We start from the raw sequence: 72,089 nt of genomic DNA, 5'->3' as shown, positions 1-72,089 counted from the left end.
AAGACAAAGTCTTGCCATCTTTGCCTCTAAGGAGCTTTCTGTATGTACTTCTTACAAGACGATGTTTGTTCTTTTGGCACTCCATGGTGCTTTCAATGTTTTGTCCACACCAGAGTTCAGCTGCACAGATTTTTCTTTAGTCGTTCTTATTCAATGTCCAATTTTCATATGCATATTAGGCAATTGAGAATACCATGGCTTGCATCCTAGTTTTCAAAATAACATCCTTACTTTTCAACAATTTAGAGAAGTCTCTGCTGCAGATTTACTTAGTGCTATCCCCTGGGGACACTGAACAATCCAGGAGGTGTTTAAAAAGCAGATACCTACACTTTATTCTGGATTATGAGCCACAAAACAAAGTTCTTTAATTGTCAGGGAGGGGAGCTGAGTAATTTTTTTTTCTGAAAAGGGGGTTATAGGCTAAATAATTTTGGGAACTCATGGTCTAGAGGAAATACAATCAAAATAGTCCTTAGAAGCAAGGATTTTGAGACTTCCACTCCCACATCAGGAAACACAAATTACTAGAAAACGACCTACTGTTAGGTAAAGTAGAGGGAAAGGCATTTACACCACAGAAACTCACCCCGGATGGACTCCAGCATACCATTGATCATGAAGGTTGCACAAGACAGCACATTTTGTTCTGTTGTATAACAGGTTTGAGCTGACTCCATAGGCAAGTAACAACATTGTTGGATCGATCGTTTGAAATGATCACTGTAATTGAAATTCACCACAAGCGCACATTCATTCAGCAAACACTTCAGCATACCTGCTTTCTGAAGAGTTGACTTTCTGATAGAATTAGAGGAGAGTCCAGATAAACATGCAGACCCTGGAGTGAGGTAGGATTTTCCATTTGCAATCAGGACATGCAGGTGATGTTGATGCTGCTGGAATGGATTGATCACTTTTTGAGTAAAGAAATTCTAGACAACTGAGATGGGATTCGCTGGATAGTGCAACTGGTTAAGGTTTCAAAGAATAGCTGAGAGGTTGGTGGTTCGAGCCCACGAAGAGCTGCCTCTGAGGAAGGAGCAGGCAATCTGCTCCTGTGAGGTCATAGCTTTGATGACCTTGTCGTGCAGTTGGACTTTAAAACCATCATCTCTGCCCACCAGCCACAGTGGATGCCACTGCGTCTAACAGGCTACAGAGTACCCAGAGGTGCTACAAGTAAGAAACTGATCGATAAAAAGGAAATCGTTGCTGAAAGATGCAGAGCAGTGTTGATTGGCAGTGGAAGATGATTGGCAGTGTTGACTCCACCCCTAGTCAGGAGGGTCTCACTCACTCACTCACTCACTCACTCACTCACTCACTCACTCACTCACTCACTGCCATGGAATCAATGCCAACTCACAGTAACCCTATAGGGCAGAGCAGAACTGCCCACTTTGTGTTCTGAAACTGTAACTGTTTATGGTATTAGAAAGCCTCATCTGTCTCCCATGGAGCAGCTGGTGGACTTGATCCGCTGATCTTGAGGTTAGCAGCCCAACAAGTAACCACTGTACCACCAGGGCTCCTGACAGGACAGGATATTCGTAATCCAAAGATGGAATTTGAGATAAGGCTGGGCAAGGGAGAGGATGGAACAAGGGGTACATTTTTTTCTGAAAAATTGTTAGATTTGCATGACATTATTAGCTGGAATAACATACTGGTTGGGTTGCAAAAAGAATTCCTGAGCGAGAATGAAAAGATATCCGTCCATCCTCTCTGTGCTCCAATGGAATGGTTTTCAGCCCACACCATGTCAGCACCCTCCTGAAACTTTAAAAAAAGAGAGATGCCTGGGATCTCCCCCACTCCAACATAATCAGCATTTCTGGGAGAGGAGCCCGGGCATCAGTATGTTTAAAAGCTCCCCAGGTGATTACAATGCGCAGCCAGTGTGGAGAATTACCTGTGTAATATATCGTCACCAGCCCATTTCAGAGGCCTCGGCTCTGCCCCCGGAACATTTCCCCAGCGCTCAGTGCCATGCGAGAACAAGATCATTTCTTAATGGGGCTGTGTTTGGTGGTGGGTTTTGCTGGTTTGTAGGTCAATGTCTTCTATCCCTCATTAACAGTCCTGGCTTGGTTGTGAACGTACCCTGACAGCTCCCATTGGCAACCGAGGGGAAAGTGATTTGGCACATTATCGAATGAAAATGATAAGCCTCGTTTATGAAGCTATACAGTACCAGTGTGTGCCCGTGGCTTGCCTGGCAGATACTTTACTGGGTCTCCTCTTGGCTTGAATAATGGGCAGCAATGTTTCCCAAGTGGATGATGTTTCCCACTGCAGTGGGGGCGGGAGGTGGGTGGGGGGGTGGACCGGACTGATCCAGGGGACTGCAAGCAGATGCCTCCACTTTATTCTGGATTTGGCGTTACCGCCTCACACCCGCAGTGAGCCTGAAGGACAGGGGAGAGCCATCCAGAGGGCTTCTGGGACGGCCACACCTTGGGAGCAATACAGGGCTCTCTACTTTCATAAAGAGGACGGTCAGTGGCCGAAACCCACCGGGGCAGGTCCCCATGTCATGCAGGCTCGCTAGGAGTGGACATGGACTCAATCGATGGCCGTGAGTTTGGTCTGGTTTTTAAACTATTTCTTCATTTTTAACTTTAGGGAGGTAGTTGTTTTGTTCTCCACACAAGATCGTGGTAAGAGGGCATATTAAAAAATGTTTTTAATTAAAACTTTCAATTAAAAATTTTTCAAAAGAAAAAAAATTTTTAAGAGGCACATTTTAGGAATATGTTTTTTTAATTAACTTCATTCATTTATTTAGCTTTTTAAAAAAGAATCTATTCAGATGAGGCAAAAACCAAAAGAGAATATGTTCCTGCCTATTCTTGTCTTACTTCTACCTGGTTTCCCTCTCACACTCTCACAGAAACCATTCTTACTAATTCCTTGGGTACCTTTCTTAGAATTAAAAGTAAGGACATATCTGTCTCTGCCCTCCTCCTCCTCCTGCTCCTACCCTTGACACACTGTGTTAGACAGGGTTCTCTGGAGAAACAAAACCAGAGAGAGAGATAACACAAGAAATGAACAGTTAAATTATATACAGATAGATAGATAATACAAGAAATGAACAGTTAAATTATAAAGCAATACAAATGGCCCAGTGCAACTCACTCCTGTGAGACAGTTGTGAGACACTGGCAGTCCTTCAAGTCTTGAGGGCCACCAGGTAGTCCTCTGTAGAGCAATTCAGGCAATCCGGGTACTGGCAGTAAACAGCAAGGTAGGTCACCAACTGTCAGCCAGGTCACCAACTGTCAGTCCCCAGCTCAAGAGATGTAAATTCCAATTATGGGGTGAAGGAGGCCTTAAAGGGATCTCAAATTACAGTGACCCAGTCCACACACAGGTTAGGTGTCCCACAGGTGGTGCCACTTGCAAATTGAGGCACAGAACAAGCAAGGCAGCCTCACACTGGTCTGGTGATCAAAGAGTGAGACACAAGAAAGGTGAGGCTTGCAGAATCATTTATCTCTCCACCCTTCGATTAATCCCACAAGAGTTTATTGGCCCTGCTGGCACAATAAGCTAACTATCTCTCACACCTGTGAAGGGTAGCAGAAACACTGTTCAGGATCTTGTATTGTTATTTTAAAACAATTTAGAAGTCAGTCTACACCAACAGATCCTTTTAAAATTCTGGAACAGTTACATAATATCCTACCATCTGAAAATATTATATTTAACTTATAAGTATTGATGGCGATTTTAGTTGTTTCCAATCTCTTGCTATTAACAAGCTGCTACATTACCTTGTGTTGTGCCTTGAATGATTTCACCTGACTCTTCTGGCCCGAATCTTTGTAATTCCCACCAAACAACTCTTTTTCCCGGTGGATCTGTGTAAGAGAAGGTGGAGGAAGACACGGATAGGGTTATACAACTCGGTTGTATTTGTTAGCAAGGTTGTAATTGTAAAAACTAATACTAATGGAGGGATTGTTCAGTGCTGCCATCCTGCTGGGTATTCAAGGAGCCATCGCAGGGTCAGGAAGGAGGATTCCTACCAGGAAGCGAGAAGAACCAGGAGTGGACCCCAAGGTGCCTGTCACTGAACATCCTCAATCCAAGAAACTTCAAGCGGTGACCCCAAAGGAGCAAGAGAGGAGTGGCTAGAGAAACAACAGCAGCTGAACCCAGAGCTAGAGCAAGAGGCAGACTGGCTAACTTCGCAGCCCACAGATCAAGCAGAACGGAGTGCTTTGGGACAGAATGCTGGCAGTGGAGTGAGCTATCTCCAGGGGCTCAGTGGAAGGAGATGGGTTTGCTGCCCCACTATTTAGAGCTGAGCATTGTGCAGCTGAGGCTGACGGTGTGGTGCCGGGAGGCCTGTGCGCACTTTTGGCAGCCCTGCAGAGTGTTGTAGCCCAACACGGAGGAGGCTGTCCAATGGAACGACTGCACCTGGAGCATGTCTCCGCTGAACGGTAATCTGTTAACTTCCCCCATAAGCCCTATCCGTGTGAGTGTGGTCCGTTGGTTCTGGGTGGCCAGTACAATGAATTCTGAACCCAGATGAGAAATACAAAGCCCTTTGGGAGGGACTGTTGGTATCAGGAGTGGTAAGGAGGCTGGCAGGTGGAGGCCTGCCTGACCTCAGCCTCCTTGGGATCGGCTTTGGACAAGAGATGCCCTTGGTCAGACCTGCCCTCCAGCCACTTCCCCATAAGGTCCATGCATTATTTCACACACCTCTGAGTTACTCTTTAGGGCAAATTGCAGGGTTTTTTGACGAGCATCCATATTAGCATCCTGGGTGGTTTCTTTAAAGATAAATTCCTAGGCTGGAGGTTGGTGGGTTGAAGAGAATACATTGAAGATCTTGCCTTTGTCCTGATACAGAGTCCTCTAGAATGTGCCTCGGGATTCATGCAGCTATAAGAGTACCCATTTCTCTGAAACCTTGCCAGCGCTGGAAAATATGCTTCCCATAAATGTCCATTGGGCAGAATGGTATCTTCATACTAATTCATACTAATTATTAAATAGTATGAACATCAGCCCTCATGCTTACTAGCCTCTGAATGGTGAAATACTTGTTTGTTCATTGCCTTTGCCTAAATTTGAAGAATTAAAATTTTAACTATTTTTAATAACAGTTATTAATAATAATTAATAATTAGTTGATAATATCAATAACAGTTTAGATGTATTAAGCCCTTACCTTGTTCTGAACCCTAGTCTAAGTATTTTTAACTGATATTACATATGTTGAATCTTTTTCTCAGGATGTCTTTAATCCTTATTTAAGCATTTCCTCTTAAACACCTATAGCTTTTAAAAATGTGTGATACAATAATCATGTATTATTTATGTTTCTGCTTGCTTTAATGTCTAAAATGAAATATAAAACACCACCTTTGCACCATTCTAAAATCATATTCACATCCACTCCTATTTTGCCGTGTTCCAGTTTTATGTAATTTTTAAAACCCAACTTAATAAAGGAGGGCTGACACAGTTATCTACCTACACTATGACTGCCTTTTCCATTGTGAGGAAATACTTGTGTTCCTCTTTATTTTATTACAAGTATCCCTAATTCCACTGCCCGGACACAATTCCTATGATCACTTAGGGCCAGTCCTTCCAGATGATTTTCTATGTATCAGTATACATAGGTATACATGCTTTTTCAAATACAACCTTATACCGCACATGTATTTTTAAACTGCTCCCCACAACCTTAGAAAAATTCCTTTCCTTGTAAGTAGCTCTACTTTTTGGTCATTCTATCCTGGAAGCAAGCTGAGCTCCGATTCCACTGTGGAGAGAAGCCATGGGCAGCAACTTCCCGGGAAAAGACAAGTCTCCCCGGCCTGTGTGCTCTTCATCCACCCAGGATCTCCAGCAGCACTTTCATCTTGTTGTTCCTCAAAGACTTTCCGCTCCTCGGAGGGCCTCATTGCTAGAAGAAGTAGTGGATCATTAACCAGCCTGGACCAGAGAGGCAACTGAGAAACCAAAGGCACTTGCTTAGTTCACGGTGTTCATCTGGACGCCTTCCTTCCTCTTCACACAGTGTTCTGCGTTCCCTCGAGCCAGCTCAGCTCCTCCCTCCCCCCCCCCCCCCAACTTCCAGACCATTTTAAACGCATTTCTTTCTAGTAAAGGCTTTGTTTTCCTAGAGCCCGGACCTGGAGTTTGTTCTGTCAGCAACACCTGCTAGACCATTCCATCAATTATAGATGCATTCGTGTCTGTAGAGGCAGTAACGTCAACCTTATTCTGGGGACTCTCTCTTATATGTAGAAAATGGAATGCTCCTGTGAAATGCCTTCACCAAAGGCAAGGGGAGAGCACCCTTCTCCCAAGACTGGACACTTTGCAGATTAAAACCGGATACCATCGGTTCTTCAGGAGGCTATAAACCACTCACATGAGGAAGGAAGATTAGAAAAGTCAAGTCTTTGATGAAAAATTGGAAGACCCCATGATAGGATCACTGAAGACAAATGGTTGCATAAGCAAATGTGCTGAAGAAAGCTGATGGTGCCCGGCTATCAAAAGAGATAGTCTGGGGTCTTAAAGGCTTGAAGGTGAACAAGCGGCCATCTAGCTCAGAAGCAAAAAAGCCCACATGGAAGAAGCACACCAGCCAGTGCGATCACGAGGTGCCAAGGTACCAGGTATAAGGCATCATGCAAAAAAAAAAAAGATATGTGTGTGTATGTATGTGTATATGTGTGTAAATGTATATATGTATATATATACCATATTAAATGAAGGGGGAAGTGCAGAGTGGAGACCCAAGACCCAAGTGTCGGCCAATGGAGATCCCCTCATAGAGGGGTTTAGGAGAGGAGATGGGTTAATTAGGGTGCGAGGTAGTACCGATGAAGAACACAGCTTTCCCCCATATCCTGGATGCTTCCTCCCCCCAACTACCATGATCCTAATTCTACCTTGCAGAGCTGGATAGGACAGAGGCTGTACACTGGTACATATGAGGGCTGGAGGCACAGGGAATCCAGGGTAGATGATACCTTCAGGACCAAGGGTGTGAGGGACGATGCTGGGAGAGTGGAGGGTGAGTGGGTTGGAAAGGGGGAACTGATTACAAGGATCCACATGTGACCTCTTCCCTGGGAGAGGGACAGCAGAGAAGGGGGGAAGGGAGACTCCGGATAAGGCAAGATATGACAAAATAACGATGTATAAATTACCAAGGGCACTTGAGGGAGGGGGGAAATGGGAGGGAGAGGGAAAAAAAAGAGAACCTGATGCAAGGGGCTTAAGTGGAGAGCAAATGCCTTGAGAATGATTGGGGCAGGGAATGTATGGATGTGCTTTATACAATTGATGTATGTATATGTATGGATGGTGATAAGAGTTGTATGAGTCCCTAATAAAATGTAAAAAAAGAAAAGAGGAGAAAAAATGATTAGGACAAAGACTGTACAGATGTGCTTTATACAATTGATGTATGTATATGTATGAACTGTGATAAGAATTGTATGAGCCCCAATAAATTGTTAAAAAAAAAAAGAAAGAAAAATTGGAAGGCCAACATTCTTTGGCTGGCAAGTTTAAAATGAAAATGAGCACGTCAGAGTGGCTGCATGACCCTCTCGGGTGTGTAGGGAAGTCTCCATGAATCTCCCGGGTTGCACTTTAAACTTATATGCATGCCCACACTGAAGCATCTTAGAGTGCCGTAGGCGATGAGACCGTGCCACATGCCTCTGTCCCCTGTTAAACACCTTACTGACAAGTTGCAGGGAGCACGTTACTCGGTTATTTCAGGAAGTGTTACAACCCAGTGGTAATGCATGGTAGTGTTGCTGTTAAGCATGATACTTTTGTTTTGACTAGTTCACATTAGGTATATGTATTAGGCTAGACATTGAAGTCCTAATGCAAATAACTACATGAATTAGAGATAATTGCTCTCTGCTCTGTGTAGTCTTAACACTTTTGTCTAGCAACGTAGAAAATGCTTAGTGATGGCCACTAGGGGGCAAATAGCCTCCTGGACCTCTTTGACCAAAGAGCACCTTGGTCCAGGCAGCCAAAATGTTAAAGCCTCATCTAGCATGGTCTCAAATCATGCATTAAGAACTCCTCGCCAATACCTGGGCTCAGCAAGGTAAGACCCTTTGCACTGGGTTTAGGTCCAGATTAAATGTGCTCTCCGACCAGCCCATTACCATGGCTCCCTCTGGATGATCCCTCTCTTCCCAGAGTGCACACACGCCTTCCCATCTAAACTCTTTCTAGTTTACAGCTTAAACCTCACTCCTTGGCCAGCAAGTTAATGGAGCCTTGCACACCATTCAGAAGCATTCTTAACGGTTGCCATGACACGAAGGCATTTTGATTAGACTTCTCCTCCTGCCCCAGCCTCATCTGTGACCATTGTTCCCTCATATCCTTGCAGTACTGCAGGCGTTCACGATTACTAGCAAGTCCTTAAGCATACTATGATCTGTCATGCTCTTGTGCTTAAAGGAGGCTTGGTGGTACAAGGAGCTAAGCATTGGACTGGTAAGCAAAAGATCAGCGGTTCAAAGCCACCCGTCGTCCCATGCATGGGAGGAAGATGTGGCAATTTGCTTCTGTAAAGATTGACAGCCTCGGGAAACCGCTGAAGCAGTTCCACTCTGCCCCACAGGGTCGCTTTGCATCCGCATCTACTCAATGGCAGTGGTTTGGGTTTGGTATTTCTCCTCGGGCTGTCAATTCTGGCTTGGATGCCAGCATTGCCCACTATACCTCACCGAGGACTCAGCTAAGACATTAGTGGAGAGCAGCCTTATAGCCTCTCCTATAAGAGAGGGTCCTTTACCCTCTCGCTCTTCCTTGTCCTAGCCATTCCTTCCTCTATCTCTTCTAGCACTGGGCACACCCCTCTGTTACAATGCTAATCTATTCTTATCATGATGTTTAATACACTATGAACACCCGGCCTACTTTGAAAAGTCAACTTCTCTGGGGTGCTTTGCTTGCTGGCTTGTTTTGTTTATGTGTTTGTTTCCTTTGCTGCCTTGGGAATGGTTGGCAGATGTGGAGGGAGAGCAAGCTACAAACAATTCCCCTCTCTCCAAGAAGTAGTGACAGGGCCATGGTGGTTGGTTTGTTTGTTTGTTTTATTTTTAAAATAGATCTCTCCACCCTTGAGTTATGAGGAGAGGTTCAAGATTTCTACTTCATTGCTGGTTAAAAGAAGCCGTTAGGACACTTGGTGGGAAAATATTTAGAGCCTGGGAGACCACGGAGGAGAGGAGATGACTCGGAGGACTCAAACTTCATGGCTCAGAGTCAGCAGGCATGTGGTCGGAGAATTCCCCTGCAGCCTGGAGGTGCCAGGTGAGTGGGCTTGAAGAAGGGGCACAGAGAGAACTCTTGGGGTGGGTGCATTACTCTGGGTAGACTAGAGAAACAAAATTCATAGACACTCATATTTTATGAGAGTTTCACATAAAGTGCAAGTGTACATTAAGAAAACATACCAGTCCAGTCCAAGTCCATAAGTCCGAAATTAGCCCAGATGTCCAACACCAATCCACAAAGTCCTCCTTCATCTCACAAAACACTCGCAATGATACCAACTGCAGGAGGGAAGCCGAGTCAGGGAATGTGTAAACATCTCAGCGCTGACAGGGTCTCTACACAGCTGCTCCAGCACCCAGGGCTGCATTGGGGTAGGTCCATGTGGCTTCTCCTCAGGGATATTTTGTAGGAGTGAGCCTTGCCAGCTGAAGCAGGGAACTGGCTAAGGAAGTTGCACACTGGTCTGACCATTAGAAAGCAAGAGACCCAAGAACTAGAAAGGTGAGGCTCACTGAGCCATTTATCCCTCCGCCCTTCAATTAACCCCATATGTGTTTATCGCCCACAAGTGTTCATTGGCCAGGTGGGCACACTAACCCTTAACTATCTCAGTGAGAGAACTCAGGAGCTGTACCAAAGAGCTATGAGTTCAGCCTGGTACAGCTTAGCCTATGAGCACCTTATTTTACTTATTTATTTTTTTTCCAATTTCAAAACTGTTATGACACCAAAAACAAGGACGATCTGAGAAATTGTCACAGCCAAGAGGAATCTTAAGGAGACTAAGCTCACTGTTGGACAGAGCAGACCTCTGAGGGTGTATCTCTTTACGGAAGTAGAAAGCCCAGTCTTTCTCCCACAGAATGGATGGTAGTTTTGAACTGCTGACTTTGCAGTTTGGAGTCCAATGCATAACCACTACCAAGGTTCCTCTTCAGAGGACAATGAAATATGATGTGATCTTCTCAATGAGATCCTTGAACCAGAAAAAATGACATGCTGCAAAAGCTAAGACCAACTGAATAAAGTATGATTGGTTGACAACAGTGTATCATCCATTCCTTATAAATACCACAGTAATATAGATGTGAATGAATGGGGAAACTGAATCTGGGGTATATGGGTCCTCAGGACTATCTTTGCGATTTGGGGGGAAACATCTAAAAAGTCTTTACAAACATTAAGTAAGGAAGAGAGAAGAAAGGAAGGGGAGGGGGGAAGAGAGGAGGGGGGAGGAGAGGAAAAGGTAGGAGGAACAGGAAAGGAAAATATTAAGTAAAGGAAGGGAAGCAAGGGCAAGAATGATAAAGAAAGGGGAGAAAGAAGAAAAGGCAAAGAGAAAGACAGAAGGGAAACTAACCTGTGATGGACACAACCTCCTTCAATGCCCTCAGGACACAAGAAGCCCCCTGAGCCCTGAGGATTGCACTTGAGCGCCTTCCATCCAGGGAATGATCTGCACCCACACCCCAGGGGCCAGAGCACACTGCCTGGTTCTCAGTGTCACTATGTGCGTATTGAATTAAAAGTCCTCCTCGTGTAAGGAAGTTGTAGGGAGTAAGAAAAAGGTTTTATTCTTCTGATTTTAAGCCAGCACCTGGCTATCAATCAGAACACATCTGGGGTCTTCAAAGCTTGTAATCAAACAAGTAGCCATTTAAACAAGGTGCCCATGGAATCCAAGGGAAGAAGCTCATGAGTTGTGTGATCCAAAGATGAGAATAGTAAAATTTAAAGATGAATAAGGAAAAAGTACCAGAGCTAAAATTATGAATACCAAATTTGTAGGAGCTTATAGAGGACAGGGGGATCCCAAAATCCATCTGCAGAGCATCTAGTCAGAAGATGATGCTTGGGCAGATCCCCTCTAGCCACAGGTAGGTGTCTCCAGCAGTCTTACTACCAGACAGATATTCTTGTACTCTTGATTATGCTGGATGAACTTGATCCTTGGTCAGTTGACCTCCCAGTGCTTCTCAACCTTCCTCATGCCAGGACCTTTTAATAGTTCCTCATGTTGTGGTGACCCCCACAACCACAAAATTATTTTCGTTGCTACATCATCACTGTAATTTTGCTACTCTTAGGAATTGGGCGACCCCTGTGAAAGGGTCATTCAACCCCCAAAGATATCGCAACCAACAGTTTGAGAACCGCTGCTCTAGACCCAACTTAAATTTGTTCTTGGTGCAAGTATATCTTCCTTGCTCCATGACAAAAATTATTGCTTCTCTGGCTTTTAAAATATTGATGGTGGTCTTTTCTTTCCTACTTATTATTTGTATTTTCACTTTTTAATAATTATTACTTTATCCTTAAAACACATTAACATATTTTACTTTCTTTTTAATTACATAATCATTTTATTGGGGAACTCTTACAAATTTTATACCAATTCATCATTCAATTGCATTAAGCCATCAACATTTCCAAACCATTTTCTTTCTTCTTGAACCCTTGGAATCAACTCCTCTTTTTTTCCCCTCCCTCCGCCATCCTCCCACCCTTGTGAATCATCCTTGATCAATTATATATTATTGTTGTTATTTCCTGCCTTACACTATCATTTGTCTCCCTTTACCTACATTCTTCTATTCGTCCCCCTGGGGGGCGGGCTATATATCCAACCTCATGATGGAGTTCCCTTTCTCCCCTCCCTCACCATCCTCCTACCATCATTATTTTATCTGTCCTGAATTCCATGTGTCAAGAGCTCTTATCTGTACCAATGTGTATACTCTGGTCTAGCTGCATTTGTAAGGAAGAGCTGGGTCATGGTAGTGGGGGGGGAGGAATCCTTCAGGAACTAGAGGAATGATGTGTGTCCCTCCTTGTAATCCTTTTGTGGGGGGAATGCCCATTCAATTACTTTCATAAGAAGTTGTGCTCAGGGTTTTACACAATATAGTGAATGTTCTGAAAGGCACTGAATTGTACATGTAAAAATGGTTGAAATGGCAAGTGTATATTTTTACGTATGTATGTAAAATAGGTATCTTTGCATACACCTACATGTAAATATACATGTATATGAAGGGGTTCCAAAAATAAACCTGGAAAAGATCCACTGGCAAAGCTTATGTAGTACGCATTTCCCGCTAGGTGAGCATCAAGCAACCTGCTCTGAGTCAGTAGTGCACTCAGTGGTGTCACCACTGGTCACAGTGAATTTGTGTGTGTGTGTAAAAACAGTTTCACTGGAACCTTGTGTTTTGTGATGGCTGGTTTAAGACAACAGCCTGCAGTAAGGAAATTTTGTCTCCTGCTCAGGAAAAATGCCACAGAAACGGTTGTGATGTTGAACACAGCTTACAAGGACAGTGCTATGGGGAAAACTCAAGTGGAAGAATAGTTTTCTCCGTTCAAAAAAGGAGGAATGTCTATTGATGACAAACCTCATTCTGAACATCCGTCAACTTCCTGAACAGACAAAAATATCGACTATATTTGTACATTTGTACTCAAAGATCAACGTGGAATCCTTGAAGAGATGGGGAATTTATTTGGACTATTTTATTGGAAGATTTGGGAATGAGAAGGGTCACTATGAAACTTGTGCCTCGGTCCTGACTGACCAGGAAATAGAGCATCCACTGGAAACATGCTGTGCTTTGAAAGATCAGCTCCCTAGCAACCCAGACTTTTCTTTTCTTCTGGTGATGAGACACGATGCTATTCTTCCTACCCTGAAAGCAAACAGCAATCACGGCAGTCAAGACACCATCGTCACCTCGTCCCCCAAACAGCTCATCAAGTCAAACCGATGACCAAGACGATGCTCATTTGTTTTGGTTTTTTTTTTTTTTTAATGTGAGGGGATATTGCATTTGGAGCTCATTCCACCAGGTCAGACTGTTAATCAAGATTTCTACATAGAGGTTCTGAAAAGAAGGTGTAACCGTGTGCAACTAAAAACGCCTGATTTATGGCAGACAGGGGACTGGTTTTGCCACCAAGACAATGCACCTGCTCACGCAGTCATGTCAGTGCACCAGTTTTGGGCCAAAAAAAAAAAAACCCCAGCATGTCTCTCTTGAGCCATGCACCTTGTTCCATGTGACTTCTTTTTGTTTCCAAGAATGCAGAGGGACATGAAAGGACAATGATTTGATGACAGACAAAAAACCAGGGAGGTGCTGTCAGCCATCTAAAAAGATGAGTTTTTAGAATGTTCCCAAAAATGGAATCACAGATTTGACAAATGTATTAAGTGTAATGGAGAGTACTTTGAAGCTAATAAGGTTGTTTTGTAAAAAAATTTAAAGACATAGCTTTGAAAAAAAATTCCAGATTTTTGGGGGGGTGGGTACCCTTCATATGTGTGTTTATGTACCCCTGGTGGTGTTATGGGTTACTCACTGGGGTCCTAACAGAAAGGTCAGCAGTTTGAAGCCACCAGCTACTCCATGGGATCAAGATGAGGCCATCTGCGCCTATAAAAATGTGTAGGCTTTCGAATTACTGAGAGACAGGTGGAGGGTGAACATGGTAGTGGGACAGGAGGAAGGTAAAAGGAAATACAGGAAAGAAGTAAGAAGCAAAAGCTATTTATAGAGGTATAGTTATAGGAATGTATATATGTAACTATATTAATTTATAATGAAAGGGCTAGAGGCCAATAAACAGATTTATATGTTAAAGTGTTAGGATAGCAGACAGATCCTGTGCCTGTACTCAAGACCTCCCTAAATAAAAGAACATTTTGTTCTAATGACCAATCACTCTTTGATAGCCACCTTCCCAACATTATCCCTAAAGACAAAATGGGTACATAAACAAATTTGGTGAAGAAAGTCAATGGTGCCAAGCTATCAAAAGGTATTGCATCTGGGGGTCTTAAAGTTAAACAAGTAGCCATTTATCAGGAAAGCAAATAACCCTACATAGAAGAAGCACGCCCGCCTGTGTGATCATGCGGTATTGACAGGATCAGGTATCAAAAGATCCAAAACAATTATATCGTTGTGAATAAGGGGGCTGGAGTGGAGATCTAAATCCCATCTGTAGACAATTGAACATCCCCCCACAGAGGGTTGCAAGGAAGGGACAATTCAACCAGGGTGCAGTATAGCACTGATGAAACACACATCATTCCTCTAGTTCCTGAATGCTTCCTCCCCACCACTACCATGACCCAGTTCTACCTTACAAATCTGGCAATACTAGAGGTCACACATTGGTACAGATCAGAGCCCTTGACATGGAATTCAGGACAGATCAAACCCTCAGAAACAGTAGCGGGAATAGTGATATCATGAAGGTGAAAGGATATTGATGACAACATATGTACAAGTGTGCTTAATATAGTTGAATGATGGATTGTCATAAGATTTGTAAGAGCCCCAATAAAATTATTAAATATATATGATAATGAATGTATAATTAAACATATATGATAATTAATACAAAAGCTTTTCCTGGGCCAGGATTCGGGTCGTCTTCTGAATCAGTTGGGAGTCCTGCTGATGGCACAGGTCTCAGCTAAACCATCTTGTTTATCACAAGAGAGGCTATCAACCACTCTAAATATAAAGCTGTAGCGCTTCCTCCTTGACAAAGAAGAAAAGCAAGCAGATTTTTAGGTTGGACTGACAACCCATTAAAAACATTCCCAAACCAAATCTGGTGCCATTATGTGCACCCAACTCACAGTGACCCTGGGGGACAGAACAGAGCACCCCCATGGGAATGCCAAGGCTGTACCTCGTTGCAAAAGCAGACCACCACATCGCTCTTCCATGGAGCAGATGGTGGGTTCGAACCACTAACCTTGTAGCTCTGTTGCGGAGCCCTATCACCACTGTGCCACCAGGGCTCCTTGGACAGTCCGTGCTGGCATTTTATGCTTGATGTTTTGTGAGAAAAGTAAAGAAGTCACTTGGTAATGCTCTCAAGAGTAAGCTGCCATCAGTGTCATTTGAAAATGTACTCGTTTCCACATGACAGTCATTAATGACCAGAGACAGATGCTCTGTATAGCATTTCTTGTCACAATAAAAATATAAGAGGAATGAAGACAAGGGGAGTAAAAATGTGCATGATTTATAGCAACAGCATGAGGGGGGCTTTCAAAAGAATAGAAGAAAGATGGGTGCGATAGCCTCTCTGTCAATCACCCTATGTGCGAACAATCATTGTAGGCATTTTCTAGTCTACTTGGTCACTTTGTGTGCACTTTCTTATTCTCAGCACATCTACTTCCATCCCTATGTTAGCAATAAGGACTCGAAATTTCGGAGGGTTTGTATCTGTCCCAGGTCATCCTGCCACTAAGAAACAGATAGAGGCTTCAAACCTATGTCTGTGGTCTGTTGAGTCAACAGATGTGAAATGTCTTGTTTCCCATCAAAACTATTAAAGAATGATTTTGGATTGGAGTTTTCTATTGTTCGATTGCTATTAGTAAGAGCTACTGTGGGGTTAATTCATTATTGAAGTTCACTTAATACAGTCAAGGTGAGTCACACAATATCACTTTAAGAATATGTTTTTCTTTGTTTCACTTGCTAAATAGTTCCTGGGGTTTTTTTTTACTTGAAAACTCAAAAACTTGAATTATAAGTTTATTATAATATAGTCAGACAATTTAAATCTTTATCAGTTGCTGTAGACGTACAATTTCTTCTTTAATTAAGTCCCACTACCTGATTTCCTCAACTGAACTAATTAAATGATTTCCTGTGTGTCTCTCTCTCTGGGTGTAATTTTACAAAAATTAATTTGGATACTATCAAATGTTCAGCTTGGGGGGTGAAAGTTCAACTTTCTCATGTGTTCCATTCATAAGCAACAAGCACTCATTCTGTCACTTAGCAAGTGTCTGAGCAGATACCCTGTGCTAGACACTGCTCTAGATGCTGGTGATGTCAACATGAGTAAGAACGAAGCCCTATCCTAGAGACGCATTTGGCGTAAGGGCCAGGCCCCAAAAACAGTCCTTACAACTCCAGGGCAAATATTACAATGAAATGGCTCTATAGTAGTAAGTGTCTCAGTCTCTCTATTGAAGGAACAGAGCAGGGGCGGTGCGGGGGGGGGGGGGGGAGGCTTCTCAGAGGAAGTGATAGTTCAGCTTCCTTTTATAATGGGATGATTTAAGAGTTGGCCAATAAAGAGGAAGAAGGAGAGTTTGTGGTTTCTTGCCTAAATCACACTATCCCAAAAGCTTCCTGCTCCATACTCTTTCTTCCGATAATTCATTCTCACACTGATTTTTCCAAAACATAAATCTGAGCATCGATTCTCCATTCTTTTCATAATTAACTCAGACCCTCGGGCACAGCACCTAAAGCCTTTGTTCTACCTCACCCAACCACCCATCTCCACATCCACATCCATGACCAGGCGGTGCTGCAGCTGAAGCATGGCGCCGTACCCCATGGCACCTCCGCGTCATTTGCATCAGTATTTTCTGCCTCGTGTACGTCTGCTGCTGTCCCGCCACAGTAAGCTAGGAAGACTTCAACCAGCACCTCAGACTGTATATTAAAGTCTGTTGGTCTTGTCCGGGCTCATCCAAATGGGTTTTACCATTTAACATGTAACTTCAACTATGAAGAGCAGGGCTTGTGGCTGCGGGTCAAGAGCACAAAGGGTCCAGTGGGAGAAGGCATCTGTATCAGAGAGCATTGTAGGTGGTGGTTGTGAGTGGGCATCCTATCGATTCTCAACCCGTGTGTTGCGACCCCTTTGGGGGTTGAATGATCCTTTCACAGGGGTCAGCTTAGACCAGCAGAAAACACATATTTCCCATGGTCTTAGGAACTGAGATACCACTCCTCTATTCATCTCCAGGTGGGTCCGCCCACATGCAGATACGCCCACCTATGAGTACCCGGCATGATGACATCATTGTGCCAACCCCATCACATACACCCCGTACAAATATAGGTGTATGTGAGAGGGTTGGCATCATGATATACTTATGCAGACCAGTCACACATGTGTAGAAAACAGCTACTGTGTAGAGAGCAGCTGCTGTGTTGAAAGCAACTACTCTGTTAAAAGCAGCTACTCAGTTGAAAGCAGCAGTATTGGAGGTAAAATAATCATGAATTATAATTACTGGGTAAATGTAAAATAATGTACTTTAAAATCATCAGCTACTGGGGGAAAAATATCTGTACCATGGGAACTTAATCTGGATGCTGATTGGTCTTTTATATTCAGCTGTGGTTGATGTGAATACTGCCCCTTGTGATAGTCACAGGTATGTAAAAAACAACAACAGAGAATGGTAAATCATAGAAAACTGTAATGAACTGTATTGACTGAACTATGCTATGTATCATCTTTTGTATTATTAAAGCTATTGTTATATATTATTTTCATTACCCAACCATCCCGTAACAATGGATCATGTAGAGAAGAAAGTTAAGAAAAGAAAATAAAGTGAGGAATTTTTCAGTGTGGAATTACCTCAAGAATTACAGCAGGAATTGAGAAACTGCCATGTGTTATTTGTTGTGAAGTTCTATCAGCCAAATCTATGAAGCCGAACAAACTAAAACGCCATTTTGATAGCAAGTATCCAAGCTTTGCCTGCAAGGTTACCAACTATTTTAGAAGCAAAGCTGATGGACGCAAGAAAGCCAGACTTGACACTGGTGGCAAGTACCACAAACAAAACATCGCAGCTGTTGAAGCTTCATATTTGGTGGCACTCAGAATCGCCAGAGCAATGAAACCTCACACCGTTGCTGAGGATTTACCGTTGCTAGTGGCCAAAGACATTGTTCAAGTTATGATCAGAGACGAATTTATCATGAAATTGAGTGCAATTTCCTTATCTAATGACACTGTCCACAGAAGAAGAGATGACATGTCTGCTGATATTCTTGATGAAGTCATCCAGGAAATTAAATCTGCTCCACTTCCAATATTCAGCATCCAGCTTGATGAATCTAAGACGTTGCAAACTGTCCACAGTTACTGGTTAACATGAAGTATATTAATGATGGCGTCTTTAAAGATGAGTCTCTTTTTTGCAAACCTCTTGAAATGACAACTACTGCACGTGATGTATTTGACACAGTTGGTTCATTTCTGAAAGAGCATAAGATCTCTTGGGAAAAGGTTTGTGGTGTTTGCACAGAGGGTGCTCCAGCTATGCTAGGATGTCGATCTGGAATTCAGCATTTGGTACTGACTGAGTTACCAAAGTCATCGGAATTCACTGTATGATTCTTGGCAAATATTAGCAATGAAGACGCTGCCACAAGAGTTAAAAGAAGTAATGAAAAACGTCATAAGTTCTGTCCATTTTGTAAAGGCGAGAATTTTAAACAGTCGACTGTTTTCGCAATTGTGCAACGAGTTGGATGCACGGAATAATGCTCTGCTATTTCACACTGAAGTGAGATGGCTATCGAGAGGAAAAGTTTTAAATCGTGTTTTTGAGCTTTGTGATGAACTCAAAGGGTTTTTTCAATCAGAAAGCAAGACCGCAGCTTGAAGCATTTTTTAGTGATAAAAGTGAACTGCAGAAAATAGCTTACTTGGTTGACGTCTTTGCCATCTTGAATGAGTTAAATTTACCACTGCAAGGACCAAATACAACATACCTCAATTTGTCTGAAATGATCCCATCATTCCAAGTGAAATTTCAGCTTTGGCCAAAAAAAAAAAATTGAATGAAACTACAATTTACATGTTGCTTACCAGATCTGTTTTCTTTGAGGAACATGACATGGAACCAGACAAAAGGATTACGATGATAATTTCTGTGAAAGAACACTTGCACATGCTTGCAGACGAAATTTCATCCTACTTTCCATATCTACTTGATGCCCCATTTGCACTTGCCAGAAGCCCATTCACAGTCAAAGTTGAAGATGCTCCTGAGACAGCACAAGAGGAGTTCATTGAACTTATTAATAGTGATGCAGCGAGAACTGATGTCTCTACAATGCCAGTTACAAAATTCTGAATCAAGTGTTTGCAGTCATATCCTCTTCTGTGTGAGACTGTGTTGCGATTACTTATTCCACTTCCAACAACTTATCTTTGTGAAACAGGGTTTTCCAGCTTGTTGGTTATCAAGTCTAAATACAGAAGTAGATTTGTTGAGGAAGCTGAGCTACATTGTGCTCTTGCAAAGACTGCCCTGGGGATTTCTGATCTGGTGAGAAAGATGCTATCTCAACCTTCCAACTGACCTTGACTTTTTACCCATAGTGTTGCAAAATGTAGTTTATTGTTGCTATATTAAGATTGTTACCCATGCTATACCATGCTCCAAGACAAAATTTCATTTATTTGTAATTAGAAATAAATATTTTACAGTATATAACTGCATATTGTTTTTGTGATGAATCACTATGCCTTAATTATGTTCAATTTGGAATAATGAAAATACATCCTGCATATCAGATATTTACATTACAATTCATAACAGTAACAAAATTACAGTTATGAAGTAGCAACGAAATTATTTTATGGTTGGGGATCACCACCACATGAGGAATTATATTAAAGGGTTGCACATGGCATTAGGAGGGTTGAGAACCACTGATAGAAACAAAACAAACAAATGAAAAACAATTCACAGGCATTTAGTCAATTCTGATTCACATTGACCCCGTGGGACAAAGTAGAAGTGCCCCTTTGGGTCTCTGTAGCTGTTAATCTTTTTTTTTTTTTTGAATCATTTTACTGGGGGCTCATACAACTCATCACAATCCATACATACATCCTTTGTGTCAAGCACATTTGTACATTTGTTGCCATCATCATTCTCAAAACATTTGCTTTCTACTTGAGCCCTTGGTATCAGCTCCTCATTTCCCCCGCTCCCTCCCTGCTCCCTCCTCCCAAGGCTGTTAATCTTTATGGGAGCAGAGAGCTTCATCATGCTCCTGTGGAGCAGATGGTAGGCTTGAATGGTTGACCTTGTAGTCCAAGTCATCACCCACTGCACCCCCCAGGCTCCTATGTATCCACTTTCATTACGTATTCACTTTCAGTTTGATGACACTGCTAAACTCCTCACAACTACCTACCTTTAGTCCAGGATTCTACAACAACGACAGGTTATTCAGTATTTCCTAATCCAAAAGCACGCTCATTAGATCCATACAATGAAGGGAGATCACAGACATCCTAAAGGCAGCACCGGAAACATACAGAGGATCGCTCTCAACAAAGGATGAAGATGGCTACAGCTCTGAAGTCTAGGCTTCTCCAGACTGACACCTGTGCCAGTCCTACTGATCCTTCCTGACTCCAAGCCTCAATAGCTGCTCCTTGGGCCTGGGGTCTTTATCGCTCCAATTGGAGTCTGAATGTTTCTTCAAAAGTTGGATTTCTAAATATAACTGAATCCTGGACAGGAAAAAAAACAAGCAAACCAGGAATAGAAACACTGGTGAAATCCAGTTGAAGTCTGCAGTTGAGTTAGTAATACTATACCAACATTAACTTCTTAGTTGCCACAGATGCACCTTAGTGGTGTCAGATGTTAACATCTGGGTGGGGAAAACCGAGTAAAGGGTTTATCTGTTCTCTTGTTGCATCTTCGCCATACACCCAAGATTACTCCAAATGAAAAGATCATTTTCCAAAAAGTTAGAGCGCAACAGGAATTAGGTTCAGAGCATATATTAAGACCAAACTCATTGCCATTGAGTCTGTTCCAACCCAAATGGGCAGAGTAAGATTGACTCTTTTAAGTTTCTGAGACTGTAAATCTTACCGGACAGCAACCCTCATCTTTCTCCCATGGGACCACTGGTCGGTTCACACCACTGCCCTTTGGTTAGCAGCCCCGTGCGCAGCCCACTACTCCACCAAGGAGTGGTCACAACACAGAGAACTCAAATCCCTCAAAGATGAACCCCTGGAGTATGGCTACAATCTGACACAGCACCCCCTGCTGCAGGGATGCTGTTGGTCCCAAACATCTCCGTGTCCTGTTCTTTGCCTTGCAAATGTCAGGGATGTTATGTCTATGTGCACTCAAAGGAAAGTTCATCTGCATCTTGTCTTTTATGGTTATTACCTTTTCCCCCAACAGATATTCCCAGTACCCCTCAATGAAGTAGAAAAAAAATCACTAGGAGAAGCATTCTCCACTCCTTGAATTATAATACTAAATAAAGACTATATATATATAATAATTATTGGATGGTACATTTCTTTCTTTTCCATACCAATAGTACATGTTTGCTCTGGAAAAAGCAAGGATTAGAAAGACATTTTTATTACTATGAATTAATGTTTAATTAGGATGCTTTAAGAATAAAAGTATTCAGCGTACTATCATTAGATGGCGGTGAAGGTGAATGTGGAAAGAGAAAGAAATGTTAAACTATCTTATAATCAGCAGCTGTTCCCAGATAATCCTAGGTAAACAGTGCACAATTTACCATAGCAGGAAGCATGTTTTAGCAGGTTACACCCTTGCCTTTCACCTATGTAAATGTAATCTGCATAATTAAGAACAGCAACAAGAGAAATTCTAATTACTTGAAATATCAGATAAGTATCACCAGCCCTGTCTTCCAAGGTGCCTTGGGGTAGACTTGAACTCCCAACCTATAATCTAATAAGTGGTTGCTCAACCATTAGTACCAACCAGTGATTGCAGAGAAATGACCTGCATAGACTGTATTGTAGAAAATCTAAGCTCAATAATGAAGTTATTAAGTCGTTCATTCTTTCCCAAGACCCCAGACCAATCAAAGGGCAGCTTCTTCCCAAAGTCACCAAGAGTCCCATATGCAGAAGCCTCATTCTAATAAATGTGATTCTGAAATCTGAATGACGAATCAGGTCAAGCAGAGGAGGCATTCACAGTGATGAGCTTAAAGGGGAGGAATTTATTTGACTTCTAGAACGTGGTTAGGGAACCCCAGCAGCGTCATATTGCACATTGGACTGCAAACCTCAAATTCAGCAGATCAAAACCAGCAGCTTCTCCACAGAAGAAAGTGGAGGCTTTTGTTTGTGTAGAGTTACAGTCTCAGAAGCCCACAAGGGCAGCTGTACCCTGTAGAACCCCGCGTCACTGGGAAAATGTCTTTCCAAATACCTCTAAGTGGGAAAAATCAATCAAATATATTTTTCCCATTCATCGTTTAAACTTATTCTTGGATTTCCTGCTTGCATAAACTATTGTGTACATGAAACATTTGCATGTCTGGGATCTGTGAATAGAGCAGAATGCCCATGGGTCTGGGGCACACCCTACACACAGGTGCCCCCCTGGTCTGCCCACAGCACTCCTACTGCTCACCCTGGCAGCATGGCATGGGATGGCATGGCATTGACACATTGATCTTTGCTAGGGGGAGGAGTGAGCACTCTTTCTCAGTTCCAGGGACCCAAGAACTGCTCAATAAATGTATTGGGTGAATAACCTCACATGACATTTAGGATGTACACTAAATGGGACTTGTCCTGATCAAAAATTCATTTTGGAGCCCTAACCTCTAAATACTTACTGCAGACATAACTTATAGCTTGTCCCTCCAAGACAGGTTACCCACCTCCATCCTTGAGTTCTAGATCAGTGTCTCTCATTATTCCCTGTGACCAGTACTCAAAGCAGGAGCAAGGAACTTTTTCTCCATTAAGGGCAATTGGGGTATTTTTCTTTTTTTACATCATTTTATTGGGGGCCCGTACAACTCTCATCACAATCCATGCATCCATCCATTGTGTCAAGCACATTTGTACATTTGTTTGCCATCATCATTCTCAAAACATTTGCTTTCTACTTGAGCCCTTGATATCAGCTCCTCATTTTCCCCCTCGGTCCCCACTCCCTCATGAACCCTTGATAATTTATTATTATTATTATTATTTTGTTATATCTTACACTGTCCGATGTCTCCCTTCACCTACTTTTCTGTTGTCCGTCCCCCAGGGAAGGGGTTATATGTAGATCCTTGTAATCGGTTCTGCCTTTCCATCCCACCTTCCCTCCACCCTCCCAGTACAGCCACTCTCAGCACTGGTCCTGAAGGGCTCATGTATCCTGGATTCCCTGTGCTCCAATTTGGTTATTTTTACCATCACTCACAGGCCATACAAAATTATCAGCTTAAAAAAATGAGCCTGCTATATTGGGCCAAGCCATTCGATTAACTCATCCCTAATGTGGTGGCTGGAACTATTTCCCTTTGATGAAGGAAGTGACCTGAGCTGGGATTGATGATTTCCCCAGGCTTGCCGGCCCTGGGGGCTGGATATTCCCCTGACAACTTAAATCCTCTTGCAACCAGGAGCAGATTTGGACCAATGAAGTAAGTTGGTCAGAAGCAGGGCATGTTGGAGGTGAGCATCACCGAGAGGGTCCAACGTCTCTAGCCTCTTGTTGCTGTGACAAGGCGTAGACCTGATGAGGTGTTCGGATTTCATGACTTCTCCAGGGCTGGAATGGATGTGTTGTTTTCTGCACAGAATATTCTGCAGATTATAAACCATAGTTCTCCCGGACCATTTGCTTTTTTCTTCAGACACTTGATCGTTCATTTGCAGATGTTATGACGTTTGCTTTATACAACTCATAAAGTTATACAATGGTGACTGGACTTCCATTTTTAAACGAAGTACCAGAGTCAATACTGTGTCTTCTCATGGCTCATCCTGCTGTTCAACTTGGAGATCTTGAAGGGAGTGAGCTCCGGTTCTTCCCCCTCAATTCTGGGAAGCGTCTTCGTTGTCAGAGACAGGCCTCCACCCAGGCCTCTGCGGTCTCCCATAAAGGGAGGTGCCAGCTAGGTGGTGGCTAAGCTGTGTTGAGAGTTCCCCTCCATAGTGAAACTTGGCTGGATGAACTGACTCCTCCCTGCTCTCCTGAGAGGCTGCATTTGGAGAACCAGTTTACCCTGCTCCTCTTGGTGTTTGGGGTATTTATTTTTGGACAGTTTCTCTCCAGAACCATGTCTGCCTTGACTGAGCTAGAAAACACCACGTGGGCATGCATAGTAGTGTTTAAAAGATGAATATTTACATTGCAGAGGGCAAGGATAGATGCATAATCAACTTGAGGGCATAATCAACTTGAATTCTGGGGATACAGGTCTGGATATTTCTATAGCTAGGGCTTATTAATCTCCTAATTATTATTTTGTGACATTTACTTTTCTCTTTTATTTTATGTTGCTCTTTTCACTGGGTAAACCTACATTTACTCTATGGATGACAACTGCTGTCGGATCTCAGTCAGTCCTTCTTTTTGAGATAATACAAGGGGCATTCAAAATGCTGGTGGAAAAAAATAGACTATCTTTTCATTCCATTTTCCATTAAGCTCGAAAAAAACTGTATTGTGAATTAAGTGGGGTTGGTGTTCCACAACGCAGCAAACCACTCAATGGCTTGCCCTGTCCCTTGACCCCACACCCCACTTTTCTCCCCATCTCCCTCTTTTTGGACATCATTTTTCCTTTCATCCAAACCTACCCTTGTCTACCCACCAGCCTGCGACTGCTACTTTCCTTCCCTCCTTTTACTTCCTGCCTCCTGGTAACCTTCAAAGTCTCTCTCTCTCTCTCTCTCTCTCTGTATTCTTGACATTTTTGATACCACAGGGCTCTCCTACAATGTTTGTCTTTTTGTGATGGACTAACGTCCATCAGCATAACGAAGCAGATTCATCATTATTCCTTAAATCTGCATAGGATTCCATTGTGCACAATTTTTTTTAATTTAACCATTTTATTTGGGGCTCATACGACTCAAAACACAATCCATCCATCCATTGTGTCAAGCACATTTGAACATTTGCTGCCATCAACATTCTTAAAACATTTGCCTTCTACTTAAGCCCTTGGTATCAGCTCCTCATTTTTTCTCTTCCTTCCCTGCTCCCACTCCCTCATGAACCTTTGATAATTTATAAATTATTATTATTTTGTCATATCTTACACCATCCGACGTCGCCCTTCACTCACCCTTCTGTTGTCCATCTCCAGGGAAGAGGTTATATGTCAATCCTTGTAATCTGTTCCCCCTCTCTACCCCACCTTCCCTCCACCCTCCCAGTATCACCACTCTCAGCACTGGTCGTGAAGGGTTCATCTGTCCTGAATTCCCTGTGTTTCCAGTTCCTATCTGTACCAGTGTACATCTTCTGGTCCAGCCAGATTTGTACGGTAGAATTGGGATCATGATTGGGGTGGGGAGGAAGCATTTAGGAACTAGAGGAAAGTTGTATGTTTCATCATTGATACACTGCACCCTAACTGGCTCATCTCCTCCCCACAACCCTTCTGTAAGGGGATGTCCAGTTGCCTACCGATGGCCATTGGGTCCCCAATCTGCACTCCTCATCCACAATGATTTGATTTTTTGTTCTTTGATGCGTGATCCCTGATCCCTTTGACAGCTCATGATCACACAGGCTGGTGTGATTCTTCATGTGGGCTTTGTTGCTTCTGAACTAGATGGCTGCTTGTTTACCTTCAAGTCTTTAAGACCCCAGATGCTATATCTTTTGATAGCCGGGCACCATCAGCTTTCTTCACCACATTTGCTTATGCATCTGCTTTGTTTTCAGTGATCATGTCAGGAAGGTGAGCATCATGGAATGCCAGTTTGATAGAACAAAGTATTCTTGCATTGAGGGAGTACTTGAGTTGAGGCCCAATGTCCATCTACTAACTTTATACTAAATCTATAAGTATGTGCACATAGTTCTATTTTCCCATCCTCATGTATAAATATATTTACATATGTACATGCCTTTATTTAGACTTCTATAAATGCCCTTTGCCTCCTAGTTCTTTCCTTTATTTCCTTTTACTTTACTCTTGTCCCACTATCATTCTCAGTCTTCATTTGGGTTTCGGTAATTCCTCTCAGTTACATTACCCTTGATCATGCTCTACCAGGCCTCCTACACCCTCCTCACCACCAATTTGGATCACTTGTTGTTCCTTTGTCCCTGAGTTTGTTAGCACCTCTTCCTTTCCCCCCACCTACACCTCTCCCATGTCCCCCTGGAGCTGTTGGTCCCGTTGTTTTCTTCTCCAGCCTATCTTATTGAGACAGACCTGTGCAGATAATAACATGCACAAAAACAAGACAGAGCAAAACCAAGCAACAAAAGGAAACAAAACAACAACAAAAAGCCAATCACAAAACAACAACAACAAAGAAAAGCCTGTAATTAGTTCAAGGACTGTTTGTTGGGTTTTAAGGAGTGTTTGTTGGGCTTTAAGAGTGTCATGTCCTGGCCCCCAAATCTATTTTTGGTATTCCTTTGGAACTTCATGTGCACAAAATTTTTAAACCCCTCTCGTATCTCCCACGCTGTGAAAATGAAACGGTGCTAATGAATGCCTATTAATAATCATTGTTTGGTACCTGGCAGACACTCATCCTTGTCACCATCATCAGCTATCTCAATTTTCTCCCATCTCCAATGCATTCTCACTGGTACTGTGTCAGCTCCTGAAATTTCTGTACAAATAACTCTTTAAAAGCATCTTGAATTGCCTACTTGTGCCTATCCACTACCACCAACAGTTGCCAGCTACTTGATTCTGATCCCGTATGTGTCCATGGAAAACTGTGGGTTTTCAGAACTTGATGTTTTCTAAGACAATCACCAGGCCTTTCTTCTGAGGCTCTTGCATGTGGACTTGTACCTCTAACTTTTGAGTTAGCAACTGAGAGCATTAATGAGTCACACTACCTAAGACTCTGCTGTTGTTGGGTACCATCTATTTTGTTCCAACCCATCGTGACTCTATGTACAACAGAATGAAGTCCTGCCCAGTCCAGTGCCGTCCCCACAGTTGCTATGTGTGAGCCCATTTTGGTTGCTACTGTGTCAATCCATCTTGTCAAGAGTCTTCCTCTTTTTTGCTGCCCGTCTACTTTACCAAGCATGATATCCTTCCCCAGGGACTGGTCTCCCCTGATATGACCAAAGTATGTGATACAAAGAGCCCAGGACTCTAGACTTGATGAAATCCCATATGAACCATGTTTTATATTAATTTACTATTATATTTACTGTTGGTTAAGTCTGTGTTGCTCAAAATGTGGTCCTTGGATCACCTGTACAGAATTGCCTGCATCTGAATCATCTAAAATACAATATAATGTCTAGAAGTGGTGCCCTGAAATCTGTATTTTAAACAGGCACCAGACATACTTTAAAGATGTCCGTGCGTATGCTAACATGCGAGGACCTGTGTTCACCTACTTCATATGCCTGCCATGTCATCAATGCCATCATCTTTTATGATGATTTCCCCCCCCCATCCTTGAAATCACTCATACCTGGAGAGTATTCCCTAGAGCCTATTGATCAGCACAAAATACAAAATGTTTCTATAAGGGTTTCGATCTCCAGAGGGAATGGAAAGACCTAGCCTGGTTTGCTGGGTGCCCTGGTGAAACCACAGTTAAGCACTTCTTGGCTGTTGACAGGTGGGCACTTGGAATCAACCAGTAGCACCCTGGGATAAAGACCTGGCAACCCGCTTCCCCAAAGATTAGAGCCAACAAAACCCTACAGAGCAGTTCTTCTCGGCCGTGTGAGGCCCCTAAGAGGAACTGACACTACAGCACCCAACAGCAGTATTCCTGTTCGTACAATGGGTTCAAGTCTCCCCACGGTGTGAATGCCTTAGTGTTGGGAAAGGTGTGAGAATCAACACATACGTTTTCCTGAGTTGTAAAGGTAAAGTAACTTAGCTATACATTATTTTCCTTCTTCCTTTAATTAAAATATGGAGCCTGGCAGTGCCGTGACATAGGAAGTGAGCAACTGAAAATCTTTCTGGGAATCGTGCACACTCTACTTCTTAGCAGAAAAAAAAGCCCAACAATTGATAAAAACATGGGCAAGAACCCAAATTCATCTGTGCCACAAGACTATGGCATCAAAAGACTAGTTTTCCCGCATGATTTAGGGAAATCAGATTTCATCTTTTACAGCCGTACTTCGATATTGCAAGTAAACAGCCACTGTGTGCATATGAATACCTTCCAAGGTGGGAGACTCCTATGCTGGATGGTAATGTGCAAGGCGTGCACACAGTAAGCTGGGTGTTTTGCTCTAAGTATAAGATGAAACATTAGTGATACTGACACAGGCCAAGTACATTCCTCAGCAAGGCCTCTCTTTAGCCCTTAGCAGCTGCCTGCCTAGGAGTGGTGTGAGGCTTTTAAACCAGAGAAGCATTCTGCTAATCCATAAAGGCTAGGCTAATTGGGAACGGTGAATTAAAGGGAGACAGAGTGCGCAGTGATCTAGTAGAGCTACGGAATCATAGACTCTTCCACTCGGAGAGTCCTACATACTTTCGTCTCACCTCCCACTCAGCTCATCATATTTGACTGTAAATGCATCAATACAAGGCGGAAAGTCGATGTGCTAATCAAATATACATTTGAATCAAATTCTAGAAACTACGATGAAAAGAACGCATTGGCTCAAAATATCAACACAAATACATTTTGTCCTCCTGGTCTTCTCATTTTCCTTAATGCCAAACCTGTATCCCTGTGCCCTGTCCCCACTGTGTGTCTAATTTCCTATTTGGCCATTTGTTCAATAGGAGCCCACATACTTGCCATCCAAGAATTCAAATCTGTCCTCTGGCTATAAAGTAGTACGCATTTGCCATGTGTTGCAATCAGGAGTAGAATGATAAAAAATTAAAATTAAAAAAAGCAAACGGGCCGCCATATTGTTCTAGAGGTGTGAGTTTTACGCCCATCAGGAGAAAGAGAACAGCAGCGAGACATCAACGAGTTGATGGATTATTGAAGAGTGGTCTTGGGCGCTGGCTTGGGCACGAGCGGTACTTGTTAATGCACCCCTGACATCTGGCACTGCCTGTGTTTTCAGGGACAAGAAGAGCAGAGACAGAAAGGCGGCAGCCACTTTCCCCCACTTTCTGAAACAATCCTACATTGGAGCTATCCTATGTCTTGATCAGATTCTTCGCCACCCAACCCCAGGTTGTCCAGGTCAGAAGGAAGGTGGGAACCCCCTTTTAAGAGCTTGCCATACATGGTCCCCGAAAGCCCTCCCTGCCACTGAGTTGGTTCCCACTCACAGAGCTCACAGAGCCCAGGGAAGAACTGCCCGTGAGGGTTTTCCAGACAGTAACTCTTTTTCTTCCCCCCTTTTGAAAAATATAGAAACAGTTTTATCAGGACAGGATCCAAATATCCTAAAATTCAGTAGTTCAGGCATATCAAGAAGAGTTGTACCATCATTACCACACTCAATTTTAGAACACTTATTTCTTTCTTTGTATTCCTTATGATTAGCTTCCCATATACTTCTAACCTCCCCCGCTGTACCCCCAAGCACCTATTAATCCAATAACTGTCTCCATCGATTCATCATCTTGGATTTCATCTCGAAGACCAGACAAAAACAAAGAGTCAAAAGTGCTAACAACAGTAACAACATACAGAAAAGCCCGAGTTGAAAAGAACACAGAAAATATTAAAAACTAGGCCAACTTTAAAATAAATCAAAAGGGAGATCAAATGATAAAGTGTTCCATTTCAACCCTAAATTCATCTGCCATGAGCCACTTTCCAAGGCACGCTGTGTGAGCGAGCGCCAGCTCTGCGCGCACCCTGGTCTGTGCTCAGAGGGCAGGCGCTGGAGCCAGGCTGCGCACACCCTGGTCTGTGCTCAGAGGGCAGGCGCTGGAGGCTTTACTCACATATATTTCCCCCGGCCTTTTTTTTTAATGGAGAGAACTTTTAAATGGTCCAACAAGGGGATCCATCCGATACTCCATTTGACCCTGGCTGAGTCCTGGTGATGTATCGGTCACCTGTTGGCCTGCAATCCGCAAGGTCGGCTGTTGGGAAGCAGGAGCAGCTGGGAGGGAGAGAGACTGGGCTTTCTACTCCCGTAAACAGTTTCGGTCTCAGAAGCCCACAGGGGCCGCTATGAGTCAGCACGGACTCCATCACAGTTGGGTTTAGTTTAATTTAGTTCACTTTATGGGAGTAGGGAGCTGCCTCATTCTCTCACAGGGCGGCTGTTGATTTCAGACTGCTGATCTTACGGTTAACAACCTGTTGAATTAATCACATCTTAGACTCTGATCCAGGAGTTCTCAAACTACAGCCCGTGGGCTACATGCACCCCCCCCCCCCCAGGACATTTATCCTGCCCGCTGGATGTTTTTGCCCCGTTTTGTTTATTTACTTCAAGATAAGATAATGTGCAGTGTGCATAGGAATTGGTTCATAGTTGTTCTTTTTAAAAACTATAGTCCGGCCCTCCAATGGGTCTGAGGGACAGTGAACTGGCCCTCTGATTGAAAAGTTTGAGGACCCCTGTAGGCTGATTTATAAAATGATAGGCACGCATCTTCCATTCACCAGGACCAGACACAAAGATGTCTCAGCAAACACAGTAGCAGGAGGAAGGAAGAAGGTTCTGCTATTGCTGGCTCAAACTCGATCAGAAATTAAATAAATGAGTTCTGATCACCCAGCACTTAGAAATCCCATCTTATCAAAAAAAAACATGTTAAAGCATAAGTCAAATCCCAAATGATAAAGTGAGAAAGCATTTTTAATCTTAATTGATTGAAAAATCAATCCTCTTCCCAGATAAGTCTTGACAAAATAGGCAAGTCATAACGGGGATATATTCAAATAGCCATTTCTTTATTTAAAAAATAATTTTTAACATTTTATTCGGGACTCATACAACTCTTATCACAATGCATACATATACATACATCAATTGTATAAAGCACATCTGTACATTCTTTTCCCTAATCATTTTCAAAGCATTTGCTCTCCACTTAAGCCCTTTGCATCAAGTCCTCTTTTTTCCCCTCCCTCCCCGACTCCCCCTCCCTCATGAGCCCTTGATAATTTATAAATTATTATTTTGTCATATCTTGCTCTGTCCGACGTCTCCCTTCACCCCCTTTTCTGTTGTCTGTCCTCCAGGGAGGAGGTCACATGTAGATCCTTGTAATCGGTTCCCTCTTTCCAACCCACTCTCCCTCGACCCTCCCAGTATCGCCCCTCCCACCCCTGGTCCTGAAGGTATCATCCACCCTGGATTCCCTGTGCCTCCAGCTCCTATATGCACCAGTGTACAACATCTGCTCTATCCAGACTTGCAAGGTAGAATTCGGATCATGGTAGTTGGGGGGTAGTGGGGGAGGAAGCATTTAGGAACTGGGGGAAAGCAGTATTCTTCATCGGTGCTACATCGCACCCTGACTGACTCATCTCCTCCTCTAGACCCTTCTGTGAGGGGATCTCCAGTGGCCGACAAATGGGCTTTGGGTCTCCACTCTGCACTTCCCCCTTCATTCACTATGGTAAGATTTCTTTTTTTTTTGTGATGATGCCTTATACCTGATCCCTTCGACACCTTGTGATCCCACAGGCTGGTGTGTTTCTTCCATGTGGGGTTTGTTGCTTCTGAGCTAGATGGCCGCTTGTTCACCTTCAAGCCTTTAAGACCCCAGAAACTATCTCTTTCGATAGCTGGGCACCATCAGCTTTCTTCGCCACATTTGCTTATGCACCTGTTTGTCCTTGGCGATCATATCATGGAGGTGTGCACCCAATGATATGATTTTTTGTTCTTTGATGCCTGATAACTGATCCCTTCGGAACCACGTGATCACACAGACTGGTGTGTTCTTCCATGTGGGCTTTGTTGCTTCTGAGCTAGATGACCGCTTGTTTATCTTCAAGCTTTTAAGACCCCAGACACTATATCTTTTGATAGCCGGACACCATCAGCTTTTTTCACCACATGTACTTGTTCACCCACTTTGGCTTCAGCGGTTGTGTAGGGAGGGTAAGCATAATAGAATGCCAATTTAATAGAATAAAGTATTCATGCATTGAGGGAGTGCTTGAGTAGAGCTATTTCCCCAGCCATATATATATATTTGCATATATATATATATTTGCATGTACATGTCTTTGTCTAGACCTCTATCAATGGCCTTTGCCTCCTAGCTTTTTCCTCTATTTCCCTTGACTTTCCTCCTGCCTCACTATCATGCTCCATCCCCACCTGGGTTATAGCTCAAATAGCCATTTCTACACGCATTTTTGGGGGGTACAGAGTACTTCCCACCCTATATTTACATAGCCCCGTGTTTGGCAGCTGAATATAATGGAGGCGCATCCCAATCTCACCAGGTAACACGGTAACAGTTGTCTTTTCTGCTCTCTTATTCCATGTTTTTGTTTTCACCAGCAGAACAGAAGTCTATCTTTTGCGGTTGAACTTGAGTAGCGTAATGGTCATTACTGATTTACAGTGAACACTGGTGTTTGGTCTGCAGTGGGGTGGGGGCGGGGAGGGCTGGGTAGAGCATGTGATGTGTGTTGTTATTAATGGGTTCCATCAGGTCCATACTCACAGCGACCCTATGCACCTAAGAATGCTGAACACACAATGGCATGTCGGTCCTGGTTTGTGGGATGATACTTGGCATGCAGAAGGGACATATATTCCTTTGTTTTTGAATAAAACATGTTATGGGGGCTCTTACAGCTCTTTTAACCATCCATTCTGTCAAGCATATTTGTACATATGTTGCCATCATCATTTCCAAAACATTTTCTTTTTATTTGGGCTATTGATATCGCTCCTCTTCACCCCCCCCCCACACCCTCGTGAACCCTTGATAATTTGTAAATTGTTTTTATTTTCATATTTTACACTATCTGCTGTCTCCCTTCACCCATGTTTCTGTTGTTCATCCCATTGGGGTAGGGAGAGGTTGTACATTGATCATTGTGATTGGTTTCCCCCTTTCTCTCTCTCCTTCCCTCGTGGTATCACTACTCCCATTACTGTTCCTGAGGGATTTATTCTGTCCTGGATTCTGTGCATTGAGAACTCTTATCTGTACCAATGTACATGCTCTGGTCTAGCCATATTTGTAAGTAAGAACTGGGGTCATGATAGTGGGAAGGTGGTGTGAGGAAGCATTAAAGAACTAGAGGATGTTGTATGTTTCATCAGTGCTATACTACATCCTGGCCGACTCGTCCCTTCCTTGTGATCCTTCTGTGAGGAGGTGCCCAATTGTACAGATGAGCTTTGGGTCTATATTGTTATCCCTTCGTTCACATCTAAATGTTGTTTGTTCTGGGTCTTCTGATGCCTGATAACTGATCCTGTCGACACCTCGTGATCCCACGGGTTGGTGTGCTTCTTCCATGTGGGTTTTTTTGTTTCCCTGCTAGATGGCCACATGTTTAACTGCAAGTCTTTAAAATCCCAGACACTATATCTTGTCATGGCTGGGCATCATCGACTTCCTTCACCACATTAGCTTATGCACCCATTTTGTCTTCAGCAATTGTGACGGGAAAGTGAGCATCACAGAATGCCAGGTTATTAAAACAAAGTGTTCTTGTATTGAGGCAGGATTTGAGTAGAGGCACAAGGTCCGTCTGCTACCTTAATAAATATACATATAAACCTATATCCCTATCATTATATATTAATATAGTTAATATATGTACATAGGGGATACATTTCATTATCCAAATTCTTTGTAACTTTATTTATATCCAGGTTGTAGGAAACAGTAAGATTACTCCTCAGCATTAGGAAAACAAAATCCTCAGAGCTTCACTAATATGTAGAACCTTGATTAATGTAGAATAATTGAAGATGTCAAGGATTTAATTTTACTTGGGATTTTGCTCCTGCTTGGGTCTACAATCAATGCTCATGGAAGCAGCAGTCAAGAAATCAAGTGATGTATTGCAATGCACAAATCTGAGGTGTAAGACCTCTTTAAAGAACAATGATGTAACTTTAAGGAATAAGATGAGTTTGACCCAAGCCATGGTATTTTCAATTGCTTCACAGGCATATGAAAGCTAGACAATAAATAAGGATACTTTAAAGAATTGATGCATAGATTTATAGTGTTGAATAGAATACTAAAATAATCATGGACAGCCAGAAGAACAAACAAATTTGTGTTGGAAAGAGTACAATGGGAGAATGCTCCTAAGAATGAAGGAATGTGTGACCTTGTCTTATGTCCTTGGGACATGTCATCAGGAGACTTCAGTCCCCGGGGAAGGGATATGGTGCTTGATAAAGTAGAGGGGGGAGAAAAAGAGGACAGCCCTTGCCGAGGTGGATTGACACAGTGGTTGCAACAATGGGGTTCACACGTAACAATTTCAAGGATGGCACAGGCTGCTGAGCAGGATTGCATGCTGTTGTCTAGAGTCTCCATGAGCTGGCGTCAACTGAAGACACTTAAGAAGCACAGCCACCACAGCAGACACCCAAACCTAGCAATAGCCACTCATTCATGGTGGATCTTTCCATATGCATACAAGGGTTGTCTTCTGCAACAAAAGTTTTCTTCTGCCAGATAGGTTTCTTGGAAGTAATTTTTCTTTCATATGACATAGATTTCCACAATAAGAATTGCATGGCTGTGTTGTAAGTTTTGTGGTTGCAGAGTATTCTAGAATGTGAAAGTGCCATAGTTGATTTTGGTTACAATATTTTTATTGCTTCCAAGTTTTTTGCTATATGTGTGCATCAACTCTGGTGCCCTTTGGTCTCACAACTCTGCTAACATGCAGCACTAACATGCTTCTAGGTCATTCTTTCCCAGTTTTACATCTCCAACAAAGACAAAAGCATCTTAGAGGCAAGGTCAGTTCTTTTGTTATGTTTCCTGCCAGTTGTGCATATTGTCTCTGCTCACATGGCTACTCAGCTGACCTGACAGAATCTGCTCAGATGACATGCCAGTGAACGGTTGCGTTGACGTCTCCGGACATTTTCCGTTGACATTTTCCGGAAGTAGCTGGACCACTGAAATGGGGAAAACAAAGGCCAGAAGGAGTCTAACCTACTTAGAAAAGAGCTTTAGGAAAGCTGTTAATAGAACTTTTAATGATGGGTGTGTTGAAGGTCTTCTCAGATGAGGGGAGAGGGGAGAAGGAGAGGGCACGGGGCAGACAGCACAGTGCACCCTCTGCATGAGAAAGAACAGGGACCAAGTGCTGACTTGTCAGCGCTTCTCCTGTCCCTGCTTCGTCGGGGTTAATCTCCAAGCCAAATTTCCTTTTCCTTTCTCCTGACACTTATTTTCTTACTCAAAGCCTGAGGCCTTCCAAAATCATCAGTATGTGGATCAAGTCCTCTGTGTGTTTAGTCATCCACATCCTCCGATCTTGATCGTCTTCTTCTCCGTAGTCCAACTTCTTGGATTATTTGCTCAGTAGACAGACTGAATGAGTAAGGGGGAGGAAAAGAGCCACGACAGGCACCTTTCCTGATAGAAGGAGAGTAAGGTCTCCAAAGAGGGCCAGGTGCATATTTAAACCATAGTTACATAAATGGATTTTGAATCTGAACTTATAGCACCAAACTAAGAACAATTCATTCTCATGACATGACCCTACCCAATGCTTCCCCAATTAAAGAGATCATGATAACGAAGTGTAGTGGTTATGAAATGAGCTGCTAACCACATGGTGGGAAGTTCGAAACCACCAGCAGCTCCTCGCGAGACAGGGTGGACTTTCTACTCCTGTAAACAGCTACAGTCTCAGAAACAGCCAGAGGGCGCTATGAGTCAGCATTTGAGTTTGGTTTTGATATAGCAAAGTGTGGTAAAGAAGTCAGGGGATGCCTGGCAATCACAAAGAATAGTGGCTGGGGTCTCAAAGGCTTGTGTTCACATCCTTGCTCAATACTCTAAAGAGGTCTAATGAAGGGAAATTACCTAATTACCTGCTAATGCAGTACATATTTTGATCACTTGACTGCTGCTTCCATGAGTATTGATTATGGATCCAAGTAAGTCCAGATTCTTGACAACGTCAACCTTTTTTCCATTCATCAGGTTAATGGCAGGAGACCTGATGAGCTGTGGGAGGACATGAAGACCATCTTTCTTTTTTTCTTTTAAACATTTTATTAGGGGCTCATACAAATCTTACCACAATCCAGACATACATCAATTATGTAAAGCACATCTGTACACTCTTGACCCTAATCATTTTCAAAGCATTTGCTCTCCATTTAAGCCCTTTGCATCAGGTCCTCTTTTCCCCCTCCCTCCCCGCTCCCTCCTCCCTCATGAGCCCTTGATAATTTATAAATTATTATTTTGTCATATCTTGCCCTATCCTGCGTCTCCCTTCACCCCCTTTTTTGTTGTTCGTCCCCCAGGAAGGAGGTCACGTGTAGAACCTTGTAATTGGTTCCCCCTTTCCAACCCACTCACCTCTACCCTCCCAGTATTGCCCCTCACACCCCTGGTCCTGAAGGTATCATCCACCCTGGATTCCCTGTGCCTCCAGCTCCTATCTGCACCAGTGTACAACCTCTGCTCTATCCAGACTTGCAAGGTAGAATTCGGATCATGGTAGTTGGCGGGGAGGAAGCATCCAGGATCTGGGGGAAAGCTGCATTCTTTCTCGGTGCTCATTTCCTCCCCTAGACCCCTTTGTGAGAGGGTCTCCAGTGGCTGACAAATGGGCTTTGGGTCTCCACTTTGCACTTCCCCCTTCATTCACTATGGTAGGGTTTTTTTTTTTTTTTTTTGGATGATGCCTTATCCCTGATCCCTTTGGCACCTCGTGATCGCACAGGCTGGTGAAGACCATCTTTCATGAAGAAAGCAAAAGGTTATGAAAAAGACAGAAAAGCCTGTTCTAGTTTTATTATTTTCTGTTATCTTTTCAACTAAAGTTTTCGATTTTGTTACTGCTGTTGAGGCTTTTTTTCTTTCCCTTTGTTTGTATGTTTTCTCTTTATAGGAATACCAGAATAGGTCTGTAGAGATAGTGATTGATTAATAGTTTCTTGGGGGTTATGCCAGGGGAGGTTGGTGGGAAATATCAAGCTAATAATAATGAGCACAAAAGACAGAAATGGTTCTAAAATTGATTGTGGCGATGAGTGCATAACTCCTTTTAATATGTTTAAACTATTAAATTATAGATATGTGAATTCTCTGTCAATAAAACTGTTACATTAACATAAAAAATGCTTTTTTGATGTGGTGTACGTTGAAGAGCACAGAATTCTTTAAAGAAAGGTTAGAGAGATGGAAATTTCACCTTTAGAATACATAAAACTTGAAAGTGGATATTTAGGGAAACAATAACTTAATGTTTTTATATTGTTTAATAAAGTTTCTATGATTTTATAGCAATACTTTTTTACTTAGCCTCATAAGAGGAGGTCATTGATGGGCAATTTTGGAATACAAAAACATTCTCATTTAATAATTGCCCATAAAACCATTTTATGCATTTTGGGATGTATATACCTAATAAATCAGAACAATGGATCGAGGGCCAATCATAAAATACATCCACAAATCTTAGCAATAATATATGTGACATTTTTGCAATGCTGTAGCAATTACCTCATTTGCAATGTTACCGTAATTATCTCATTTTTCCTGATAGCAATATTTTTTACTCAATTTTACACCATGATGTAAATAAAGAGAATCATACATTTTTTTATATTGAAAAAGTTTATATTTAGCATTAGCCAGCTGGGCTCACTTTTGATGATTCCAATTTTGTTGGCAACATCTAAAGCGTCATAGTCAGAAACCAGTCGAACATATGCCTTCTTCTCACCTTCAGGCCTGATCAAGGTGTTGACCTTGGCTACGTCAATATCATAGAGCTTCTTCCCAGCCTGTTTGATCTGGTGTTTGTTGGCTGTGACGTCCACAACGAACACAAGTGTGTCGTTATCTTCGATCTTCTTCATGGCAGACTCTGTAGTCAAGGGGAACTTGATGATGGCTTAATGGTCCAGCTTATTTCTCCTGGGGGCGCTCTTCCGAGGGTATTTGGGCTGCCTTCTTAGTCTCAGGGTCTTGGGCCGCCAGAAGGTGGGTGACGTGCGGATCTTTTTTTTATGGCTGTGGACGCCTTTCAACACGGCCTGCTTGGCTTTTAAAGCCTTTGCTTTGGCTTCCGTTTGGGGAGGGGCAGGAGCTTCCTGCTTCACCTTCTGTGCCATCTTCATGAAAAGGGCGAGAATCATACATTAAACTATTAAGCAAGGTGTTTTTAAAATGGAAAATATGGCTTTACGGATCAAGCAATCTAATTTTACCAAACTTCTAGACGATTCAAAGAGTTATATTTTAAGAAAAGATAATCCATTAAGACTTACTCTCTATAGATTATACACTGGGTTTAATTCCATTCAAAGGAAATTTGATCTACTTGTAATCCCTTCCAATGAGATGATTTTATTGAAACTGTAGTATTTCAACATAGAATGATCCAAGCTCAATGTCAACACGGTCCTTTCCCCTTTAATTCTGCATTCTAGAAATGCTAGCATCTTCCAATGATTCCTTAGGGCTTTGCTGCCACAATTTGCTGATAGAAAAAGTACTGGTTTAAAAATTCAGATTCAAGGGAGTTTCCGCACTATGTCTGCACATAGCACAGAGGCATTTTCTACTGCAGGTATCAGTTCACTGCCCACTGCTGCCAGGGAGCTACAAAACTGTGTCAGAAATCCCTTTTGGTGGTGGGGGAGCAGCGGGATGTGCCTGACTGTTCCTTCAACATTGTATCAGTTCTTAGGGACCATGATCTAACTATAAGCAAGATGGCAACAGTCTCTTGGTGAAGGCAGATTATTTACAGAGGTGGACTCTGAGTTAGCATTCAGTTCCACAACATGAAGCAATTTACTGCTTGTACACATGGTGGGGGTGGGTGGCGGTTGGGGCATTTCTGACCTTTTCTAACTTCACAAGGGGGAGGAGGACCAAGATGAGCATCTAAGGATGAAACCTGGAAGGTGGAGGTCAGTTCTGATGACCATCTTCATTGCAATGGCCACACAGAACTCAGACAATATTCACAGTGACGGGGTTAATTAGCAAAGAAACAGACTACTATTCAGAATCAGGAATTTTCCAGATGCAATTCTTCAGTCAGGATGGCCTCTACTCAGCCATGCCTGCAGACATCTCTCCAACTTTGGGCACCTTTGGGGCTAGCTCTCGCAAGTACTTCAAAGCTGATCGTGTGCTAGAAGTCACAGTCCTCTGCCAGTTCGGCTCAACCACTTTCCTAGCTCCCTGTGTGGGAAACCTGCCCACAGGGCACAAGGGGTTAAGAATGCAGTGTGTTGATACAAAATTAATAATTCAATGGGCCCAAGTTGGAGCTCAAACTGACTCCTCTTTCCACCTTCCAATGTCACAATAAAAGATGCCTGTTACCTCCTCTCTTTTTTCCACTTTTAAAACATCGGTATGTACAAGGGCTTAGAAAAGGACACTTACTTTTCATTTAAACCTTTTAAAAGTTCCCAAAATGGGCAGTTTTGATGGCTGCATCTTTTCTGCCCAGCTATGTTCAACATATAGCCTCCTTTTCCTATAAACTTTTCCAAGACTGGGCAGACCGGGAGGCTATCTATTTCCGGGAGTGGTATCAGCAGCCCCAGGATAGCACCCATAAGTTTACAACCTTAGTGTCTGATAGAGCAACCTTGAGCCTGGATTGCCACATAGCCCAACGTCCGTTTCTGGATCCAGGAGACATTCTTCCTGCCAAGTCCATTGTGGCTACTAATGTTCTGAGAGAAGTCACGGTCCTCTTCCACTGGCCACTTACATTTAGAGAGTGACCAAGGCATGCGAACACTCGTGTTTATCTGTGTCTCCGAGCCCACCCACGGTTTCATTGCAGCACCTGGAGCAAGAAGGCTCAGGTCCTAAAAAGGCATGTGGGCTGAGAAGCACAATATGCTTGGATACCCTTGCTTCATGTAAACACTGGGTGATTGTGGATTCTGAGAGCCTGGGAGTTGCTGTTAGCCCAGGACTGATTAGCATGGAGAATTCACGGCGGGAAGGCTACAGCACTCTCAGTCTGAGGAGGAGGAGGACACATAATTTTGGTCCCCAGGGCTTGTGAGCAATTCTATGACTATTTCACCCCAGCTCCCATGGAGGTTCAATTGCTGCACTGCAAGGCCAAGGACTTCGGCTAGGTCAGTTTGTGCTTACAAGGGTGAGGGAAGCACTTTGAAAGGAAGAGTCCCAGGCAAACTCAATTTTCTTCTTTGCACAGTAGAAATAATGTAGCTTATACGGTTTCTCCCAAGGTTGGTCATTAGTGACTTCCGCTTTCACGCCATGGATGCGTGCGTCTAAATGGACAAAAACGCTGCGTAGCTCCTGGTACCCTCTGGATTCATGAGTCGGAAAGGACAGGGTCGTATTCCTTATTCCCATTGTCTAGGTTCAGCATCACCTTTTGGCTGGGTGCTGTTGATTCTGCTCACGGTCCATTCTTCTGCAATCCTGCCCCTCCCCGAGGTCCCCCATGAACACAGCCTTTCTGACTTGAAGGCAACCACTATTTGACGCTTGTCACACCTAAGGAAGGCATGGCTCTGTGGGACTTAGGGAGGGCCCAAAGACGAGAATGGATGTTCCTTTGCGTCACCATTCAAAACTTAAAATCTCACCTGAGTCAAGTCAGGGAAAGTACAGCTGGGGAGATGTAGGTGTATGTTGCTGATTTTTGCCAAACGGACAAATCTCAGCTTTTTATTTTTTGCAATGTTTGACACTCTAGGAAACAGTCAAGCCAATGGAACAAAAAGTCTCTCTCGCTCTTGAGATATATATATGCATCTATATATTCCTTATAATTTATGTTAATATGATTGAATCTAGCCACTTCTACCTTTTATCTAAAATTGCAATATTCTCTTTGTATTCTATCAAGTTAAATGGATATAAAAGAATTCCTGAGTATATAAGATTCTATACCACAAAACTTCCTTGAGATTCTGTTTGTTTTCCATAGTAAATGTGTGTGTGTGTGTGTGTGTGTGTGTAGACCACCTACGTATGTACTTGAGTTGGGAAGAATATGACGTGTTTCCAGCCCCTTATTATAAACACTTCCTCAAACATAGGAACAATTGTGAGCATGGCACAGGACAGGACAGTGTTGCATTCTATTGTGCTCAGGGTTGCCGGGAGCCAACATGGACTAGACAGCACCCCACAGCAGCATCCGGATGAGGGCAGAGGCGGGCTATTGCATTTACCTGGGAAGGCAGTATTAAATAGTTGCTCTTCATTTCATCAGGAAAAAGGAATGTGCTCTGGGGAAATAGAGGACTCCTCAACAAACTACCAGCCTGCTGCAGGTATGTCAGGGCAGGCAGGGCAGCTTCTGCATGGGACATGCATGGGAGGAGATGAGATCCCTGTCTGCTCTGTCTTCTAACTATAAAGATGAAGGCGCCGAGCCCTGAATGCAGAAAACGCTCCGCTTAGTCCATCACCTAACGTGTAGATCTGCAGGGGAAAGGCATTCAAAAATTCTTGTTCCTACTGACTGCCAGTTTCATGCCCATTTCGCATCGGAAGGGCTTTCTCTTGCTCTTTTCTGAAAAGGCACACACAGACCACACCGAGTTGCCTTGTTTAATTTTGTTTTCACCTCTTGGAGGGCAGCATTTCCACCAGAGTACAAAGCGGCAAAATTCATGAATTAACAGAATTTTCTGAAGAGTGGGAACCAATCGGGACCCCAGGGGCTGGAAAAGTGAATTGCAATGCGCTGCTGCAAAGGGGGGCTTGGGGCATTCTCAACGTTGTCTATAAAGTCACTTACCTGGACTACCAGGCGAAGCAGCAGTGCATCAATGGTCTAAATCAACTTACAGGTATGAAGTTTACATAAGTCGGAATAATATTATATGTCATGTGGAATTTTAAATACACCAGGTTCATGCATTTTTAATGTTTACGTGCTTTAATTTAATGTGTACAATTGTGTTTCTTGAGCCCACTTCTGCACGTTCTTTGGAAAAGATAAAAATACATCCCACCACGTTTTGATTTCTTTATGTCACTTCTCCCAAACCTTGTATTCGGCATTTTCTTTTTCAGCCAAGCTTTAATGGCAAAATGAAATAAATAAAACCTTACACACTTCCTCCCATTATTATGGTCTCGACAATGATGAAAAGGTGAAATGAAGCGGAGGGAGGAAAATACAGAACGGAACGAACGTGCTTCCTCGAATAGCATCCTTCTTAGGACGCCGAATCCGAGGAACTGAAGGGATGCGAGGCAAGGGACCCCGTGGGCGCTGCGCTACTAGCAGCGGTAGGGCATCCAGGAGAAGGTCCAGCGCTCCCTCCGCAGTCCCTGCGGGATGACAGTTCATCCCAGCCACACGTCCCCGCAGTTCTCGGGAACTTTTCCCTCTCTAGCCGCCTCCCTGGGGCACCCACCCACCGGGCTGGACTCCCACCCAACCCTCTTTTCTCAGAGCCCCAACCCCCAGCGTTGACGGAATGAAATGCCCTTCCCATTGGCCTAAGCGTCATTCCCTGAGGTGGCACCGTCAGCCTGATTGGCTGGCCACTCCCGACCCCCCGCCCACTCCTCCACTAGGGTTGCCCGCTTCTCGGTCCCCCCCGCCAACTCCGCCCGGAGCCCCGCCCTCCTCCTCCTCCCGCCGCGCCCCCGCCCGCGCGCCCAGCCCGGCCGGCCCGCTGGCCCCGCCCCCGGGGCGCACGGCTCTATAAATACCGCTGCGCGCGGGGCTGGGCGCGAGCCGAGCGGCAGAGGCGCGGCGGTGACTTGGTGCTCGCTTCCTGGCGGTTGGGTCTAGTCCGAGCACCGAAGGGAGTGACTGGCGGAGCTGGGGGCGCTGCTTTGCTTTCTGCCCGGCGCTTTTGATCTTTTTCTTGCCTTTGGGCCGGGCCCGGCTATCACCCACCGAACAGACTTCCCTTGCGAAACCCGGACCGACCCTCCCGTCAATTCTCGGGCGCGGGATCGGCGGGAGCGTCGCGGGGCCCCGGGCGCGAAGGCGAGCGGAGCGGAGCCGGACGCGGGCCGGGGCCCGGAGCTTGCCTGCCTGCCACCGTCGCTCGCGCGGCGCAGAGCGCAGGGCGCGCACGATGAAGGCGGTCAGCCCCGTGCGCCCCTCGGGCCGCAAGGTGCCGTCGGGCTGCGGCGGCGGCGAGCTGGCGCTGCGCTGTCTGGCCGAGCACGGCCACAGCCTGGGCGGCTCGGCGGCGGCGGCGGCGCGCTGCAAGGCGGCCGAGGCGGCGGCGGACGAGCCGGCGCTGTGCCTGCAGTGCGATATGAACGACTGCTACAGCCGCCTGCGGAGGCTGGTCCCCACCATCCCGCCCAACAAGAAAGTCAGCAAAGTGGAGATCCTGCAGCACGTCATCGACTACATCCTGGACCTGCAGCTGGCGCTCGAGACGCACCCGGCTCTGCTCAGGCCGCCGCCGCCGCCGCCGCCCGCGCCGCAGCAGCACCACCCGGTCGGGACCTGTCCGGCCGCGCCGCCGCGGACCCCGCTCACGGCGCTCAACACGGACCCGGTGAGCGAGCGGCGGGGGAGGGCGTGCGGGGCGCGGGCGCCGGTCCTCCGCGGGGAATGCCAGCCCCCCTTCCCCTCCGGGCGCCCGGCGCTGCCCGATCGGGTGCTTGGCGGGGCGGGGACCCCGCGCTGCCAAGGGCAGGTCCCCGGGGTGGGGGCCGTGCGGGTGCGCGCCCGCCTCCGGAGCAGGCATCCCCGGCGGGGCCGAGGACCCCGAGTGCGTCCGCTAACCTCTGCCCCCGCGTGGGGTTGCCGTTGCAGGCCGGCGCGGTGACCAAGCAGGGGGACAGCATTCTGTGCCGCTGAGCCTCGCTCTGCAGGTGAGCGCGCCTTCCTGGGCTCGAGCCGACCGCGCCCGTCCGTCGGTCCCCTGCATGTCTGCGGGGCAAACTTAACGAGGGGGCGGGACACCCCTCCCCGCCTTCTGCCGTTCGCTTTCGTAACGCCGGGTTCTCTTGAAACCGAGGCGAGCCGGCCGGTGGCCCCCGTGCCTTTGCGGGTGGCCGGCCGGCCTGCACCCCTCCCGCGGAAGGGCCCTCGCGGGGGCGTGGGAACCGCCCCGCGGTCAGCCGCGCGGCCTGGAACCCCCGGGGGGCGGCGGGGCGGGGCTGCAGGTTGGAGGGGCGCTGCGCCTGGGCCCGGCTGCCCTGAGACCCGCTGCTCGCCGCTGGGCGCCGGCGGGGGCCGGGGTGTTGTCGGGCCCGGTTTGTTTTGGGTTGTTGATCAAGCGTGTCTTAAGTTGGGTCGGCGGCGCCAGTTAGTCTGCGGCGGGAAGGATCACACACCCCCCTCTTTCATTCCTCTTCCACAGGTGTGCGGCCGCCTGCGCCCCAGCCAGCGGCTCTAGCAGGGAGGGGACGAGCCAGTGGAGGAAAGGAAAAAACAGCAACCCCTAGGATGCCCTTGTCTTTCATCGTGCCCAGGAGGAGAGAGGAGAGAAAACCCCACAACTTTCACACGCCCCCCCCCCTTTTTTTGCACGTTCTTATACGCCTCTTCTTTTGATAGCCGCTGTGAAATTGTACATTCCTGTGTTGTGTTTTTTGGGTTGGTTTTTTTGGAGGTGCCGTCAAACTTTGAAGCGCGACCGGGACTGATAACTTCGAAGACCAAGAGCAAATGCGACTTTAGAAGCCGACCTTTTGTGATCAAGGAGCTCTGTTTTTCCTTGGAAGCTTTACTAATAAGCCAGAGCATTGTAGATACTTTTTGTTTTCTTCTGACATCTATTGTTTAAAATAGATGATTATAATGGGGCAGGGAACTTTGTTTTTCCCTGCAAGAATGTTACATATTGTATAGATCAACTGAGTGCATTTCATACCCTGTATATATAGAGATGTTCTATAAGTGTGAGAGAAGTATATGCTTTAATAGACTACTGTAATTATAAAATATTTTTAATTAAATATTTTTTGTAAATAATATATGTGTGATTTTGTTGTTGTTTTTAATTTTACGGGAAGATTTCTTTTGGAAAGGATTTTTTTTTTTCTTTTCCCAGCTCCGTTGCAGAGTGCTGGATGTCTTGACGGTCTTCTGTTGGCCTCGTTTCAGATGTTTTTGTTTTCCCAGTGCTGTAGAATTGGAAGTAACAGCTCTAGATAGTGGACCTGCATGACTATGAGATGTTTACTCGCGAAATAAACTTGTTCTGAGTCCATCCAAATGTGTTTTCTTTAACCTAGACTGAAATCTTTGTATCTGAAGTATACCTGTTGGAAATACTCCTGTTTTGAAGTACAGGGTTTGATAGTGTAATATATTAAGAGTGTTTGTTTTTAGCCGAGGTCAAATGGATTCTGAATGATTCCTGCTTATGGGTTAGGGAAATGCTTGGCTCTTTTAGGAGTTTATGGAATCTGTTTTATCAAAAGTGAAAAAAATTGTTTTCTTTATCACTTCGTTTTTACAGAAAAGCTTAATGTCACCAAGTCTCATGTCTGTACAGATTATTTAAATCATAAGAATGAAAAATGTTCTCTGCTTGCTACCAAAGGACAAACTTTTAAAAGTGAACGCTGAACTGCTTTCCTTCCTCCAAAGAATATTAATAGGCAACCGTGGGAGAAAAATAAAAGGTTCAAAGGCATAATGGCAAATTCTTCAAGCAGGGATAAAAGGCAATCTCCAAACATAATAGACCAAAAATTCTGATGACTGCATCTAGATTATTTTTTTATGAAAATGATTTTCACTATAGCTATGTTAGTTACTGCTACGCTACTTACTGTTCAATCTCTCGTGATGTGCAACTTTAATGTGTGGATATTAAAGTAGATTTATCTGTCTTGTACTGTGATTTCTGGTCTCATTTCTGAAATACCCTTCTTGTTTTTCAGACTTTTCTTTACTCTTTAAGGCTGGTAATATTTTCTGTGTTGAGATTGGACTCTCTGGGCTTCTGAGCATTATGCAGTATGTGATTGGTACTTTGTGTACCAGGTAGATGGAATTTTAAGAGAGAGAATTAAGTAGGATTTAATTGGGTGCTTTGTAAATAGTCAGCTATGTATGTAACATGATCTGTTTGATATTAAAAAGAAAAGGATTTGTTTCAGATTATGACAATGAAAGTATTACAGACCCCAGAGAGGTTTTTTTGAGACTAAAGTCAAATATTTATATGAATATGAAATCTCATGGTCCATAATAGCTACATAGCTCAACAGAAATGAATTTAGTTAATACTGGTAGTTTCAAATAAATCAATAACTCTTAAAATCTGTCCCATTTCCAGAGTGCTAGCCCCTCTGCTCTGGGGTTTTACCAGTCTTTAAGATTTGATGTACTTAATGTGGAGTCATAGAAAGTCCGCGAACTTGTTTAGAATGAAGATTATGTGTTATGACTCATTTTGTCGCACATCAAAAGGAAAACACTGGAACACTGCTGTAATTTCTAAATTCAAAGAATTTGAACAGTTGCATTCTTTGCTATTAAAAGTGGGCCGTTCCATTTCTTTCCAGGGTTCATTTCAGTAGCAAGCATGTCACAGGTGTGCTGTGGGTGCCAATCAGGCATCAGTCATTCCAGACTGCTGAACCCTACCTAAGGCCCTGGACACACTTTCAAACAGGCTGGAAGATTACGGACTTTGAAATAAGCAGATAAATGCTTTTTTTTTTTTTTAAACAAATGTGGCTCCTTGGCTGTATTTCTACTCTGGCTATGAAAAGCCGCTGAAAGGGAAGAAGTGCGTTAGAGATACCCCTTTGCTCAGGGCTGGCATCTTTCCCTTGGGCCACTCAAGCAGCATCTGATGTCTCAAAAAAAAAAACAAAAAAACAAGCCCGTTGTTTAAGAGATGAAGAGAATTCTATTCAGTTGTACATGGTACTACATTCTATTAAAATGCTGCCTGCTTCCTAACCAGGCAACCAGATAAAAACATTTCAAGCAACCTCCCTAGTTAGTTCTAAATTTATTCAGGTCCTTATTTAACAGGAAAATAATCCTGACTTTGCCCAGTTTGTGTACTTAATATTGTAAAAGCACAGCCCAAGAATCAATCATTAAAAACCCTCTAAGGGGGGGGGTGTTAAATATATACTACAAACACTGGATGTTTCCAATGCTGTAGAATCGTCACATTTCAGACACCACTCGTATTAAATGAAGAGAAAGGACGTTCATTTTAAACAATTCGTATGCTCTGATATTGAGTAGATTTTACTCGTTTACCAGCAAGTTTAATGGCATTCAGAGAACTTAACATTTAGACATCTCCCACCAAAAAAAGAAAAAAATCTTGTATCCGATACTGCCAGCATCTTCACCAAGCAAAAAAGTTTCTCAAGTTTGTGGTTTCTAATTGACTTCTATAGTTATGCAGTTTTTCATGATCAAGAATGGCTCTCCTGATCATCACCTTAATTATTTAAAATGTTGTTTACCACGTGATGAAAAGTGTGGCTTACATGTGGTCATGGGATACTTTTTTTAAAATGTAGTTGAATGCGAGAGGAAGATTTTCTGGTCTTCAGACTGCTAAGAAAAGATGGAATTATGCTCAGGAAAACGGCAAGGAGAGACGGAAACCCCACACACACACTGCAAATGTATAATGCAGACAAAGCATTTCACAGTAGTGTAGAGTCAAATGTAACTAGCGCACTCTAGCTGATGTATTTTAATATATATTATTATAATAGATATATACTATTCAGCCCAAATAGCTCTTGAGTTTCCATAGAGGCAAACACACAAACCTTCCAGGCTTTTGAGGAAAGAAATCTTGCTGTTTTGCAAGCCCAGGTAATTAATGTATCTGCATGAGAATGAATCTTCACAGGGGCTGCCTCAGTAGGTATTCTTCAAACCCAGGTGATTTCTGTCTATTATAACCAATGCCACTCTGCAAAAATATACATTATAGTAATTAGAATGATTCACCCCAAAGACTTGAGCATTGTACTCTGACTTAACAGTTTCATCCTGATTTCTGGTACAACCAGTGCTTTAAACAGAAAAGACATCAAAGGAGAGACAAACTGACCCCAAATCCCGTATTAGCACATACTCTCAGATTGTCAATGGGTTCTTTTTAATGTGCATTTTCTGTTCAAATGCCTCCTTAAGCCTTACTAATGCTCTGGCTTGTTCTAAAAAGTTTTGCATAAGTCCATAAGGGCTAACACTTTAGGTCTGAGCACTTTGCTCAATGTTTTCTACACGCACTGCTATTGAACCTCGAGCCTGCTGATGTGAGGTCCAGCATTTGTAAATTGCCACAGCAAATTCACACATGGAGTTATGAAAAGAGGGCTGGGAAAGCGGAAGTAAGTTCATTTGAAAAGCCCCTCTGTTCCGTCCGAGTCCATAAAAGAGTCAACATACCAACTTGGGGGGAGGGGGAGCGGGCAGTCAGGGAAAGGACCAGCTAGGAACAGAATGTGCCACCAGCATCTCCGACTGCCATGTGAATTCCGGGGAAATTGGGCTTAAAATGTTTAAATAAGGAGATCCAAAACAAGTTCTCCATGTGAATCCACCCCAGTAAGAAACCCCATGTGTTACAAAAGAATTTTTCTAAGATTTTACCCAAGTACTGACACACTATTCAAATTCTTGATGAAATAAGACACAGTAACTTGCTTCTAATGACAGTTCTTTAGTTCTGTATCAGAGAAAATAACGCTGCAGGTTCTGCATGCTTAGCACATGTAAACATTTTATTTTGTCTTTTCATCCAAACTGTCCCAGGTCTACAGGTCTTCATGAGAATTCACGTGTCTCAGAGTGTCTCTTAAATACTTACGTGCATGTTGTCTTAAATATGTACTATTACGTTGGGAAATTTCAGCAGTCAGTTAAGCTTAAAGCCTGTGTGTGTGTGTGTGTGTGTGTAATTATTTAGCTAAAAAGAATCAGCCAACATACAAATGGCCAAAATGGCTTTCAAAGGGATCTTGACTCTAAAAAATAAATTAGGCATATTATTCTTCCAACATTTTCTCTTGACTTTTTCTTATAATTCCTAACATTTGAGACTTATATAAGGATATAGAACCCCCCCCCCCCAAAAAAAAATCCCTGTCTTTCTGGGCTGCTAAGATGGCAGAGTGGGTTAGGCATTGGGCTACTAACCTACACAGTTGGCAGTTCAAACCCACCAGATGCTCTGTGGGTGAAAGATGAGACTGTCTACTTCTATAAAGAATTACAGTCTTGGAAACCCTTGATAGGTTTTGAGTCAGAATCGATGGCAGTGGGGATGCACTTGGTTTGTTGGGTATCACAGCCACTTGACTGCTAACTGAAAAGTTGGCAGTTCGAGCCCAGCAGTGGCTCTGTGGGATAATGGGCCTGGCCATCTTCTGCTATATGGAGTCCAGCCTAGAAAACCCAATGGGGCAGTTCTACTCTGTCATATGGGGCTGGTGTGTGACAGCACACAACAGCAATAGCAACAATAGCTAACTGTTCTATGTAGCATAAATCAGTACAGGAAACAAAGGACCGTTTAGTCCAGCATCATGACCATCGTGCCCTGGAATGCATTGTAATCTCACAGGAAATTTCAAGTAAAAATCAAGGTACGAAGAGGGAAGTACTTGAATGTCAAAAACTCAGAGGGAACCAGGGGAAAAATCACAAACTGGTTCCTATCAGGTTTGCACCTTCCGTTGGCAATAACTCTTGGAAAGACTTTTCCTACATGTTGATCCTGAATCTCTGACTGCTGTCCAAACAAATTAGACTCTGAGCATGTCCTGCAGTGCCCACCCCGGATCTGGACCATTGTTTGTTCAACCGAATCAAGAATACAGTTCTTATTGCCGTTTCTTCCCAGTCTCTTCTCCTTACTCCTCCTTTACCCCTTTTATCTTGGCTGAATGGTAATTGGGCTTCAGACGAGTACATCTGCCTTCAGGTCCTCTCAACCTTGAAAAGCAGCAGAAAGGAAACAGGCTTTTATGATCTCTTCCAAACCTGCTCCTCTGGCTGCACTCCTTATGGTGGCTAATAGCACCTGTCATCAGCAATGTTCTAAAAAAGAACCCACTGGGAATTATGCTTGATTCCTTCCTGCTCCATCATACCCAATTAGACCTTGAAAATCAAAATACACACACAAATAAACAACAACAACAAAACCATTGCTAGGGAGTCCCTTCTAGCTCACAATGGCCCTACAGGCCAGAGTAGAGCCACTCCATAGGGTTCTTAAGACTGAATCTTCACAGAAGCAGAATGCCACATCCGTCTCCCATGGAACAGAGTTGTCAATGATCTTGAACCGCCACCCATCTGCATAGCAGGCAAGCATTTAACCATGGAGCCATCGGTGCTAGGCACAAACCCTCCTGAGGTTCTCCCAAAGCCTCCCAGCCTCCCAGCTTCACGGCTATGGCATCAGCTATGTCTTCCTAATGCTCTTGTGGACTCTGGCAACAATCTCCTAGTCTCTCCTCTCTTCTAGCTCCCTGGTACATATGAGGGGTACCCCCAAAAACCTTATTTCCTACCCCCAAAGCTATGTATTTAAATATTTTTAAAAGCAATATTACCACCTTCAAAGTACTCTCCATTACACTTAATGTATTTGTCACATCTGCAATTCTATTCTTAGAAACCCTTTTCAACTCATCTGTTGGGATGGCTGACTACCATCTCCCTTGTTTTATTTCTTCACCTCTTCTATGTTGTCAAGTTGCTGTTGTTTTGTGTTCCTTTCCATTGGTGGAAATAAAAATGTTTCATGAAGTGAGGCCAGGTGTGTGGGGCAAAAGAGGTATGCTGTTTTTTACCAAAAACTGGTGCACTGAAATGGCTGGGTGAGAAGGTGCACAGTCGTGGTGGCAAAACCAGTCCCCTGGGGTCTGCCACAAATCAGGACTTTTTTGTTGTACACTGTTATGAAATCTTTTCAACACTTCTAAATAGAAAGCTTGATGAACAGTCTGACCTGGTGGAACGAACTCCAAATGCACCACCACCTCACATCAAAAAAAACAAATGAACATTGTCTTGATGTTTGATTTCACTTGATGAGCTTTTTTGGGGTGAGGAGACAATGGTGTCTTCCACCGACTTGATTAATGTTTTCTTTTGGAGTCACAAGAATAGCATCATGTCTCATCATTCGTAATGACTTGGGACACAAGTCTGTGTCATTTCAGAGCTGTTCTTTCAAGGCAACACATGTTTCCATTTGATGCTCTTTTTCCTGCTCAGTCAGAACCAGAGGCACATATTTCACAGTGATCCTTCTCATTCTGAAAATTTCCTTTAAAATTCACTGAACCAAGCTTCAAGATAGTCCAGGTAACTTCCCCATCTCTTCAATGGTCCATCATTGACCTTTGAGCACAGGTGCATCAATTTTGTGAACAGATTCGTCCATTCTGGAAGTTGACACACGTTCAGGTAGAGGTTTGTCATCAGTCAACATTTCACCTTTTTTGAAATGAGACAACCACTCGAACACTTGAGTTTTTCTCACAGCGCTGTCCTTGTCAGCTGTGTTCAGCGTCACAACATTCTGCGGCATTTATCCTGAGCATGCTGTTCTTTTTAACTGACCATCACAAAAAAACGAGGTTGGAAAGACACTGCTTTTATGAAAAAAATTCACTGTGACCAGAGACCTTCCCAAGCGACGCCACAGGGTGCACTAACTCTGAGCCAGTTGTTGGATGCTTGCCTGTTGGGGAAAATGTGCACTATGAGAGCTCTGCCCAGCTCTGCCCCCACCCTTTTGGGGGGTTACCCCTTGCTTAACCTCATTACCCTTCAGCAGTTATCCTCTGCCCCTGGGTTAACATTGTCTAGTTCCTTGAACTGGCATACGAGGCCCCTATGACCTGCACCTATGAATCCTTCAAGCATGATTTCCTACCAGCACTTTCTCGAATTCTGGCTGCCTTCAAGCTCACATTGTACGCTTCAGTCACTTCTAAGATCTTTTCCTGTACGTGCTAGACAGCAAAGCATGCTTATCTCACTAGTGTTGACAGAGTATGATTGATTTCCTGGGAGTTAAGCAGAGAGCAGCTTCAGGAAAGACAAGGGATGGTGGGGGCAGGGAGGGGACACCTGTCCAGCTAGACAAACCAGCAAGTCAACCTTGCTGATCTATGGGTAAGAGTTAACCTCTCCAGATCCCAAATAGCACGCTCTTTCATGTTTCTCTCCCGTTACACAGTGTTTCCCTACCTAACTCACCCCTTCCCTGGTCCACAACCCAACCCTGCCCCCCCAACACATCTTATCACCACTAAAAAATGGTGGTAATTAAACTCTTAACTACTCTGAAGACTCCACTATTACCTCTCTTGCAAAAATGACTCCATGCCTTTCCACCTCACCTCCAAAGCCAGCCTATATCACAATTATTTTTCTGCATCTCTGTTTCCTGAAGATCCCAGACCCTCCCATGACTCCAGACCACAAGCACTAGAAGAACATTCCTGTAACTCTCGGTGCCAGCAAATGGAGCAAATTCTTTGCAGTTCAAAATTGCAGTCAAGAGATTTCATTATCTGCTAGTGCCTCTGGCTGCCTTCAACTTGGAAAGTAGATAAAGCGCATGTTCTTGAGAATGAGGGGGTGTGGGCAGCCTTGGGCAGAGAATGCTGCAAGCAGAGCAGCAAAAGGAGAGGAGGCAGCGCAGAGCCTGCGTCCTGGAGCAAGACAGGAGCATGGGTGCGTAGACAAGGGCACCTCGGCGACTAGGAAGAAAAAGTGCAGCAAGGAAGGGTGGCAGCCACAGACGGATGCTCAGCCAGAAGTGTTCGTGATGGCTTGCGTTTGGGAAAGCAGGGGGGCATCAAAGAAGAGGCAGGCCCTTAACCACTTGAATTGACACCGTGGTTTCAACAATGGGCTCAGACTTTGGAACAATTGCGAGGATGGCGCAGGACCACGCAGTGTTTTATTCTGTGTGCGTAAGGTGGCTATGGGTTGGAACCCACCCGATGAGCCCTAACAACCACAAACAACAACAACATGATTATCCAGGGCCCCAGAAGCAGGATCAGATCATTAGAAATCTGGCGTGTGTCTTGGTCCCAGGCCAGATTTCTCATTTTCTGTTGAAGAGATGAAAGCTCCCAAAGTGAACTGGTGAAGACGGGCCTAGACCCTGGTCTCTCAGTCTCTACTCCAGGGCCAGGTTACACCGTTGGGCTGCTAAGCACAAGGTCTAGCAGTGTGAACTCACCCAGCTGTCCCAAGGGAGACAGGTAAAGCCATCTGCCCCATAAAGAGTTCCAGGTGTGAAAATCCTCCTTCCTACGTGGTCACTGTGTGTGTTTGGGTCCCACGAGAGAGAGAGTGTGGTTTGGGAATCGAGGGCCACAAAACTCAGTGTGGATGGACTGCGTTCCAGTTTCCTCTTAAGTAGTTTATCTTGTTCCGTATTCTAATCTACAGTGTGCCTCGCATTCTTTCCGACAAGGTGGGGTTCAAATCTTGCGTAAATAGTAATTACAGCAAGGCATGCTCAGGATTGGCTGCTTTTTAACAGCGAGAACAGAGGGAAGGTGATTTTTATGAAAAGGATTAAGAATTTCAAATGTTTAGGCCAAAGGAACGTAGACAATTCAGAGAAGAAAGAATGCTCTCTCAATGAAGGATACCAGAACAATTGAAATATATGCAAGGAGGCAAAATTGAACTTAGACGCAGATCTTACACCTTTTGTAAAAGTTAACTCCAAAGGTATCACGGTCCTTAATGTGAAATGCGAAACTATCAAACTTCTGGGAGAAAACATAAGCGGAATTTAATGTGGTCCTAGTTTTAGGGATGAGTTTTTAGATCCATCACAAAAACATAAATCTCAAGCCCTGGGTGTATCCACTTTGCCTGCATAATGAGGCCCTCCTTTCAGTCTTTAAAGGCTGTGTGGGTGGGCGAGAGAGCACTGACCACCTCTCACTACCGTCGACCGGCGGGTGACTCACAACCACATAGGATGGGGAAGAACTGTCCCTGTGAATTGCTGAGACTGTACCTCTTTCTTTATGGAAGTAGAAAGCCCCATCGTTCCCCCGCAGAACCTACTGTCGACATGGTGGATCCACAGCCCAACACATAACCACAGAAGCAAATGACTTGGGTTCCAGGCATTGCTCTGTACCTTCTTAGCTGTTATGCAGTGGTTACACGTTAGGCTGCTAACTCAAAGGCTGGCGGTTCAAGTTCACTCATTGGCTCCATGGGTGAAAGATCCAGAGATCTGCTCCCATACTGAGTAGACCAAACCCACTGGAATGGACTCACTGCCACGGACTAGGTTCCTCCTACTCATAGCAACTCTGCAGGACAGGGTAGAGTTGCTCTTTGAGTTTCTGAGACTGGCAGTCTTCGTAGGAACTGACAGCTTCATCTTTATCTTGAGAAGTAACTGATGGGTTTGAACTGGTGAACTTCTGGTTAGTAGCCTGACTCCTAACCCACTATGCCATCAGGGCTCCTCCCCATAGGGTATACAGCTCAGAAACCCCTTAGCTTGTATCCTGGAAAACTCCAAGGGGCTGTTCTACGCTGTCACATTGGGTCACTATGAATCAGAAACAGACGCAACAGCACCTGTAATAACCTATTCAAGGATCTAACAGCCTTGTCTGGAACATGAGCACATACACGGGGGTTTTGAAAGATACATAGGTGAAATGTGTGTAGAAGACAATAGTTATCACCATAACATCTATAAAAACCATGGGGAGGTTTTGAAATCACAGATTCCTGAGTTACACCTGTTCTCTCCCCACACCCGCTACACCTGATTCTCTCCCAGGGGTGAATCTGGAAGCAAATCTCCCAGGAGCCCTACTTTGAAGCACAGTACCGCTGAGCTACAGGTGTCAGCTTTTACTGCTGCAGTACAACGCATGTCTCCTAGTGTTTGATACTGTTTCAATGTTCCAGAAGTGCAAGCCAAGCAAAGAAGGAAAGGCTACCAGCACACTCCCAGCAGACCATGACAATGACATCTTGATGGCAGAGGGAAGGCAGTACTCGTAAGGCATGCTCAGGATGGGGCGGCTTCCAAAACAAGATGGAGAGTGGGATCCCTGGACCAGACTGGTCTACAGTCGAGATGTTGAGTCTCCCATAACCTTAGACTTCCATTCCAATCTTGCTGCAGGTCCAAACAGTCATCTTAACTACTTTGTTGTACCCACCACATTCAACCACAGTATTTACTGAAGAAAGACGTAAAAGGAAGAGGCAATTTTCACTCCCAACTGTACTATTCAAAGTCCTCACACTTTTGTCCTTTAGAAAGTCCATCAAAAGAATGTCTGTGCCAGGAGCATGTGCTTTCGTGGTAAGGAGATTCTTCTGAACAAACGCATTTGGGAAGAAGGATTTCATTTCCCTGTGTTTACTACATCATCGTAGGGGATGAGCCCTAAGAGGATGTAGACAAGAACCTATGTGGTCTTGCTCCAACGGTTATGTTTATTTGAGAACCATCCTCACTTACAGTGATCAAATGCAAAAATGTTGCAGGAATATAAAACTGGAAAGCGCTATCATCACACCTGGATTTGATATACTAGGTTTGGGAACATTGGATATAATCTTTATGAGCCGAAAAGAAGGCATTGGAGAGAATGGCTTCCGTTCTTTCAAAATCGAGCACATACTTTATACCAGAATAAGCAGTAAGGTGCCTTCTGAACGATGTAACTTGAGCTCTGATGCTGACTGGGTGGCCTCGGACAAGTGACTTAACCTCTCGGAGCCTTATTTAGACTTCTCCAAAAAAAATGGCACACAAAACTTAGCAATGAACCTCTTTATGGGGCTCATGTGCAAAGCCGTCTCTAATGCTATACTTGGCATCTAGGCGCCTTTCAGCATGTATGAAATCATCATTGCTGCTTGCCTTTATTTCATGCCTCTCAACTTAGTGTGCTCCAAGAAGGTATGACTTTAGCTCTGACCAGTGACCTAAAAAGGTGTTTGCCTTCTTCGAATATGAAAACGGTATTATTAAACATGTCAGGGACAAATGCTAAACCTTTAAGTGCAGACACGGGGCCTTCAGTTTTATTTATTCCTGTCCAGGATATCTGAGAATGCTCTGCACACAGAAAGTGTAAATGGTGGAAATGTTGACGCAAGGAGAATTTAAGGAAAGATAGGAGGCTGAGGAGCCAAAAGGAGCTGCAGTAATGGCGGAGGAAAATAGAGCATGACTTACAGGAAATTAAAACAGCAGCCTCACATCTGTTAATCCTGTTGCTAACACGGCCAGGCTAAGGCTTGTTTGCCTTTTGATGCATTTTCTGATATCTACAGCAAAATGTAGTGTGACCTGAGGTAGGTGGTGAGGATGGGGGACAAGGAGAGGAGCGCTACACATAACCCCCCGTATGCAGGGCTAAAGAATCTAGCTCCCCTAATGAAATCCTCCTGGCAGAGAAGTTTTTGTGAACACCCAAAATAGAATCTCAGGATGGCTCACAGTATACCGAGCAATATTTAAGAGACAGGCTACGGCAAAAAATAAGGCCTGGTGAGTTAGAAAAATATATGCATTTTACCACATGTGCTTAGTGTGGGTTGTGCACTGAATGACAAACCACAAAGTTGGCAGTTCTAAACCACCAGCTGCTCAATGTAACTCGTAAAGAGTTACAGTCTCAGAAACGGCAGGGGCTGTGCTACCCTGTCCTGTAGAGTCACTGGAAGTCCGAATTGACTCGGTGGCTGTGAGTTTGGTTTTGTGGTTATGTTTGCCCATAAAACTAAGTTGAGATTAATTTAACAGGTGTGTGTGTGTGTGTGTGTGTGTGTGTTGGGGGTGGGGGGGCACTTTGAGGAAGTTTATTGTGTCGATTGCAATTCTTTAGCGAATCATAAAGTAACAGGTTTTTAAAATAAAATAGAATGCTCTCTTTGGCTTGATAGAGGAAACCAAGGCCCCGAAATGTATGCGGCCAGTAAACTCAAGCCTCCTGTGGAGCAGTTGGTGATCTTGAACTGCTAAGCTCAGTATGATTTGGTTTTCTGCCTTTTTTTTTTTTTTAAGCATTCATCTTAGGAGAGTTCTTTTAAACAAATTCTTCTATTTGTTCTGATAATGGCTCTTTTCTTTTAATATAGATGACTGGTTTCCTTAAAAAAATCTGTAAATACAGTCATTCTTCTGGAACTTGCCATCAGAGGTGTGACTGGAGACATTCCTGAGAGGATGACAGCCTGGAGAAACCTATTTTTGGAAACTGGGGAGATGGCTGCCTTGGAGAAGGGAAATGAAATGCATCCTTTCCCCTGGGCTTACCTTGAGGAGAACGCTCTCACCTTCACGCTGGACTCTCCGACTCTACCGGTGGGTCTAAAATGGAACCCTCAAGTTCCCGCCCCCCCCCCCCCCGCCGTGAGTTCTTCATGGCACTGCAGGAGACAGAGACCCTCCAGACTTGTCTATCAAACGTCAGCTCTAATTTCCTGACAGGTAAAACACTGACAAAGATCAGTATCTCTCCTCAAATGTTTCCGCGAATACAAAGAAGCAGGCCATGTCTGTCGACCTGTTTAAAAAAACAAACAACAAAAACTCACTGCCATTGAGTCAATTCTGGCTTACGGTGACCCTCTAGGGCAGTGTTTCTCAACCTGTGGGTCGCGACCCCTTTGGGGGGGTCAAATGACTCTTTCACTGGGGTCGCCCAATTCATAACAGTAGCAAAGTTATAGTGATGAAGTAGCAAAAAAACCAATTTTCTGGTTGGGGGGCTCCCCACAACATGAGGAACTGTATGAAAGAGTAGTGGCTTTAGGAAGGTTGAGCACCGCTGCTCTAGGGCAAGGTGGAACTGTCCCTGTGGGTTTCCCAGGCAGACCATCTCTACAGGGATAGGAGATTTCCTCTTTCCCTGCAGAACAATGGCCAATCGTCAACTGACAACCTGGGAGTTAGCAGCCCACTACCAACCAGGCTCCTGCAGACTCCTGTCAAGTTTGGCTTTGACTGTAACCAAAGGAATAGACTCCTGTTCATCGGCATCTGTAAAGGGGCCGTGTAGGAATTGCTGAATATTAAATGAGCTCCCAAATTACAGAACACCTTACTTTTTGTCTAGAACCAGGTGTCTCCCCAGAAAATGTGAAGGCCACCTCCACTGAGTCAAATCTGACTCAGAATGGCCCAATTGGACTGAGTAGAGTTTCCCCTTTGGAGTTTTTGAGGCTGTTAATGTGTAAATCTTTACAAGGGAAGAAAATCTCATCTTTCTCCCACCATGTGGTTAGTCGGTTCAAACAGCCAACCTTGCGGTCAGCAGCCCAGAGTGTAACTCAGGGCACCCCCAGGGCTCCTGGAGGTGGCATCACTTTCTCATTTACTCTCCCTGCCATCGAGTGGATGCCGAGGGGCCAGGGTAGAACAATGCCTGAGGGTTTCTGAGATTGTGACTCTTTATGGAAGTGCACAGTCCTCCTCCCGAGGAGCAGCTGGGGATTTTGAACTGCTGACCTGTAGTGAGCAGCCCACTGGGTTAACCCACTGAGCCACTAGGCCGTAGCAAACCAAATCAAAGCCACTGCCATTGAGTCCACACTGACTCATAGTGACCCCTGGGACTTTCGCAGACTGTAACTGTTTACAGAAGTAGCAAGCTCATTCTTTCTTCCAAATTGCTGCTGGTGGTTTCGACCCCTTGGATTGAAGCCCAGTCTTTGTAATGGGTACAACCACCCAGGCAGCATTCTAGTCTGTATAGCACCTGTCAGTTTCTAGGTCACAAAAAATCAGAGGACAATGGGTATTTCCCCCTCTTAATGGCTACCCTTCAGTCTTCAAAAGTGTCTACCCTGTTGATGGAGTGAAAAACCAGACTGTCAAACTTTTAGAAGGTTTCTATCTTCTTGATATGCCTTATCCAGTTGGATGCTTTATTGGTAGACTTAAATGATTTAAAAATGGTTTCAATTAAAAAAATGACTGAAAACCAGGCCAGATAAAGTGATGGTCACAATTTCATAAGCCTTGCAATATCATTTCTGGATTTTCTTTTTTTTTTTTTTTAATGTTGGTACAAGTAGGACCTGGAAACACAGGGAATCCAGTCTGGATTTCCTTTACAAAGAACACAATCATGTTGTTCCCTGTTCCTCCACCGCCAACAGGCACAGAAGAGCTTCTTTGGGAAGCTGGGCGTGGGATCCACACCTTGAAACCGCCGCCCTTTTCAGGAACCAGGATGACAGAGATCCCCCCAGCAGCCTAAGGATGATGAGCTCATACTTGAACTCAGGAGGATTGGGTTAAGGTCAGCGTTTTCAACCGGAAAGCTTCGGGCCTTTTCCCCACTCCCACCTCTCACTGTTACTGAGTTGGAGTTGACTCATCGCAAACCATAGGACTGAGTGGAACTGCCGCAGTGGGTTTTGAGACAGTAAACTTTTGTTGGTGTAGGCGGAAAGCCTCGTCTCTCTCCGGCCACTCCTATGGGTATCCCTGAAATCCCCATGCCTGCCCTTCCTATGATAAACATTTCTTCTTCCTTCAGCACTGGCAAATCAGAGGGAGAGAGTCAGTCTCCTTCTTTGCCACCCTGTGTGCCCATGTCCTGTGGAGTTTACCGGGAGGCACAGCCTGAGCCCAGTCCTTGGGGAAAGTCACGCTCTTTTCAGCGAACATGCAGTACCACTGACAAGATCATTCATTTCATGGAAAGAGATCCCCCTCTTCATATTTCATGGCCATTTCTCCTGGACGCAGGAGCCTTCATGTTGCTGGCGTGGTCATCTCAGGGTTTCCATCACATCATCTAGGAACCCTGGTGGTGTAGTGGTTAGAGGTTGGGCTGTCATCCACAAGGTTAGAAGTTTGAAACTAAGCTATTCCACAGGAGGAAGATGAAACGTTCTTCTCTCCTAAAGAGTGACAATGATGACAGTGACTCTCCTAAAGAGTGACAACATCTTCGTGATGTCACGGAACTAGTGAATTGTATGATGTGTGAACGATATGCCAATGAAACTGTTGGGGACAAAAATAAACAAGCAACAAACACACACAAAGAATTGCAGTGTTAGAAACCCACAGAAGCAATTCTACACTGTCCTGTAGGGTCTCCGTGAGTTGGATTCGGCTTGATGATGTAAGTTTGGTCGTTTGTTTTTTAACCCCGTGACATGAGGGCACCCTGGCAGACAATAAGCCTCTCAAAGCCACCAGCGCTCCCTAGATCCCGATAGTCAAATACTAGCTCTTACATTTTAACACACGGCTCTAGAAACGCCAGTTGGGGGTCTAGCTTGCCCTAGCATGATTTCAGTTTTGAGAAACTAGGAATTTTGCCTTCTGCTATTCCTCAGGTTACAAGTTTTCCAAGTCCTACAGGCAGTGCAAGTTATCTGCTGCCCTCTTTTGAATTTTAGGGCGCACTACACGCATAAGTAGGGCGTCTTGCCTCCAGAGAGCCTCTTCTTCTCCTTGACAGGGGCTAGTTTTCTGATGACCAGCAGGGCCATTCCAAAGCCTGGCTTTCACGCTCTTGTTGAATGGTATTTTCTCTGCTGGTGTTCCTCCTTTGATGAATGCGAAGCTAGATTCGTGCAAGAGCAAAGAGATTCTATGGTGTTCCTTTGTTCCGCTTGCTTTTCCTCTTCTGGTAATGAAATGTATCACCCAGACCATTGTCGCCTCTGAGCTGACCTACCTATTCATTTCCCCTAAAACACACTTGTAGGATCAGGATAATGGAGACACTGAAAGCAAGCAAGCTGAATACATTCCGGAATGCAGTCCAGCTGAACTTATCTGTCCTTCCAGGACAATGGTCAGACTGAAGCACTCCTAGAGGTGAGCAAGGTCACTGAGAGAAACAGAAGTTGGGCCTGCAGGGCTGGGCTCAGCTCATTAGCAAACGTTCTTTAGTCCCCCACCTACCTTGCCAATGGCTTCCAGCCTAGGCTGCTGTGTGAGGGCGGGGGCGGACCCAGCCCTGATAGCATTTCAAATTGGTCCTCACGTCCCTGAGCCATCTCCTCTCCTTCCTCCTTGTACCAAACGGATATCTGAAAGACCAGAGAGCAGGTTCAGTCAAAACAAACAAACAAACAAACTCTTGCCATCTTTTCTTCAAAAGCACAGGGATGCTCTGAATGATAGGATGGCAACCAGAATGGGAGACTCCAGAAAATCGGGAGCTGACCATCTCTCAGAATACATTCTATTGGAAAATGGATCCATTCCCCCCACCTATTCTACCGCAATCTGTGTGTGTGTCTCCCCCTCTTCCTCTTTCTCTCTCCCTCACTCTTCCCCTCTCCCTCTCCGTCTGTATCTCTGACACTTCCTTGACATGTCCCTACCCCCATGACTGTTCTAGACTTGGCCATCAATAGGCCTTGCTCTCCTTTAGTACTAAGAATGCTGCTCCCTGACCAAGGGCATGGGAGAAATGGCCCTCCTGCAGCAGCACCCTGGTGACAAAGGACAGCACTGCCTTTCTCTGACCACTGGAAAATGAAAGTGTTCCCCCACTGCAGAAGGCCCCACGCACCTGTGGATCACGGCCCCCCGCACCAGGGGCCTCCTGTGCTGTCGAGCAAGGCTTCCCACAGAGAAGAGCCTGCTGGGCCCAGTGCTTGGTTGTCATTACCTTTCATTCTTGACCATCTTTAAACAGGGAGCCTTTCCTTGTTATATCGCATAGTTTCTCCCTCTCTCTCCATCATGGGTCGATTCCAAGTCACGGTGAGTCTAGAGGTCAAAGTAGAACTTCCCGGTGGGTTTTTGAGACTATACATCTTTATGAGAGTAGAAAGCCTCATCTTTCTCCCAAGGAGCAGCTGGTGGCTTCAAACTGTCAACCTGGAGATTAGCAGCCCAACACTGTAAGCCATTACTACCCATTGAAGGGTTGAGCAGCACTCAGAGCTGGTCTAAACAGGAGGCATCCCATTTCCTATTGGGAAGATGGGTTTTTGGAAGTTTACTTACTTATTTCACTCTCTAGTGCTGCTAAAGACAAGTGGGTGGCTTCAACAAACAAGTGTGTTTTCCCACTGTTTAGGAGGGTAGACGTCTGAGTTCTCAGTGCTGCTCCCAGGGAAGGCTTTCTCTCTGCTTGTGGGTTCTCCGGGAAGGTCCTTATCTCGCTGGAGCTTCTGTTTCGGGAGTGTCCCGGGTTCGTTCTATGTGGTGCCTAGGAGGAACCATCAGGGCAGGAAGAAAGACGTGCCACCCTGCACAGGGAGATCATTGAGTAAGAAGAGGCTCACAACGATGAATCACAACTTTCCTCTAGTTCCTAAATGCTTCTTCCCTCCCCCTCCCCCGCCCCACTACCGTGATCCCAATTCTACCTTACAAATCTGGCTAGATCAGAGGATGTTCACTGGTGAAGATAGGAACTGGAAACGCAGGGAATCCAAGACAGATGATCCGTTCAGGACCAGTGGTGAGAGTGGCAATAGTGAGAGGGTGGAGGGAAGGTGGGGTAGAAAGGGGAAACCGATTACAAGGATCTACATATAACCCCCGCCCTGGGGGACGGACAACAGAAAAGTGGGTGATGGATATGTTGGACAGTGTAAGAGATGACAAAATAATAATAATTTATAAATTATCGAGGGTTCATGAGGGAGTGGGGAGGGAAGGTGAAAAATGAGGAGCTGATATTAGGGGCTCAAGTAGAAAGCAAATGTTTTGAGAATGAGGATGGCAACAAATGTACAAATGTGCTTGACACCATGGATGGATGTATGGATTGTGATAAGAATTCTATGAGGCCCCAATAAAATGATTTTTAAAAAAGAAGAAGCTCACAAGGATCTCCCAGTGGTGACCTTGTTGTATGCAGACAAGCGGGACCGTTTCTCTCAGGGTCTTCTGTTGACGGGGAGGAAGGCACAAGGCCACCTGTGTGACCACGGCTTGGATGTTTCCGATTGTGTGGTCTGAGTTCATCCCGAGCGTTTGCAGTGAAGCCCTCTGTCAGCGCCACTTATTTATTCCTGTGACGCGCCGGCCCTTACACCTGTTTGCATAGGGATGTGTGGGGCCGGGCTGTGCACTTGTTGGTATCGGGCTGCGTGGGGACACCTATTAGCACAATCACTACACAGTAGCCTTTATGGAGAGCTCATCTCGCCGAGTCAGAAGCTGCAAAACAGACCGGTGGGCACACATAGAACAATCTCATAACAGGAAACAACAACAAAAGAGATTCCTTTTCCATTTCATTCAACTCGCAGAAACACACAAGACCAGGGGAAACCAATGGAGCCTCTCCCCTCCAAGCGAGCCGTCGAAAGCACAGAACGCTCTTATCTTTGTTCATTCCCTAAAGAATAATAGAGCAGTCAGGGCGCCGCTGCTGTTTTAATAATGTACAATTTACAATTCATTGGTTACCAAGCGCTCACAGTATAATTAATTTTACAGACCCGTTCGGCAAATCCACCTGGTTTTGTACAAGGTGGGGAGAGAGTGGTGCCAAGGGAGTGGGGGGAGCGGGAAGGGAAGGATGAGAGAAAGAGAGAGAGAGAGAGAGAGAGAGAGAGAGAGAGAGAGAGAGAGAGAGAGAGAGAGAGAGAGAGAGGTCCTCTCCTCTCTCTTTCATCTCAAAGAAGCTCGGTCCTGCACCACCTGGGAGGATGGGCAGGCCACGGGTAGCTGAGGGGGTGGCCCTGCTGTACAAACATCTCATTGGTGAGTTCATAGTCAGCCAGCACATGAGTAGGCACTTAGTCAGCCTCCTGAGACTCTCATCCTAAGGAAGCCTGTGGACTGAAACCACAAAGCTACCCCACACCTCATTCTTCTAGAAAGAAGGCTAGTCCCTTCTCCCTCGGAACCACTCAGAACACAGCAGTGGATCCAAGCTGTTGCCATTCTGTCTCACAGAGTGGTGCTCCGCCGTGTTTTCAGTGGCTGGTAGATTGCCAGGCCTTTCCTCTGAGGTAGGAGCCCTGGTCCCATATCGTTATATGGTGTTGAACTGCGAAGGCAGCATTTTGAAACCACCAGCCTGCTACACAGGAGAACGTAGAACTTTCTAGTCCCATTGAGGGGGCAGTTCTACCCAGTCCTGTCAGGTCATTATGAGCCAGCCTTGGTTCGACGATGGTGAGCTCTTCTGAAATACTCCTGGGTGAATCTGAACGGCCAACTCTTTGTTCGTACCCCAGGGCCCCGTGTGGCATCAGGGAGGGAGAGAATGGTAATGGAAGTACTTGTAGTTACCATCTTCCACAAACTTGAGTGAAGCTTCTTTAAAAAAAATTTTTTTGTGGATAATAAAACATTTATTTATACAGATTTATACGGATGGCAAACACTCCCTGACATGACCTTCTTCCTCACGCAGTTCTGGGTGGGTACTCTAACACCAGTCATCCCTGGATATGCCCTGGATATGAGCTATGCTGAGCATTTTCTTTCCCTTGGAATTCTTTCTCCAGATCCTTGCACATACCACAATGCCTGAATGAAGCTTCTTAAGGCACTCTCTGCCTCCCAAAGAGATGCAGCACAGCAAGAGCACCAACTTCAGGGAGGGGTAAAGATTATGTGCCTGTGGCCCCGGTTTCCAGAGGACCATCATGGACTCAGAAGGACTTGTGGGAATCTGCGGCCATTTCTCCAAGCCACAGGAGGTGCATTTTGGTACATTTCCAACCAATGACCAGCTTTGTTTTTAAATCTGCCCTAAACCATTTTGATTTCCTAAATGGATGTGGGACACTTTAGCTGAGAGTGGGTTTGCCCCTCAAAAAGCGACTGACTGCTCACAAGTGTATCGGGTTCCTTAGAGAACAGACCATAATGAGCTGCCTATGGACAAGTCCCAACCTCTGGGATTTGGTTCCTTGGTTTGGAAGCTTCGGGTCATGCTTTTGTGGGACATCCCAGTTAATTGGCCTAATAAAGGGCTTCCTGCTTCTGTTGTGTCTTGCAGTCCCTTGGTTAGCACCTGGGGGCCTGACTAGCTTGCAGTGGACCCTCCCAGGCTCAACACCTGGAGAGCGGGAGGGAGACGCATCAGGAATAGGTGGAGGATGTGGAATGTGGCTCTTCGGCTCTGGGAACAACTGCCCCCTTTGCCGTGAAGCAGGGATTGGTGCGCTCTGTCATTACTAAACCGCTCTATCTCACATTTAAAAAAAAAAAAAAGATTTCTGTTGATTTTAATGAAAGTGGCACAGACGACATCATTAAAGATTCTATCGAAGAGTGCTGATTAAAGGTGGGGGGCGGGGGGTGGGAGGCAGTGCCGAAAATAGTCATCTTCAAGCTTACGGAGCCATGTCGGCTGCCTGAGCAACAGAGCTGTTTCCCTGAGATCATCCTGAAACCTTAAACCCAAAATATGCCCTGAAGTCTTCTTACAACAAAGACTTGTCTGACTTCCATAGTAAAATTGTACATTTTCCTGGAGAATTAAGCTCTTTTCAGAACTATCTCTAAGGACTCAAATAGAATCTTAGGATAACTATATCTACATAGATTTGACTTGATGGCAGAGATATCTCAATATGACCCATTAAGACAGTATAGAACTGCCGCTGTGGGTTTCTAAGACTTTATGTCAGCAGAAAGCCTCATTTTCCTCTTGTGGAGTAGCTGGTGGTTTTGAACTGCTGATGTTGTAGTTACCAGCCTAAGGTGTAAACCACTACATCACCAGCGCGCCATATATATGTATATATGTGTATACAAGTTCAGATTTAAAGGAGCATATAAATGAGCTCAATGTACTTTGATATTTTCTTTGTTGCAATTTCCATGAGGTCCTGGAATGGATTCACACACAAGCCAAACTTCTATTCACTCACAAAATCATGAAGCCTTGGAGTATCCTATCTGGTCAGTATAGAGATGGAAAGCATAGAATTCCCAGGTAAGACAGACCTGGACTTTTGTCTTGACCTTGACACCTGCTAGTTAGTTAACCTCTTGAAGCCCTGGTTTTTCCATCGATAAAACAATATTGAAGGCAGGTAAGTCTCAGACATGTGGCGGGATCGAAGGAGACCCTCTTTGTACCATGGTTAGAGTAATTCCTTGCTTTTCATGGATGTCCGTAGTCATCGGTCATTACTGTTTTGCAGATGCTCTCCAGTCGTGCTTGCCTGTTTTGTTAATGTTGAGCTTGCGCTCTTTATGTCAGCCTCCAAAGTAACCAGGGAATATGCTGGACAGCACTGAGATGCTGACAGAAACAAGAGCCCTGCTGTCCAGGCCTCCCAGTAGATTTAAGTGAACAGGTGATGGTCTGTGTCCACTTCAAGGGTAACCTGCTCCGGACAATGACACGATGGGTGGCCCTAAACATTTTTTTCCCAGTGGAATTTCAAATGTGTTGGTCAATAAGGGTGGGATCTGACCTCCAGAAAGCCAGTTGCTGTCAAGGTGAGTCTGACTCATGCCAATCTTATAGGTGTCACAACAAGACTTTTCTCCGTGGGGTTTTCAAAGGCTTATTTGATCACCACATCCTTCTTCTGCAGTGCCTCTGGATGGAGTCCAACTTCTAACTCCTGCTGAGGCTCATCTGGATCATCGCTGATTGGCTTCCAATTGTCAAAACCCACTGATCTCACCCTTAGCACAAGCTCCAGGCCCTTAAATGCGCATGCCCTGGTGCCATGCTCACACATGCCTGTCTGCACACGCGAGTCTTAGCACTTTCTACTGCCAATGGCCACCTCTTGTCTGTCACCATGGATTCAGCTGAAGGTAGAAAAGAGCAACAGCCTCACATTGGACCAAAAGTAACACCATCATGAATGGAGAACAGATCGATGTTGTCAGGGAATTTGTTTTGCTTGGATCCATAATCAACGTTCATGGAAGCAGCAGGCAAGAGGTCAGATGACACATTAGGCTGGGTGAATCTGCTGCATAAGATCTCTTTAGAGCATCGACAAGCCAGGGAGTTACTTTGGCGACTAAGGTCCTCCTGACCCAAGCCATGGTATTTTCAATTGCCTCATGTGCATGTGAAAGTTAGAAATTGAATAAGGAAGAGGGAAGAAGAATCGATGCTTTTGAAATATGGCCACAAGAAGAAACAAAGTCCACATGGAGGAAGCACACCAGCCTGTGTAATCATGAGATGTTGAAGGAATCAGGTATCAGGCATCATCAGAACAAAAGATCATATTATTGTGAATGAGGGGGAGTGTGGAGTGGAGACTCAAAGCCTACCTGTAGGTAATTGGACATCCCCTTACAAAAGGGTCGAGGGGAGGAGACAAACCAGTCAGGGTGCAGTATAGCAATGATGAAACATACAACTTTCCTCTAGTTCCTAAATGCTTCCTCCCAACCTACTATCATGATCCCAATTCTACCTTATAAATCTAGCTAGACCAGAGGATGTACACTGGTACAGATAGAAACTGGAAACACAGAGAATCCAGGGCGGATGATCCCTTTAGGACCAGTGGTGTGAGTGGTGGTGATACCGGGAAGGTGGAGGGAGGGTTTGGTGGAAAGGGGGAACCAATTACAAGGATCTGTATATAACCTCCTTCTCCCTGGGGGACAGCCAACAGAAAAGTAGGTGAAGGGAGACGTCGGACAGGGAAAGATATGACAAAATAATAACTTCTAAATTATCAAGGGCTCATGAGGCAGGGGGGAGTGGGGAGGGAGGGGAGAACGTGAGGAGCTGATGCCAGGGGGGCTTAAGTGGAGAGCAAATGTTTTGAGAATGATGAGGGTAATGAATGTACAAAGTGCCTTACATAATTGATATATGTATGGATTGTGATAAGTGTTATATGAGCCCCTAATAAAATGATTTTACAAAATAAAAAGTCAGTAAAGAAAAAGAAAGAAATAGGGCCTGAGTGCTCCTTAGAGGCAAGGCTATCAAGCCTTAGTCTTACTTGGGATATGCTGTCAGGAGAGAACAGACCCTGGAGAAAGCCATTGCATTTGGTCGAGGGGCAGCAGAAAAGAGGAAAGCCCTCATGGAGATGATGAACACCGCAGCTGAACAACGGGCTTGAGCACAGGCACAATATGAGGATGGTGCGGACAGGGCAGTGATTCACTCTATTGCACAAACTGTCCCTATCAGTTAGAACAGCGGGTCTCAGCCTTCCTGATGCCACGACCCTGGACTACAGTCCCGCATGTGGTGGCGACCCCCAACCATAAAATTATTTTCGTTGCTACTTCATCACTGTCATTTTGCTACTCTGATGAATTGGGTGACCCCTGTGAAAGGGTCATTCGATCCCCAAAGGGGTCACAACCCACAGGTTGAGAACTGCTGATGGCATCTAACAACAACTTTCAATAGGCTCCTGCCTGGTGCCCACCTCCAAATCTACTCACTCTTTCTGCTCACTCTGTTCACTCTCCCAGTCCACGCTGGGTTTCACAGAATCACTGGAGACGGGTAGTATCTTAAAGAGACACACACCCTTCTGAACTGCACCATCTACATTTTGCTGGAAGGGCACATCGGGGCACCAATGATATGGAGCTGACATCCAGCAACTGTCTGAGGTCAGAGTCCTTGCCCCTCCTTCTTTCTATTTGTCACCCCCACACATAAAATCCAGGGGGTCTGTTGTGTTTTATGGCACATCAATGAAACTCCCTGTAAACTTCTTAGACCTAGTTAACATTTTCATCCCAATCTTTTATCCCTTTGAAGGAGTTTTTCCCCCCAGACTCTCTTCTTCTTCTTCTTCTTCTTCTTCTTCTTCTTCTTCTTCTTCTTCTTCTTCTTCTTCTTCTTCTTCTTCTTCTTCTTCTTCTTCTTCTTCTTCTTCTTCTCCTCCTCCTCCTCCTCCTCCTCCTCCTCCTCCTCCTCCTCCTCCTCCTCCTCCTCTTCCCCCTCCCCTCCTCCTCCTGTCATCCATCCTCTTTATTTCTCAGTCATTGCCATCCCCTAATAATCCTCTATTCCATGGCAACTCCCAGAGTTACCCATCTGGCCTGAGAGATCCTGCTTATTTTATGGTTTTTAAACAATTCCCTTTACTGATTCACATCTGATTTCTTTTTCTGGTTTTCTCCAAGACAGCTGCCACGGGCATGCTTAGTGTCTGTGGACTTGATTTGCACTAGGAAGCAGATACACTTGGTCCCTTGGGGGAAGATGGGATCTTCTCTCCCAGGAACCTTCTCTCCCAGGAACCAAGCATCCCTGATGGCTTATGTACAGGCAGATTAGAATCTTGTTGTGATTTATAGACTGCTGGGATGACCCAGTGCCTCAAAATACCTCCCACATCTCCTCTAACTCACAGGCTTCAAAGGAAGGAAGCCAAGTCCACTCCTTATAGCTGTAAAATCAGAATCTCTAGGGATAGGGCCCAGACCCAAGGAGGTTTGTTTGTCTTAATTCCGATGTAGTTTAAATGTGCAGACAGGATTGAGAGACCTTCCTTAGTTCAGTGGTTTGTAAACTTCGCTGCATATTGGAGCCACTAGGGAGATTTTTAAAAAAACACTGGTGCCAGGGGCCCCCACCCTGGAGAGTTTGATTCAATTAGTGTGGTGCTTGGCCTGACCACTGAGAGTTTAAAAGCTCCCCAGGTGATTTTAAGACGCAGTCAGAATTAAGAACCCGTGCCTTAACCGACGCTGGAAATATCAACATTAGACCGTCCACTGCTCACCTCCGTTTCCAATTAACACAAAAAATATTCAGATTCTTGGGAAAGCGATACTGGTAGGCCGTTCCTGATTACTTAGATCCCGGGTGCATGCATGCTAGAAGTAAGTCTGCCGGGTGAAAGCCAGGACATGTAGTGAATTTGAATGTCAGCTACTGAAAAACATATGTAAGAATGCCCCCAGTATTGCATGGACTTACATTATTTTTATGCAGCTAACATGCACGCCATACAGTTGTGAGTCTCACAGTATGTTCAAGCGAAAGGACATTTTCTAGTTAGCTTTCTGTGTTCCTTGAATGCGCGCATGTGTTTTTAATGTGGGTGTACTATGTGAGAAGATACAGCGCTCAGACAGAAAGTGATATGTGTTTTCTTTGAAATTCAACTTGAACTAAGCATCCTGCAGTTTATTTTCCAAACCTAGGAAACCCACAGGGACAGGTCTACCCTGTCCTATAGGGTCACTGGGAGCCAGAACTGACACAATGGTGATGATTTCGGTTATTTGGCCAACTCAGGCTAGCCCCTTCTCGAATAGTTCCTGACAGCAGGCTGTGGGAGCAGGATTTGGGCAAAAGCACACAGGCACAGAGGTTCTGACAGGAGGGCACAGGGAATCCTGCGCCCCCACGAGGAACATCATGGACAGGAGAAAAGACCTGAGAAACAAAAAACAGTCATGCCAAACACAGTGATCTGACCTGCCAAACTTCCGCACGGGCCTGCTCTGCCACGTCCTTGAAGATCAGCAGGAAGGCGCTGCCTCGCCAGCTCAGAAGGCAGGGGACTGGTGGTGTTAGGAGCAGTCATGCTGGTCCTGACTCACAGCATTCCTCTGTAAGACAGAAGGGAGCACCACCCGGTCCTTGCCAGCCGCACCATTGCTGTGCTGGGGCTGTTGGTGCAGGCGCCGTGTCAATCCATCTTTTCCAGGATCTTCCTGGTTTGTTTGTTTTTTTTAACGTTTTGGAGGCAGGAGGAAGAATGGTAGCACAGAGTCCTCAACTCCCAGGACCCTCAGTGGCAGACAGACTCCGTGTCAGGGCTCATTCTTGCTCAAGCAAATCTGTTCACGAATACCCTCCATTTTCCCACCAGTGGCACAATCATGACGGGCTCAGCTGCTATTAGAAAGACCCATAGTTCAAACTGATCAGCTACTCTGTGGAAGGAAGATGTGGCAGTCTGCTTACATAAAGATTAAGCCTCTCTGCCCCCCCCCTTCAAAAAAACAAAAACAACCCTAAGCCCAATGCCATTGGGTCCCACTGTTTTCCCCAAGGAGCAGCTGGTGGGTGTGAACCGCTAACCTCCTCGTAAGCCATTATGTCAGGCACCTGGCTCTTTACATAAAGTTTACAACCTTATATTCCCTCTGGGAAATTCTACTTTATTTCACTGGGTGCTAGTACTTTTCTTCTTCTTCTTTTAATTTAAATCATTTTATTGGGGGCTCGTACAGCTCTTGTCAAAATCCATATATACATCCATTGTGTCACGCACAGTTGTACACTTGTTGCCCTCATCATTCTCAAAACATTTGCTTTCCACTTGAGCCCTTGGTATCAGCTCCTCATTTTCCCTCCCTCCCAGCTCCCCTTCTCTTCATGAACCCTTGATAATTTATAAATTATTATTATTTTGTCATGTCTTACACTGCCCGATGCCTCCCTTCATCCACTTTACTGTTGTCCATCCCCCAGGGAGGAGGTTATGTAGATCCTTGTAATCGGTTCCCCCTTTCTACCCCACCTTCCCTCCACCCTCCAGGTATCGCCACTCTCAGCACTGGTCCTGAGGGGTTCATCTTTCCTGGATTCCCTGCGTTTCCAGTTCCTATCTTCACCAGTGAACATCCTCTGGTCTAGCCAGACTTGTAAGGTAGAATTGGGATCACGATAGTGGGGGAGAGGGGAAGCATTTAAGAAATAGAGGAAAATTGTGTTTCATCAATGCTACAATGCACCCCGAGTGACTCGTCTCCTCCCCTCTACCCTTATCCAAAGGAATGTCCAGTTGCCTACAGATGGGCCTTGGGCTCCCACCCTGCACTCCCCCTCATTCACAAAGATATGATTTTTTGTTCTTTGGTGCTTGATACCTGATCTCTTCAACACCTCATGATCATGCAGGCAGGTGTGCTTCTTCCATGTGGGCTTTGTTCCTTCTGGGCCAGATGGCTGTTTGTTTACCTTCAAGCCTTTAAGATCCCAGATGATATATCTCTCGATAGCCAGGCACGATCAGCCTTCTTCCCCACACTTGCTTATGCACACATTCGTCTTCAGCATTTGTATGGGGAAGGTGAGCACACAATGATGATTTTTTTTTCTTTGATGTCTGCTACCTGATCCCTTCAACACCTCATGATCACACAG

At 44.7% G+C, this 72,089-nt stretch overlaps 1 protein-coding gene and 1 pseudogene across 2 annotated transcripts; one reads left to right on the top strand and one right to left on the bottom strand.

Moving 5' to 3' along the window:
- Positions 1-37,714: 37,714 nt before the first annotated feature.
- On the bottom strand, positions 37,715-38,290 carry LOC142442384 (large ribosomal subunit protein uL23-like; annotated as a pseudogene).
- Positions 38,291-42,870: 4,580 nt separating this feature from the next.
- Positions 42,871-45,438, top strand: ID4 (inhibitor of DNA binding 4). Of its 2 annotated transcripts, XM_075533410.1 has the most exons (3): positions 42,871-43,645; positions 43,906-43,964; positions 44,456-45,438. In XM_075533410.1, the coding sequence occupies exons 1-2, from the start codon at positions 43,211-43,213 to the stop codon at positions 43,948-43,950; spliced, it is 480 nt and encodes a 159-aa protein (XP_075389525.1). In that variant the 5' UTR covers positions 42,871-43,210; the 3' UTR covers positions 43,951-43,964; positions 44,456-45,438. The 2 variants fall into 2 exon arrangements, with proteins under 2 accessions (XP_075389525.1, XP_075389527.1); XM_075533412.1 differs by lacking the exon at positions 43,906-43,964.
- Positions 45,439-72,089: the final 26,651 nt, after the last annotated feature.

This window comes from Tenrec ecaudatus, chromosome 1 (genome assembly GCF_050624435.1).
Source record: "Tenrec ecaudatus isolate mTenEca1 chromosome 1, mTenEca1.hap1, whole genome shotgun sequence".
NCBI lineage: Eukaryota > Metazoa > Chordata > Mammalia > Afrosoricida > Tenrecidae > Tenrec > Tenrec ecaudatus.
Note: the sequence above shows the minus strand (reverse complement) of the source record. Positions and strands in the feature narration are given on the sequence as shown.

Bases quoted from the DNA above. Each gene is read 5' to 3' on its own strand.
- ID4 (XM_075533410.1), top strand. From the start codon at position 43,211: ATGAAGGCGGTCAGCCCCGTGCGCCCCTCGGGCCGCAAGGTGCCGTCG. The intron at 43,646-43,905 runs GTGAGCGAGCGG...TTGCCGTTGCAG, and splicing joins CGGCGCTCAACACGGACCCG to GCCGGCGCGGTGACCAAGCA.